Genomic DNA, 66,800 nt, shown 5'->3' on the forward strand with positions numbered 1-66,800 from the left:
TAAAGGTTTCAGTCTGCTCTCGCACACTCCATCGGGTTAACGAGTCCTTGACCTCTGAGAAGTGTTTCCTTTAACCAAACAGTCCTCACGTCACTGCATCCTGATTCTTTGTTTCTTATATGTGCAGACGGGGGTTTAACCTGAGAAAATGCTGCTCAGCTTTTTCACTAAATTCATGATTACACCTGAAACAGAACCCGTGATTTTACGAAGCGATTTCTAGTCAAATCAAAAAAACCTCGCTCTGAAGATTTAAAGGCAAACGGCACTTTAAAAACATTTTTATTTATGTACAAATAAAACCTATAGACACAGAACGGTCAAAGCAGGGATGTTAAACTGAAGGATTATTTAGATCAGTGATTCCTAAAGTGTGGGCCGCTGCCCCTTAGTGGGCTGTGAAGGTACTGCAGGGTGTCCTCCAGAGGCCAGATTCCATGAACCTCGATGATACAACATTTTACAACATCTGGAGTTTATTTGTGTGGGAATCTTCACATATCCTAAAAAAACTGTAAAAGGACAAACTGCAGGTTTGTGAAGGACTTTCCCTCCTCCCTCGCTGAGCTGACGCAATAAGCACAACAAGATGTTATTTCATGAGATTTCACGTTATTGTCCGTTTTCCTCTCTGCATCACTGCAGATTAACTAAGAAAGGAAAATCATTTCCTTTGTTTTGACTTCACCCAGTTAAGTAGTCTCCCTGTATTTCTATTTTTTTAAAGCCATTGGATAAAAGCCAGATTTTAGGAAAGTGCCTGTCCTGCAGTGAACAAAATGTGGGACACTGTCTTGATGTGGGACGAGGGGACCAAAGGTCAGTCTCGTGTGGACTCCAGTTTAGCAGCTTTAAGTTTGGGAATCACTGATTTAGATGATTTAAAAAGATGAAAACAAAAGGCCAAAATTAAAGCAAATAACTAATGATGATTATTTCTTTCACACAAACAGCGGCTATAAAGGCATCGGTTAAAGGTACTTTTTGTAACGATGTAAATAAAACGTTCACCACCAGGGGGCAGCGTTTGAACAAAAAGGTAATACACCAAAGTACGGCCGGGACCTCATTTGACTACGGTTGATATCTTAACAGAAAACACAGACAGTTTTGGACATAAAGTCATGCTGGTATTTATATTCTGTTAACTTTTGTTAATATTAGAAAACAGGAAGTTACAAAAAGTACCTTTAAGTGATGTTTTATGCAAACAGAGCGACGGCTTTCGAAGATTTTCAGTCACTTTTTCCTGAAATGTTGAAGATAAACGACAGAGATGAGAAGTGTTTATATTTAAGAGAGAATGTAGATACATGTAATACAGTATAAAGAAGTATATGCATATAATTTATATTCAGCCGTTATGCTTTTGATTGAAGAAATGTGCAGATGGCTTTCTGAGCCGACAGTAGCGGCTTCATTGGACGCGATGTGCTCTTCACAACAGCTGAAGGTTTTATTGCAGCTCCTGAAAACAGGAGCGAGGGAACGATTGATCTGAGGGTTTTTTTAAAGCCAACGATGCGTTCAGCGGAAGAACCTGTAAATATGAACGAGGCGTCCGACTGCTGGTATTTTTAGGGATATTAACTGAAGTAAATATTCACCTTTTTTGGCATTTTTTCTATGAAAGTAATGACTGTACATTTTTTAATCAGGGTACTGTTTTGTATGCATGTTCACTGAGCAGAGACTGTGAGGAGAAGCACTGGAAGCACTGGAGAAATACTGTACTGTGCACTGATGTCTTTGTAGTCTAGGAAACCACTTTGAACACCAAGGATGTTGAATCAGCAGGATTTAGTAGTAGACGTGTAAAAGTACTGCAAAGGGTCATACTTTTGTATTTTAGTGTTTTGTTTTAAGTATTCTTTTTACATTTAGCACTCAGATTGTGTGCAGACTGTCATCCTGATCACTTCGCCCCCTTTTGAGGTTGAACAGCCGTTAGCTCACATGGCTAAAATCCTCGTTGTGTTTGCCTGGTGTCCGATCACCTTCTCACATTTTGCATGGTGAAGCTGATCGTTGTGTTTGAGCTTTGTCCTGTTTTGGTTCCTCCTGAAGGTGCAAACTCAGAATCCTGAATCAGTGTCATATTGTGTTGGTGACGATGGCCGGTGGCGCTGTAGTTTGTAGTTTTGAACTTAAGTCCAGCTAAATTTAGATAAATTCATTACAGAAAATAGTCCCCAAAAGCTGTTTCCCCTGTGAGGCTGAATAATAATAATAACACTATTTCTTTGCAAAGTGCTTTGACAGAAAGGGAAAAATAGAAAAATGCATTTCAACAGGAAGCTGCACATCGGGGCGAAGAGCGAGCTGGGACACATTAAAAGTTACAACAGAAGAGAACAACGATGAAATAAATCAAATCAAATCAACATTGTCTACATAAAGGGCTGAAAGCAAAAAACAATGAAATGGGGTGATAAATGCATAAGTAAATATAGGCATCACATAAAAATATGTCTATGAAGAAGTGAGTCAGGTTGAGAGATTTTAGATTTGAGGATTAACGACCTGAGTACGCGCTCTGCCTCGTATGGCTTTAGCTGCTTTAGAGAAGCTGAAGGTTTGTTTTCAGTGGAACGACGAGACTGTGTGTGTGAGCGCGTCTGCACGTTTAGAACCGTCACAAACTTTACTTCATCCATTAAATCATTTTCAGGAGTTACTAAACTCGACCAGTTCTGGATTTTCTGACTCTGTCACACCAGGATGGATGTGTGCAGTAAACACAACCATAGTTTACAAAGAACAGCCAGTCTAAAGAGACGGGCACTAAAGCAGCTTGTTTCAGACACACTGCAGTATTATTTTTAACTATGAGTCATACAAAGCTGCTCTGGTAGAGGAGCTTACATCAAAATATGGAGCTCGAAATGAGCAGAGCGGGTCCACATTAAATATTCAGCTCCTGTAATGTCAGTGAACGTGTGTGCTGCATTCACTGACCCAGTAAGCTACATGGAACAACAGCCATCATTCAGACCGTTGTTGCGCCTGTGCATTTCCTGCTGCGTGCATGGTGTGAGCTGTGTGAACACTGATACGGGCCCGCTGCTTGATTTATCCACCATAAACATACGAGTGAAGCGGTGATGGTTAAAGATGTTCAGTGGAGGTTTAGAGCCGGACTTTTTGTTTTCAGTGGAGCTCTGCGTCCGATGAGTGTTTCCAGTCACTTTATTCCCCACTTATAAAAGTTAAAGCCATGAAACTGTCCTGTGGCTCACACAGAGGCTGCACCACAGCCCAGACAGTTTGCAGCCTTCATGAAACAACATGAGAGGTGAATTATGCAGCACGGCTCGAGTTACCTCCTTGAACCTTTCTGTTTTTAGATCTGTATCTTCACTCTTTATTAGTTTCTTTTAGTTATAAATGTCATTTAAAATAATTTTAGTTCATTTATTCCCTAAATGATCAACTCTTTCATCCTTGTGTGAAGAGTTCGAGCTGATTGTTGTCCTGTTGAAACTGAAACCCATATTAACACTCAGTGCAGCTGATGGTGGATTCATGCGCTGTGTGTATTTACAGCGATATAGAAAGTTGTTACAGACTCGCACTGACGCCTTTGTGTTTATGCCAACAACATATAATCTTACCTCTGTTTTAAACAGCTTTGAGTGCTCTCAAAGTTTTTCTCACAGCACATCTGTCATGCTTGTTGCCTTTGCAAAACATGAAGATTGATATTAATATGTTTAGGTTTATACAAAGCCAGATTTAGAAATCACCTTATTGCATTTTCTTCCTGCAACCTTTACCTACAGTTCACATAACGCACCGGAAGGTTTAATTTTTTATCACTTTTCTGTCATTCTGTGTGTTTGTTGTTTATCTGTAAAGCATCGTGCTCCTGATGCAGTCGTGCTGACCCGTTTATGTTTGATCTTTCTGAGCCTACAAAGAGCTGTGAGCAGGGATGCTGTAAATACATGACACAGGCAGGTTACAGAAGCTTTTCAGCAATGAGAAACTGCAATAATGAAGGTGTGTGCTGTTACGGCAGTTTGTGAGAGAGTGTGTGTTATATCGGGATCGATCTACACGAGAGGGAGAGAGAGAGAAGTCACACACCAGTTTACTAAAGAAAAGTTCACAGCAGAATTAAATGTACATTATTTTCTCCTGATTTTTATTTCTGTTCATCCTTTTAGAACATTTTGATATCTGCCGTCTTTTAAATATATCTGAGCTAAACTGAGATCATTGACAGCTACTGAGAAATAAAGAAAAAGCAACAACCTATTAAAGATGTTTCATGTAGGAACTATTTTCTTTTCCCTGAACTAAACCCGCCAACCGAATCACTCTGCAGGAGAAAATGTGCCTGTGCAACGCCCAATCACAGTGTCCCACTCAGGATCAACCCTCACACATTTAAATGATGTCATCTGTGTTTGCAGCAAAAATGTGAATCAGCATGTTGTCACATACTTTACATGCATATGCTGCAATCACGCACTCATAGATTTCCTTTTGCCTTTTGTGTCGTTGCTCCTTTTGTCTTGTTGTGTTACAGTTTTATTCTGGTGCTTTTTTTTTTTTAAATCTCGGTAACAGTTTGTTTTGTCCTGTGAGTGGACACTGGGATTGGGCCTGTATATAAAGGATGGCTGTAGCTTCCACGTCTGAAAATTAAAACAAAGCTGGAAGTTGCGTTCTTTCCAGTGGCCACTAGGGGGCAACTGTTTGTCCTGCAAAAAAAGTCTGAGAAAACAACCCCGCAGCTTGAACTGTGACCTCAGTAAATATTTACCTGATGAGTCTCACTAGTGTCAGGACTTTAATTTTATCAGCTGTTGATCTATTGGAGGCAAACGAGTGGATAAAAGAGATGTGTAAGCGGTTACTACGGTTACCACAGTTAAAATGACATCTTTGATTTTGCTGTGAACTCTTGCTTTAAACAAACAGTCCTGCACACTTGGTCTGCAGCGATGACGTGTTCAGATTTCAGTGAATCAAACTCGAAGCAGGTGAAGATGAACTATGCAAATCAGAGGTTTGTTTGCAGGACGTTCAGTTCATTCTTTTGTTCTTTGGCTTGAACGTGTCGGATGGCAGGAAAATTAAAAGTAGTTTGGTACTTTTTTAAAGAAAGTAAGTTTTGTGTGAAACTAAAACCACTGACCCCACCAGTCTGTGTTTCCTTTAAAAGGAGGAACGTGGAGGGAAATCCGACGGAGCTCACGGAGGAGACAGGCTGATTTCTTTGTACATAAACGAGGAGAGGGCGTATTTATCGCAGGCATAAAGGGCAAACCTCGTATACATGTAGACTGTGGTCGTCTCGCCTTGTGTTTTCTGATGTAAACCAGTTTTTAAACCCGGTCCACAGCGATCCAAGTTCATTCTGTCGAATTATCCCGATCGTTTCAGGGCAGCTGAGCAGACGTTTATTATGATTTTGTGTATTTTGCATCAATGACAAATCTAGATAGTTCCAACGATGGCACTCCTTTGTATGACGACGCTAATAGTATTTCTTGTATATAAAAGTCTTTGTTGTGTTAGCATGGGTATAAACTGTGACGTGTATGATGGTAGATGTAAATACTCACGTTTTTCCTACTCACTAAACAAACTGCTGTGTTGTGGATTCATGATTAATGACAAACATTAAATGATAAAGTTTTATTGACTCGACTGGATTCAGCCTGTCGTTATTTCACATCTTTGCTGCTATATAAAGTTCAGTTTTTGTTTAATTCATGCAGTCATTATCACAGATACTCAGTTAAATTTATAACTTCCTCCATTAAGTCTGAAACTCATTAAAATACACTTCACATCACTTTTAAAGTTAATTCTTAAACATTTTTAATTTCACTTTTCCAGGAAACGTTCAGGTTCATTTGTGAGATTTTCACATCTGTCGATGTGGTTTAATGGCTTTGATTAGTGTAATATTTTGTCAATAATAAATAACTATAGAAGGAAATGCAGTACAAAGTTTGTACAAACAATTCTTGTTGTTTTTAACTCTTTTGTGCAAGGTGAACTTGAGTGTTTTAAAAGACATCTAAAATAAAATGTATTCATTTTATCAGAGCTACCATAGGCTGAGAGGCGGGGTACACCCTGGACAGGTGGACAGTCTGACGCTGGTCTAACACAGCGAGACAGACAGACATTCTCTCCTATGAGCAGTTTAGCGTTACCAGTTAACCCACAGATCCCACTGTCAGTTTGGCTGGTGGTCATGAGTCGATTCAACCAAAGACTGAGTGAGACTGAGAACCCAACCCCTCTAAAAGCAGCTGGCTTCCTTTTATCCTCGACCTGATTCAGGTCAGCATCTGGAATTGCCCAAGTCTGAGGTCAGCAAACCAAATGAAAAAATAAACATCCACACGAGCAAACATGTGAAAGACATATTTATATTTGTACCAAGTCCTATAAATAATTCAATAACATATAGACTTCAACCTTAACCAAACTCTTAAGCAGGTGATTGAGCTGCTTTTACTCTTTTGCTCCACATCCTGAAAAGGAAGCAACCAGGAAAGGTGAGTACTGTTAACACACTTCTCTTAATACATGTACAAAGAATTTAGGTTGCAAACAAATTACACTGATAACATGTGAACAGCTCTAACTCAGGTTCTTTTTCCTGACGCAGGCAGGACGGCCAGTCCCCCGTCTCTTCACCTTGCACAAGCAGTCACTAAAATATTAGCTAATGAACCTGATGAAGAATCACTAACCCACTAATGCGTGTCTCTTTTTTAAAATATAGGTTTTGGCTCATTTAGCAACTAAAACATAACACCGCTTACCTTTAAACAAGCTTTAAAAAAATGAACATTAGCATTTATTATATTTGCATTAAGACAGCCTGCTAAAGTCTGATTTTCCCACACAAACATCTCCAGGATTCACAGAAAAAGGTCCAAAAATCCAGACTGACTGTTTCCTGAGGTCAGAGGAGAACGGGCAGACTGATTCAAACTGATAAGAAGGCAACGGGAACTCAAGTAAGTGCTCAATGCTCCAGTCAACAAAGCACCTTGTTCAGACTTTGCAACAAAGAATTAAGGCAGAAAAGCATCACATTACAACCAGTGCATTTAAAATGATCTTCATGATCCTCATTAAATAAACATCAGCAGACAGAACATTTACACTACCTGCTGAGAGCCACCATTGCATCAAATAAACAGCAGGGGGAGCCATTGCTCTACTCAGTGTTATATTAAAAAAGGAAGAAGAGTCCAGTGGTTCCTGTATTAGGGAGCTTATGGCTGTGGTTTTGCCCGCTCACACCACCACAGTGGGTTGTGAATCAGGATGTGACTGAAAAGTAAAGTTTCCCCTTTAATTCAAGGAGTTTAATAAATATTTTGAACACACATTTTCAGAGGATCAAAACTAACTGAACCATTAATATCATTTTAAATACAAATATTATTTGTATACTCAGTTTACAGGCAGTTGAAGATTGCCTGTAATGATCTCTAAAAAACTGTCATTGTCATCCAAACACTTATGGACCCGACTTTACGTCATAATTTTGCTTTACATGTTTTTAAGGGAATAACAATAAAATCTTTCGGGTAACAGAGTGGCACTATACAGAGAAAAGCTAAGAAAAGACCTCAGCTGAAGGACACTGATAGTGTTTTTTCTCAAACTTGTTTGGTCTTACCTTTTTATTAACCAGTAAAGAAACTCCCTAAGAAGAGATTAAAAACCATCCTGAGTCGAGATGAACAGGACAAACCTGGAATGTTTGTTTTTAACTGCAGGAAAAATCATCATGAGGAGAACGAGCAACCTCCAGGACGCTCCCCCTGTGATGCAACAGTAATAACCACTGACACGTCCTGCTGCCTCTTTTATATTGCAGACTGATCAAAGATAGTTGACAGCATACACAAAAGGTCGGTAAAGGTTGTAGAAAATTTGTCATGGTGATGGACATGAAGCATGAAATCACAAGTTACATCTCTAACCTGACTTTAAACATTATCACCAACATAACCAACAAACCACAAACTTCAACTCTGAAACTGCCTGAAATCAGAGAGGAGTCACTGTCCTGATCAAAATCTCATCACTTCACTCATTTAAAGTCCTGATCTGTATTAGTGTGGTAGACTGTTTCTGTTGGAGGACCTGCAGGAAGAAAACACAATTCAAGGATTTGATCCATTAAATCCAAACAGAACAGAATATGAACGCAGCTGTCAGTCATGAGAGACAAAGACTTAAATGTTCACTGTGTGAGTGTTTTTCCACTCGCTCAGTGAGACTGAGACTCCTCACAGTGTTACGGGAGGCCGAGGTAATGGCATCCAGAGTAAGAGAAGCTCTCTCTGTGGGACGGAGACAACACCCTCAGTCAATGCGCAGCTCTTTGATTAGGCTGTAGTGAGAATCCAGAAGGCTGTGATCACATGAACTCAGCCGATGCTTCTGTATTGATCTGAACTGATTATTGGGATCCATGCAGGCTGACATCGTGATGAAGGTTCAGACTCAGCTGAATGCTGATGCCCTCCTTATCCACATGTTCCAGCTGATTCCAGTCCAGTGCGTCACGTGACAGTTTTCTTACCGCTTTGATGTCCAGACGTGACTCCAGACAAAGTGAGCAGACAGACACGCGAGCAGGAGAAGACACTCCATCACCGTGGAAATAATCTCAGGAGGAAACATCACTAACAGACACGCTCCTGACAGAAACACTCAGCCCAGCTGACTGTCAGCTGCTGCCGCCACAATAAAAGCTTCAACTGTAATATTATAAATGAGTTTAATAGGTATCGTTGGTGCTTTCCAGGAAGCGAGTCCTGTGGACTTAAACGTGTCACACAGTGCACGCTGTGGATGTTTGCAGCTGTACAAGGCTCGAGTCATAAACATCAGTCCATGAACAAATGAAAGCTCTGAAACCCGATTTCACTGAAATTAAGCATTTCTTTATTTTTCATGATATAAAAACCTCTGTGTTTTAATAAATCACGCTCCAGCTCAAAGGATCATTTTTCTGTAAATCCGATGATTATTTTTCTTTGAGGAAACCTGGAACTTCTGCGTTGTGTCAAACAGGGAGAAAAACCCTTCAAATTATAAATTAAGAATAAATATTCTTCTGCGTCATCATGTTTGTTAAAGGCTGCTGGGAAGTTGATGTTTTTTTTAAGAATTTAATATATTAAAAAGTCAAACAACTTAAAAATCATCAAGAAGGAAAGGAAGCTGTGCTAGCATCTGTTTAACTTTAGAGGGTAGTGGTAAAAATGAGCTATTCAATCATTTCTGTTTGAGGGGCAGGCTTTCTATTTAAATCTCAACAATAAACACTGCCTTTATGAAAATGATGCTTTGTTTGTTTTTGTTGCGTTTTTATGCTTCTAAATGTACAAACATGTGGTTGGTGTGGCTTACAGTATCTGATGTGCTGTCCAGATTTAAACAGAAGGCTGTCTGTGATTTTGTCCATCAGTTATGACAGTAAGCCAGTGTCATTGTTGCACGTTTCTATTGCACTTGTGTCTGTGTCGTTCTGTTCTGTCTGGTGTTGCACTGCTGTCGTTTTGCATTTTTGAGTTGAGGCAGCCTGAAGTTTATGAATATCTGAAAATACACAATCGACACGGACACACAGCTAAAGTCAGGAGTGTTTTATTTAAAGGTTCAGAAGTTTTTACAGGATCAACCAAATCTTCTTCCGCTTTACTCACTCGTCATAAATACGTCCGTCCTCATCATGAAGACCGAAACTCTCTTTTAATTTTCTATTCAGGAGTATTCATGTAAATATTGTATTTTCCACACATAATCATACTTGTTCAAAGTGCTATGAGCTTTGGTGCTTTTATGTCAGTCCAAATTAAGAAGAAAAAAAAAATCATGAAAATTATGATTATGAAACTTTATGTAATCAACATGAATCAAAACCAAAAATAAGATAATATTTGTATCACGCTTATTAAAAATCAACATAACAAACTGCTTTACAAACATAAAATAGACATTGAAAATATCATTTTGACAGCAGCTTGGTTCTTAAATACATCATTTTGAGTTTTAACAGCACAAACTTCACTGTGAACGGAACACCTGCTGATGACTGAATAAAAACAGTTTTTCATCCTGAGAGATGTTAAAAAGAGACGTGAACACCTCAAATACAGACAGACTTTCCTCCAACAAGTCGACTCGACATGAAGACAAAAGTAAAAACTATCTCTGATTTCTCAGAGTTACTGTTTGTGGTTCGAGTCCCTGAGATTTTGGAGTGAAACACTCAGTTTTATGATCAATATGATCTCACTGACTCCTCACAGACAGCAGTGTGACACACACACACACACACACAAATATTTATATCCTTGTGGGGACATCTCATTGACATAATGCTTTCCTTAGCCACGTACCCTAACCATCAGAAATGAATGCCTAACCCTGGAGGGAGGAGACAGCGAAGAAAATCTTCACATCGTGGTGCGACAGTCTAGGACTGGGCGATATATTGAGTTTTTAACTATATTTGTCTGTCAGTGCGCCCCAGGGTGGCTGTGGCTACAATATAGCTTGCCATCACCAGTGTGTGAATGGGTGGTTGAGTGGATGTGTAAAGCGCTTTGGGATCCTTAGGGACTAGTAAAGCGCTATACAAATACAGGCCATTTACCATTTACCATATATTGATATATTTTTATACGAGATATAAGATGTGACAATATCGTTTATATCGATATAGTCTATGTTACATTATAATTATACTTGTTTGCCTCTCTTTCGTCCACTTTTGTCTCTACGCAATGTTAGTCTGCCCCTCTCCTTCACTGAACACAACTCCCCCTCCCCCTAGGGATGTGGGATACCACTGATTTCCTTTCCAATCCGATACCAAGTAAAATTCGATGATACTGATCCAATACCGATACTCTAATGTAATGTTTCATTGTATTTCATAATACAATATATAATTGTATTATGGAATTGTAATAATGATATAATAATATAGCTTCATAATTATCACAGGACATCAGACTACTTGTTCATATTGCTTAATAATGCAGAATTATCATATAGAAATAAAATACCTGAAGTTGTGCGCTATTTGAACACGTTGCCGGCCTGCAGCACTAAAGGACTCCCTATCAGCACCTGTCCCTCTCCTCCTCTTCAGTTCGCCTTAGCATAAGCTTGTCATATTCTGTGATATGATTTACTCTGAGGTGTTTGACAAGGTTAGTGGCGTTGCCACAACACCTCACTATCTTGCCACATGTATCGCAAACCGCGTCTTGGCTATTTGTGGAGGTAAAATACGTCCACACATGACTCCGTTTACTCTCAGCCATTGCTGTGAGTGCTAGTGGTGTGCGGATCGATATTGAAATATCGATTCTTCCGATACCAGTAATTTATGTTCTAGAATCGATTCTCATATTAAAATATCGATATTTTAGTACTTTGGGGTAAATTTGTCATTTTTCATTAACAAGAACACAGTGAAAAGAAACTATATCGTTTGGATATATCGCAACTATATCGTACTTTCTCTTACGCCTTTCATAGTCATATGCGAAATGAATCATAGAGCAAATGAATCACTCACTCACCCCCGCCCTCCTGGCTCACAGCTTCTTCTTCTTCTTGGTTGGCAACCAATGTTAAGGTGCATTACCGCCCCCTGGCTCACAGCTCAGTGGACATTTAGATGAGAAAATATATACAGGTCCTTCTCAAAAAATTAGCATATTGTGATAAAGTTCATTATTTCCTGTAATGTACTGATAAACATTAGACTTTCATATATTTTAGATTCATTACACACAACTGAAGTAGTTCAAGCCTTTCATTGTTTTAATATTGATGATTTTGGCATACATAACTCGTGAAAACCCAAAATTCCTGTCTCAAAAAATTAGCATATCATGAAAAGGTTCTCTAAACGAGCTATTAACCTAACCATCTGAATCAACGAATTAACTCTAAACACCTGAAAAAGATTCCTGAGGCTTTTAAAAACTCCCAGCCTGGTTCATTACCCAAAACCGCAATCATGGGTAAGACTGCCGACCTGACTGCTGTCCAGAAGGCCATCACTGACACCCTCAAGCAAGAGGGTAAGACACAGAAAGAAATTCCTGAACGAATAGGCTGTTCTCAGAGTGCTGTATCAAGGCACCTCAGTGGGAAGTCTGTGGGAAGGAAAAACTGTGGCAGAAAACGCTGCACAACGAGAAGAGGTGACCGGACCCTGAGGAAGATTGTGGAGAGGAACCGATTCCAGACCTTGGGGGACCTGCGGAAGAAGTGGACTGAGTCTGGAGTAGAAACATCCAGAGCCACCGTGTACAGGCGTGTGCAGGAAATGGGCTACAGGTGCCGCATTCCCCAGGTCAAGCCACTCTTGAACCAGAAACAGCGGCAGAAGTGCCTGACCTGGGCTACAGAGAAGCAGCACTGGACTGTTGCTCAGTGGTCCAAAGTACTTTTTTTGGATGAAAGCAACTTTTGCATGTCATTCGGAAATCAAGGTGCCAGAGTCTGGAGGAAGACTGGGGAGAGGGAAATGCCAAAATGCCTGAAGTCCAGTGTCAAGTACCCACAGTCAGTGATGGTCTGGGGTGCCATGTCAGCTGCCGGTGTTGGTCCACTGTGTTTTATCAAGGGCAGGGTCAATGCAGCTAGCTATCAGGAGATTTTGGAGCACTTCATGCTTCCATCTGCTGAAAAGCTTTATGGAGATGAAGATTTCATTTTTCAGCACGACCTGGCACCTGCTCACAGTGCCAAGACCACTGGTAAATGGTTTACTGACCATGGTATTACTGTGCTCAATTGGCCTGCCAACTCTCCTGACCTGAACCCCATAGAGACTCTGTGGGATATTGTGAAGAGAAAGTTGAGAGACGCAAGACCCAACACTCTGGATGAGCTTAAGGCCGCTATCGAAGCATCCTGGGCCTCCATAACACCTCAGCAGTGCCACAGGCTGATTGCCTCCATGCCACGCCGCATTGAAGCAGTCATTTCTGCAAAAGGATTCCCGACCAAGTATTGAGTGCATAACTGCACATAATTATTTGAAGGTTGACTTTTTTTTGTATTAAAAACACTTTTCTTTTATTGGTCGGATGAAATATGCTAATTTTTTGAGACAGGAATTTTGGGTTTTCATGAGTTATGTATGCCAAAATCATCAATATTAAAACAATGAAAGGCTTGAACTACTTCAGTTGTGTGTAATGAATCTAAAATATATGAAAGTCTAATGTTTATCAGTACATTACAGGAAATAATGAACTTTATCACAATATGCTAATTTTTTGAGAAGGACCTGTATTTGACACATTTAAGGAAAATACTAATAAAATATAAATAAACAAAATAAATGTTCCCTTTAGAAATTTTTTGCTCTATAAAATAGTTGTTTTCTTTTAGAATCATTCATCTTAGCAGTAGGATTTACATGAAAAGAGAAACAAATTAAATTTGAGTGAAAATGTACATTTTTTGCACTCTCTGGTCAACTGACTCAGTGAATCAAATGACTCAAAAAACACGATTCACTTTGGTGAGTGACTCATTAAAACTCGATTCAGTAAAAAGAATCAAATTTACCATCACTACTTGCTACTGAAAACAAGAAAAAAGCCGTCCTGCTATGGGCTGAACCATTTGTTAACGGTGGAGGGGGGAACACTATCCAATATATTCAGTTTTAGCATTTATATTCACTGTTGACTGTAACTACGCTCAAAATGTTAATGCTGTCTTATTTTAATAAACAACACTGTCATATGCAAAACTGGGGTGGCACTTGGGGTGGCAAGGGATCATTTTAGGGTGGCACTTGCCACCCCATGCCACCCTTCTAGATCCGCCCCTGTCTGGTAAGACCACAGGTGGAGGTGTCTGCTTCTACATTAATAGTGGCTGGTGCACAGATGTAACAGTGATTGCTCAGCACTGCTCTTCCTCTCTGGAATACCTTTTTATTCACTGCAAACCGTTTTATTCTCCGCGGGAGTTTGCTTCATTCATCTTGGCTGCTGTTTACATCCCGCCAGATGCGGATGTGCAGGCAGCTCAGTGCACCCTCGCAGAGCAGATACTGCACATGGAGCGGACTTTCCCGGACTCTCTCATTATTTCTCTTGGGGACTTTAACAAAGCCAATCTGAGCCAAGAGCTTCCCAAATACAAGCAGCATATTAAATGCCCGACCAGAGAGGAGAGGACATTGGACCACTGTTACAGCACGATCAGCGGGGCCTATCGCACGGTGCCCCGCGCTTCACTCGGACTTTCTGACCACGTCATGATCCACCTGATCCCCGCGTACAGACAGAGGCTGAAGCTCTCCAAACCTGTCGCGAGGACTAAAAAACTGTGGAGCAGTCGAGGCTGTGGAGGAGCTTTGCACGTGTTTGGAGTCCACAGACTGGGACACAATGAAGGCTGCTTCTAACAGCTTGGACGAGTTTACGGACACTGTCACCTCCTATATCCACTTCTGTGAGGACAGCATTGTGCCATCACGCACCAGGGTGAGTTATAACAATGACAAACCCTGGTTTACTCCTAAACTCAAAAAGCTGTGGCTGGAAAAGAGAAAGGCGTTCAGAAGCGGAGACAGGGACTGCTACAGAGAGGCCAAGTACAGGTTCACTAAAGAAGTGGACATTGCTAAACATCAGCACTCTGAGAAGATGCAGCAGCAGATCTCAGAGAATGACTCGGCCTCTGTGTGGAAAAGTTTTAGGAATATCACCAACTACAAGCCTAAAACCCCCCACTCCACTGATGACTTGCTCTTGGCCAACACCCTTAACGACTTTTACTGACGTTTTGACGAGCCATCAAGCAGCCTTCACACCTCCAACGGCCCCAACAATAGAGACACTTTGGACATTCATTCCCCCAACTCTCCCCCATCACCACCATCAAACACTTCACCTACAACACCCCTCCCCCCCCCATGTATATATCTATCTACTTAGCACTTTTAATTTTTATTTTTCTGCTTATTTAAGCGTTATCTGACAGTATGTTTGCACTAAGTACCGCAGCAATTTCCTAATGTTGTAAACCTGCTCAAAATTTGGCAATAAAACCCTTTCTGATTCTGATTCACTTACCTTAGTAAATCTGCGAGATCTACAGAATATTGTATTTCTTTTAATTGTTATGTTGTTATGTGGTGCAAGTGTTTTTGACTTTTGCTGCCATGATGCCAAGTCTCTCTTAGAAATAAGATTTTTAATCTCAATGAGATTTTTACCTGAATAAATAAAGGAATAATAAAAATAATAATAACATAAAAAATCTTTCCCAAGGCATATGAAATTAAACACGTCTTATTTTCTTATATTTACCTGCTGTGTAGCTCCTTTCTCTCCCTGTTTAGGATTTCTGTGACTGCAGTAAAAATTTCCTCCAGCCATCACTTATTCCAGCTGACCTGGACTAAAGTAAAAATTAATCCTAAAGCAAAGGACATTACTAATGAACACTGATTATACAGAACAATAAATATACTTTTTTTTAGTTAATATAGATTACAATCTTAAACTTATATAGTGTTTTGCCTGCTTCAACAACAACTCAGCAGTAAGAATAAATATCACACTGCAGAATAAGATTTTATTCTGCAGTGTGATATTCAGAGTTCAGCTGAGAGTTTAACAGACTGTTGTTAAAACATATAAATATATCAGCAGCTTATGGGTGAAACAGAAAATGCAGTTACAATGAACATTTACATGATCTGGGCAACTGATGTCGCTGGTTTTCATAAATAGTCAGATGATCCATCGCAATGAATTATGAGACAGCATTTTCTCATCCCTTTTCATAAAGGATGTCCCCTTGTATTCTACGCTACAGGAAGCAATAAAGGAAGCATTGAAGCTCCTTTCCTCAGTGTTTGGAACAGCTCTTACTGCGGCCACCACGCAGGTACTTCCGCGTCACGTCTCTCAGTAGGAACCTTCCGAAGCAAATTGGAACGCACCCCCGGTCAGTTGAATACTTTCACTTTCATTAGTGTTGGTGGCGCAGTAATAAATTCCACTTCCACAAAACGAAAAAGAAATATATAGACGAAAAGCTGGATGAAGTCAGTGCGTTGGATATATTGATTGAGTTTAATAATAATTGATTACTGGCCGCACAAGAGGACAAATTAGTCTCATGACCGAAGAGTCTCGGGTGAGTTTGTGTTCAAGTCATTTTTGCTGATAAAACGGTGCATGTGCTGCAAACAGCTTTGTTAAACTAAGAGACAGAAATAGGCTTCTCTATCTCACTGAACTCCTGATTTTATGACTTCAGGTTTAGTTTGAGTTCAGATAAATGCAGATTTGACACGGAAATGGCGCAGAGGTGTAGTTTTATCCACTCGGGCACATCCGCGTACATATTTGACTGATATATTTGTTTCCAAGATTACTACTGCACCACAGTGGAAAGTGCACATAATTCAACTATAGCAAAGTGATCAAAAGTCAGACTGAATTTAAGAAGTCGTCGGCCTGTCCATCTTCATCAGTTCCTATTTAGCACACAATATTTCCATTTAATTTATTTAATATTCTTATTGGTTATTTTCAGGAACTGCTAGAACTTCTAATTTTGGAAAAATGATTAATATTTGTGATGTATTATTATGTAACATGGCCTGCACCGAAAGACGGTAAAGTGGAACAACCCTGCAGCTGCAGTTGTTGATGCACGTCAGTTGCTGGGCTGAACTTCTGCCCATTACTAAGATTCAATCAGGGAGGCGAATTGAGTACACTGTATCTTCATTGCCCCTGAACTTTACCCGTATATGCAGGGATTTCATATTTGTCATTATGGCATCTCTGGAGCTTGCACACTTACATGCTGCTTACAAGGATGGGCAAGTGTGCAAGTCTCCTGTAAGTCTCATTTTCATTCTTCCTTTGGGATAGTTGCTTGCTCTCTAACTTTGTTGCCATCTCTTCTATGGGCTCAAATTGTGGTCGTAAATATTTTGTACCTATAAATCAAGATTTGTATGTGTAAAAAGAATTTGTGTGTGGACTTAGCCAAAAAATAGGTGTGAAACTCTGCACTCAAGTTTCAAGTTACAAGTACGAATTTTGACCCCATTTTTCTTCCTTTCATCTGATTGGTTAATGTCATGGCAATCACAAATTTAACTATCCAATCAGAGAACAGATGGGTTTGGCTGTCGGAGGGGCACTTTTTTGAACTTCAGGTCCTTGAAGGGTAATACAGTTTGAAGCTGGAGGATCTCTATATAAATATCCATAGCAGCTAGGTCCCCTAACTTTCAGCAGCTGTTGAAAGGATAAAGTTGTGGTATGTCAGTGGTTAGAAATACCATCATTACTTTAGGATTAGTTTAACACAAAGTCAGGGCTGACCCGGGACCATGGCTGTGAGTCACAGTGCGCAGCATAAAAGTCCTTTCACATCGGACGCAGGATGTGCTGCTAATGCTAACTGCTAACTAAAAGCTAAGGATCCAGAATTTGTTGCGCTGGCTGCTGGGCTCTGTGGGTTTTTGCAGCAGCTCTACCTGTACTAGATGCACCTGCTCCTTGTCGTTTCTATCTCTGACTTTATGTCATCTACAAGAGTTTCTGTTTTTTTTTGCTGGTTCTTTAAATGTTCAATAAAAACATGTATGCTAATTCATAACGAAGAAAGCTTTGTAAGTATCCCCACTAGTGAAGACTGTCATTTCCACTACACTGCCCCTCTAGAGATCCTCCAGCTTCAAACTGTATTACCCTTCAAGGACCTGAAGCTCCATAAAGCACCCCTCCAATAGCCAAACCCACCTGTTCTCTGATTGGATAGTTAAATTTGTGATTGACATGACATTGGCCAATCAGATGAAAGGAAGAAAAACAGGGTCAAAATTCGTACTTGTAACTTGAAAGTTGAGTGCAGATTTTCACACGTATTTTTTGGCTAAGTCCACACACAAATCTTTTTTACACACAAACAAATTCTTTTTAGACATACAAAGCCTGATTTACAAGAACAAAATATTTATGACCACAATTTGAGCCCATACTCTTCACCTTATGTTTTTTTTGGTGAATTCAGAGAGTTACAGATACAGTAGTGTGAAAAAGTGTTTCCTCCAGATTTCCCATTTTTTGTACATTTTTCACATGTAAATGTTTCAGATCAACCAAAAAAAAAAAAAAAAAAAAATTAAATATCAGACAAAATTAACAAAAGTAAACACAGAATGCAGTTTCTAAATGAAAGTGTTTATTATTAAGTGGAAGAAAATGCAAATCTACATGATGCTGTGTGGAAAAAGTGATCGCCCCCTGAACCTGATCATTTGTTGGGCCACCCTTAGCAGCAACAACTGCAATCAAGTATCTGTGATAACTCATTGACAGTCTGTCTGATTTAGGTTAGGACTTTGACTAGGCCACTCTAGTGTTCAGAGAAACTGAAAATACGCCGGTGATACACTACAGTTAATTTATGTTTTAACATTCATTAATGGTAATAGTAAATTTATTTATACAGCATATTTCATTATACATGAACTCAGTGTGCTTAATACAGGCGATTAAAAACGGGAGGGAGTGAAAGGAAGTGAAAACAGCAAAATAAAACTTAAAAAAAAAAATTGAGTGTAGGCCTATGTGAACAAAAATCTTTTGAGTCTGGTTTTGAATGTCAACACAGATGGAACTGATCTTGGGTCAGCAGGCAACATTTTCCAAAGAACAGGACAATTTATTAACACACGGATGGCTGATAATTTGACAGTAAATAATGTTTAGTATGCTTCTACACATTGCACAGGTCAGCTGCTACAGTCACTTTGCTTACAGCTTTATTGCAGCACTCTTATGTGAAAACTGAACTTCAACCAATGTAGCTGCAGAACATTTTTAATGAGCAGTCTGTGAAACACTGGTTTTCATTTGGTTTGTCAGCTGACACTGAACTTGACTAACTACATCTGTGTGCACATATAGTACTATATGTGTGTACTATACGCATGTGTGCGTGTATACTGTATGTGTGTGTGTGTATACTATATCTGTGAATGTGTGTGTGTGTGTGTGTGTGTGTGTGTGTGTGTGTGTGTGTGTGTGTGTGTGTGTGTGTTTCAAATTCTGTGAAAATGGTGAAAAGTTGGTGCACATAGCTTCATAGGTTGTCCAGATCACAGAACACTTACATAAGTAAAAGTTCCCTTTTGTTGTTTTAAAACTTGCTAATTATGTTATTAATAATTCTTTTTTTAAAATGTTTTAGGGGTGAAGGTCACATAATGGCAACTACAGGAACTGGTAAGTCCAGTCATTCTTTAAATCCTTGTAACAAAGCATTATTTAAAAAATAAATCAGACTGAAGGTGGATACATAAGCTCACAGAACATCTGATGGTGCACATGTAAACACAGGTTGTTCTAAAAGATTTATTTCTAACAGCTGGTTTGGTGGATGGATGGGGTTAGGTGGATCAGTGAATGGATGATTTCTTTTCTGTACATCAAATAATCACAATTAAAAACAAAACCAAACAGCACTACTAAAAGCTGTGCAAAGCATAAAATTAGTATAACATCAACTTGCATCACTAATGCATCCACCATCTTGGTATTTCCATTTCTTTAAAGTTAACACAGTACCGACATCTAGTACATTTGACTAAATATCCCTTTCGATTGAGCGGTAATCAAATAATTGGAAGGTTAACCAGAGTCTTCTAAAATTATAAGGTTCTGTTTGTTCTCACTCTGATGGTAAGGAGGTAAAAGGCCTGCCAAAAACAAAAATATATTCATGAAACTTGTCATACCACTCCTCTAAGTAACCTACTGCTTGTACTTGATTGTTGATCTAGAACTTTCTAATCAACCATAGTGGTAGCAATATGCTAGTGTCCAAAGCTGAACCTCTGAAGGAGGTTTTTCCCAGCTGATTGGGGAAAACACATTTTCATAGCAACAGGGGTTGTCAGGGAGTAACAGATGGATGTGACTGGGACTTTAACAATAATTTTCGTAGGGACTGCCATCAACCTTCAGGAATCACTCACTCACGAGTGCTCGGTTATCTCAGAAACATCAGAATCTCAGGTTAAAGCTCACAAAACTATTTCAAAAACCACGAAACAGCTAAAACAGAAAATGAGAGCTGGAAAACTTTGTGTTAACAAAGATGTTAACACAAAGTGCAGATTGTTTACCCGGCTGCACAGACACGGACATGGACACGCCATCGGGGGCTAAAAGCCAACATCTCACAGATTCTGAAGCTGCAGGTTTCGTTGCGCCGACCAAAATTCACTGAACCAGCAGTAAAAGAAGATCCGAAACAAAAATCGTCCGGTCAGCAGAGTCCCAGTCCAAAACATTGCAAAACCCCAGCTGTGCCTCCAGCAGCGGCGTCACAACAGTCCCCCAAAAAATGTTCAGGCGGCCTACCTTGCGCTGGGCGCGCTGGACGTGGACGACGTGGAGGGCGCACTGGGAACACTGGACGTGGAAGACATAGAGGGCGCACTGGACGTGGAGGTCCCTCTGGCACACCGACCTCCAGCTTTGGCGGCCGCCGGTCCCTCCGGCACGCTGAGGTCTTCCGCAAGCAGCACGGGCTCCTCCCGCTCACTGAGCTCCTCTGCAGGTGTTATGCCAAAAAGTGATCAACTGATATAACGTGAAAAACAAAACAAACACATTTATGCCTTTGTTATTAGGCAAAGGTATGCATTTATGGAACTTTAACGTTTCTTGTAACAGAATTATGACGCTTGTCAACAGTTTGCTTTCAGTGTGTAGCGCATTCATTTATGTTTGTGTTGCTGTGTGTGTTTCTGTATTGTTCACAACATTAGAATTCAGCTTTGATTGCAATTAGTTTGTAGATTATTAAATTATTCAGTTACTGTAGGCAAAGAATTAATATATATGTTGTTTCATGGTTTACTGGTGTTCAGCTTCCGCTATACCCCGTTTCTGGTCTATTTGTTAGTTTAGTTCAATTGGTGGTTTCTTCTTTAATTGGATATTATTGTTATCTGTTTTTGGTTTTTGTTTCAATTAATAAGTGCTGTATTGGAATGACATTTTTTTACCCTTTGTTTTCTCTTTCCTATTACTTAGTGTTCCTAATTTGTTTAAGCAGATCTCCTCCCACCCGTTTCCATTTTGCCATTATCCTTTTTTTTGTATTATGTTTGAATTACAACATTTTTTAAATTTGACGTTTTATGCACTGTCCAATAAAGGCTTGATTTAAATTTGCAGCAAAATGTGTCACATATAGCCCTTTTGGATGATATCCAGCAAGTTTGAAGCAGAAATATAGTTTCAGTGACAAGTTATAGGCCACAATCACTTCTTGGCAGCTCGAAAATGACATTATCAGTATTAATGTTCTCTCAAAAGTTATTCAGCAGTTATAAAGGACTGTTTGGGCTCCTATGTGTCACATGTAACCCTTCTGGATGATATCTAACAAGTGTGAAGCAGAAATATTGTTTCAGTGACAAGTTATAGGCCACAATCACTTTTTGGTAGCGCTAAAATGGCATGCTCTCAGTCGTTATTCTGAACAAACAAGAAAGAGTCATGGTGATACTGGCACAATAGGTCTTTATTGTTTTAACTACTATTCGATAGTCTTATAACAAATATGAACATCGAGAGTAGACATACTAAACCTGTAGGCATTAATTATTCCATCGTGATGCGTGTAGTCATTCGTGACAGCGCTACACACTGAAAGCAAACTTTTGACAAGCGTCATAATTCGGTTACAAGAAACGTTAAAGTTCCATAAATGCATACCTTTGCCTAATAACAAAGGCATAAATGTGTTTGTTTTTTTTTCCACGTTATATCAGTTGCTTATATCAGTACCTGGCAACGCAAGTAATCTGGGCGCTGCAGCTTTAAGCAGTTGCGCGCATTCCCGTGGACGGCAGACGATCACTTTTTGGCACAACACCGGGAGCGTGGGCTCCTTCCGCTCGCCGAGCTCCACTGCTGGCGGAGCGGGCCCCTACGACAGCGCTGCAGCTACAGATGGTCAAGCCGAAGGTGATGAAGGTGATACGGCAGCTGCAGGCGGTGGATGTAGTGTCAGAGTAGCGGATGTGGATGGTGGAACAGATGACAACTGAAGCAGCCCCTCTGACCTTCCAGCGGGGAGTGATGTTGGACAAGCAGGTGTATTGGCCTCTGGCTGAGTGTGTAAATTAGTGGCTGACTGGACTAAGGACTGAACTACAGGTAGTGGGGCAGCAGACTGAGTTACATGCTGGGCTGAAAAAAACTAACACCGGGCTCTTTAGCAATGGACTGTCTAGCTGATCAGCAGCCACAAAAACTGTTTTTAGATTTACACTTTCATAGTCCAATGATTCAGGGTTAACAGCCTCTAAAATTAAGGCTTCATCCTCAGATGGGGAGCAAGGAAAACGGTTTTCAATACTCTCTACACTAATTAATGACCCAGAATTAGTTGTCAGTTCATGTTCATCTTCTGGCCAATCAGAATTTTTAAGCTTATTCCCCATTGTGGGCCTTGTTTTACCATTCATCAACTGGTCGCGGTCCTGGGGTTCAGATAAAACTGTCTCTACTTATTGTTTTCCAGCATAAACTTTTTCACCACCAACAGATTCTGTTTTACTCACTGCGGCTCCTTGTGCGGCTAGCCCAGAGTCAACTAGTTCTTCAAAAGCCAGTGGAGTAAGTGGAAAGGTGGTATGACGACGGTGCGGGCGCCGTCTCTTCCGTGGAGGCGGAGCTGTGTTAAAGGAAACTGTCCCGTCCTGTTCATCTGCGTTTAGATTCTTAATGACAGGATCTAGTGAAACAATTGAGTCAGGTTTACTCACAGCGGTGATGAACACTGTCGGACTGTCGCCGGCTGGCCTGGCTGAAGCTGCTGGAGTGGGTTGAGGTGTGATGGGGTGATGATGGTGAGGACGACATCTCTTCTGTAATGGAGGATCAAACAGTTGTGCAGCAAGCATCGACGGAAAAGCCGGCCGCCAATGCGTGAAAAACCAGGCGGCTAGAGCTTCTACAAGGGCAGCCGAATTTTCCTTGCCCGGGCCACCCAAGCCAAAAAATTCCAAACTACAACCTGCCCTCAAACTAGTGACTATTTGGGTAGTTTGTTAATGTCAAAAAAAGTTTGCGGTGAAGGTAGTGGATGAAAGGTAATTGTCAAAAAACACAACCTGTATGTGTCTCTTGTGAGGATCTACCGTCCAGATTATGCTCCAGCAGTAACCCCAGAGCTGTGCGAATGTCTCCTCCTCTGAGGTGACACTTGAGTCCGCTGGGTCCATTATGGCTGGATCGTTCTGTCACGGTCTGTGTTGCAGACCGTGGGTGTGTGGGGAAGGAGGACCCAAGATGCAGGACTTTACGATGCAAATAGTGCGTTTATTTACAGTGAAGTAAAAAGTACACAATAAATTCCCCGTGCGTCTCCAACTCCTGTGCCGTGTCTCCTTCTCAGTGCCCGTGTCTCCGCTCCCGTGAAACTTGTGCTCGCTGCTCTCCCATTCCCACACTCCTGCTGGAAAATCCACAGAGGCAGCCGTTAACACACAACTACAAGGCGACAGACTAGCACTCACTGATTTTGCTGGAAACTCTGAAGGGTAGTCACTCAACGATCCAGCGTCGAGGAGCTCTCAGCCACACTGCTTTGTAGCTCCTCCGACGAGGCTTGATCAGCGCCAGGTGTGTGTGAGGATCCTTGGGTGTGACCGGTCAGCTGGCAGGGCCACACCCACCAGGCCTGAAGGTGCCTGTCACGATCGCACCCACACACACGCCCACACACACCTGCCAATACACAAACATGGAACACAGGAACAGCAGGAGTGCAGAACACACACATATAATATAATAAGTCCACAACTGTTCAGGGATTCCAGGTCACTTAGACCCAGATCCCTGAAAGGAACAGGGTTTTAGTGATCAAATCAGGAGAAATGAGAACATATTCCAGCTTCTGCTTTGGTGCTGCTTCACCACACAAGCAGTATTAACCCCCCATAGTTGGTGTTTAAATCATACTGTCACGGTCTATGGAGACAGGCCGTGTGGTGGTGTGTGTGATGGACAAAGGTGCGTACACAAGCGAGTAGACGGGAGTGAATTTAACAGAAAGCGAGCCTTTATTATGGCTGAAGACAGAGTGTACAAACAAAGTAGGGATAGCGTGGCTAAACTAGACTATAACTAAACTGGGAAAACTAGTACTATGACAAACTAAGAAGACTCAGGGACTATGGTGATAACTGCAAGGACTGACCGTGAAAACATGGGGGTGGGAACACAGACGACGCGACACTGAACACAGCAATACTGAGGACTAAATGCACACATGAGGTGATCAGGGGAAGTGGAGACACATGGGAACACAGCTGACTAGAATGAAACATAATGACAATACAGGGGAGAGTAACACTAACTACAATGAACAAAGAACACCAGACTCTTCCAAAAAAAAACGGGAAACACAGAGACAGACATGGAGATAAAACATGACAAGAACTTAACATAACTGCATGGACATGAAACGTAGACGCAGAAACCAGGGAGACAGTACAGGCGGAAGATGGCAGAACTAACTACATGAACTTGACAACATAAGACACACAGACATAACACACATGAAGGGCAAGGGAGACTTAACAGGGGTGGAAGACACAAGGGGAATCTAATAACAATGAACTATAACAACCTAGGCATGATAAAAAATGAACTTAGAAAACCTGAAGGGCTTAAACATAAACTAAAACCCAAAACGCTGGGTCAAAAGACCCAGGATCGTGACACATAATTTAAAAATCATTGCTAAAAATGTGTCTTTGTCCTTGTGCTCACAGATGATATGAAACCACTGACACGCAGTTCCAGCAATGAATTCCTGCCACCTTACAGTAAGTCTGTGTAAAATGTATATCTATGTGTGATGGAGGTGTACCATGTAATGTTTTTATCGTTGGTATTAAAATAACTGTGTAGTGAAATGAATGCATTTATTGCGAGAATTATTGATTTTAATTCCCTGACTTAAATGGTAAATGGCCTGTATTTGTATAGTGCTTTACTCGTCCCTAAGGACCCCAAAGCGCTTTACACATCCAGTCATCCACACATTCACACACTGGTGATGGCAGCTACATTGTAGCCACAGCTGCCCTGGGGCGCACTGACAGAGGCGAGGCTGTCATATCGCACCATCGGCCCTTCTGGCCAACACCAGTAGGTGAAGTGTCTTGCCCAAGGACACAACGACCGAGACTGTCCAAGCCGGGGCTCGAACCGACAACCTTCTGATTACAAGGCGAACTGCCAATTCTTGAGCAACTCTTAAGGGGAGAAATAACCTTTCAATTAATATCTAACATGTAAGTTTTTGTAATGATGCATGTTTAATGGCATTTACACTATAGTTATAACTTCCCAGTCAGTTTTATATGCCTGTTATGCACACCAGTTTCCTTCTGCAGGCTGTGAAGAATAGCAACGAAACATTTGCCAGCATCAACTTATATATGGCCCAGTTGCATATCTGGTAATACTTGAACACAGAGGCCTTCTTTGCACTGATGTAAACAATTTGTCGCCAGCATGAACACATAAACCCCCCAGTGGTCACAGGTCACACGTATCTCACATACTCTCTGAAACTGTACTCACATTGTGCATTAACCTCTCCCTAAACACTGATACCAAATCCACATGTGGACACTGTTTCTAAATTGAAATTTATACGTGAAGCTAGGCATATGTGTAACTCGTGTTTCTGTAGAGTGTTTATTTTTGGGGGTGTATGTAGGCATGTAATTAACTGTATTCTAGATATAAAATCTTGGATGGCAGAAAACTTTTTACAGCTTAACCAGGACAAAACTGAAGTTGTAATCATCGGTCCTGAGGCTCAGAGAGAGAAACTCTTGTCTAAATTACAGGCATTTTCACTATGCCCTTCACTACAAGTGAAAAACCTGGGTGTTATTCTTGACTCTGAGCTTGGCTTTATCCCACATATTAAACATGTAACCAAAATTGGATTTTATCATCTAAAAAATATAGCCAGAGTCCGCCCTATTCTCTCTCGGGCCAACACGGAGATGTTGATGCATGCTTTTATTACCAGTCGCATTGACTATTGTAATGCCCTGCTCTCTGGTCTCCCCAAAAAGAATATTTCATCTTTGCAACTTTTACAAAACTCTGCAGCTCGTGTGCTGACGAAGACCAGAGGGCGGGCCCACATTACACCGGTTTTAGAAACGCTGCATTGGCTCCCCGTGTGTTTCAGGATCGATTTTAAAGTTCTTTTATTGGTTTTTAAATGTCTTAATGGTCTTGGGCCTTCTTATCTTTCAGATCTGCTTTTACCATGAACCCTCGCGGACCCTGAGGTCCTCTGGTACTGGTCTTTTGATTGTCCCTAAAGTCAGGACACATACTCACGGAGAGGCAGCTTTTCAGTGGTATGGTCCTCGACTGTGGAACAGCCTGCCGGAGGAGCTCAGGGCCGCAGAGAACATTCATGTTTTTAAAAACAGGCTCAAGACCCACCTTTTTAATTTAGCTTTTACCTAACGTTTATTTATTTTATGCTTATTTATTCTATCCTGTTATTCTATTTATATTATTAATTTAGTTTTTATCTAATATTTATTGATTTTATTCTTATTCATTTTTTATTTTCTTACTCTGTTTATACTTATTAGGGCCCGAGCACTGAGAGTGCGAAGGCCCTATTGTATCTGCTCCGTTTCTTCTTCTTCTTCTTCTTCTTCTTATTAGGGCCCGAGCACAAAAGTGCGAAGGCCCTATTGTATCTGCTCCGTTTCTTCTTCTTCTTCTTCTTCTTCTTCTTATTATTATTATTATTATTAGGGCCCGAGCACCGAGAGTGCGAAGGCCCTATTGTATCTGCTCCGTTTCTTCTTCTTCTTCTTCTTCTTCTTCTTCTTCTTCTTATTATTATTATTAGGGCCCGAGCACCGAGAGTGCGAAGGCCCTATTGTATCTGCTCCGTTTCTTCTTCTTCTTCTTCTTCTTCTTCTTATTATTATTATTAGGGCCCGAGCACCGAGAGTGCGAAGGCCCTATTGTATCTGCTCCGTTTCTTCTTCTTCTTCTTCTTCTTCTTATTATTATTATTATTAGGGCCCGAGCACCGAGAGTGCGAAGGCCCTATTGTATCTGCTCCGTTTCTTCTTCTTCTTCTTCTTATTATTATTATTATTATTATTATTATTATTATTCAGGCAAAACAAGGGCCTTTTTGAGGGCCTGAACATGCTCAAAAACTCATGAAATTTTGCACACATGCCAGGTCTGGTGAAAAATTTTGTATTTTATTGGTTTTACACATGAGCACTTGGAAATGGCTCTGTAGCGCCACCTATGTGTTGTTAAATGCAGCCCTATGAACACATCGTTGGAGCTACATATATGAAATTTGGCACACATGTGTATCATGCCAAGACGAACAAAAAAGCCTGTGGGCCCATTGATGCAAACCCAACAGGAAGTCCGCCATTTTGGATTGAAGGTGACATTTTGGCTCTAATTTTGCCATTTCCATGCCTCGAACTTTTTCGAACTCCTCCTTGGGATTTGGTCGTATAAGCTTCATATTTGGTCAGTGTCAACTACACACCTGGGCCATGTTAAATTGCGGAGCTTTTGAGTTTTCGCGATACGGTGAGGCCGTGGCGCCACGGCGAATTTCGATGACTCGCCATGAAAATCTTAATGCTTCTCATTCTGTCATACATGGTCCGACGTGGACCAAAGAGCACACATATGATAAGGCTCCACCCCTGAACATATTTCAACTGCCACATTTGACCTCAGGGACAGCGCCACCTAGTGGGAAGAGGAAATGTCATGTTTTACACTTTGGGGTACAGTATTGTGATCGGTGACATCTGCGGCCTCAAATTTCTCCAGGAAAGCCTTAAGGAGTTGGTCTTGGGTTACAGTGAAAACTGTGAGTTTTCGCGAAAGGGGGTAACCCCAGCAGCATGGCGAACATTGATGTCTCGCCATGAAGAAACAAATTAGTGTAACTCAATGAAATCCAATCTGATCAGAACCAGACTTTACAGGCATGATGTCAGACCCGCCCTGAACAGATTGATGTGCCCATTGTCAGGAATACGTAGAGCGCCACCTAGTGGCACCAGGAAATGTCATGTCTTTCATTTTGTTGTACTGATTTTCACAGGTTCATCGTGGCTACCTCAAAAGCGGTGAATATCACCAGCAGCCCGTCTTGATGCTTCAGTGAGAAAATTGTGACTTTAAACTGAACGGCGCACCCTGGTGGCAACGCAGTTCACCATGAACAATGAAGTGGCTTTTGAGGGGCTTGGAAAGTTTAAAAAGTCCTGAAATTTGGCGTACACCTCCAATGTGATGAGGGCTTTCAGGTTCTCTCATCACGTTCATTGAATAGCGCAAAATGGCTCCACAGCGCCCCCTACAATATTTCAAAACATCAGCCCTCGCTCTGTGTTTCATCTATGAGTCTGAAACCTGGTAAGCTTATGGAAGATATCAAGATGTACAAAAAAGTCTCTTGGAGCAATATCCCAAATCCAACAGGAAGTCAGCCATTTTAAAATTAATGTGTAATTTTGGCGACATTTTTACCTCTTTTAAGGCACCGTTCTTTGACGAACTCCTCCAAGGGATTTCATCATATTGCCGCAATCTCCAGTGTGTGGAATCTAAAGACCTTTGTGATGTTAAATTGCGAAGCTTTTTACGTTCAGGGAAACGGGGTGGTCATGGCGGCACGTGGAGTTTCAATCACTCGCCAAAAAGCAGTAATCTGCTATCACTCAAAAACACAATGTCCAATCTCTCCCAAAGGTCGCAGGCGTGATGAGACTCGAGCTCGGAAATGTTTGTTATGCCATTTGTCATTAATGGTTAGAGCGCCACCTAGTGGGATGACTATAATAATGGTTGAATTATATGAAATGTTAGCTGGTGGTTAAATGCATGAATTCCATCAATGTGACATCAGATCGGACGCGCTGGTTTTAGGTGTTGGGCTTGGCTCGACGTGCTGGGGTGCGAGGGCCCTCATATCGCTGCTTGCAGCTTTAATTATTATTATTATTCTTAGGGCCCGAGCACTGAGAGTGCGAAGGCCCTATTGTATCTGCTCCGTTTCTTCTTCTTCTTCTTCTTCTTCTTATTATTATTATTATTAGGGCCCGAGCACCGAGAGTGCGAAGGCCCTATTGTATCTGCTCCGTTTCTTCTTCTTCTTCGTCTTCTTCTTCTTCTTCTTCTTATTATTATTATTCTTAGGGCCCGAGCACTGAGAGTGCGAAGGCCCTATTGTATCTGCTCCGTTTCTTCTTCTTCTTCTTCTTCTTCTTATTATTATTATTAGGGCCCGAGCACAAAAGTGCGAAGGCCCTATTGTATCTGCTCCGTTTCTTCTTCTTCTTCTTCTTCTTCTTCTTCTTCTTATTATTATTACGGCAAATGAATCGGCCTTTTGAGGGCCTAAACATGCTCAAAAACTCATGAAATTTTGCACACGCATCAGGCCTGTTGAAAATTTACGTATTTTAATGTCCGTAGACATGTCCAGGGAAAATTGGCTCAGTAGCGCCACCTAGAAAAATGAAAAATGCGAGCCCCCGAGGTGGGTATGACTTGCATGTATGAAAGTTGGTACACATATCTAACGTTAGGAGACGCACAAAAAAGTCTATTATGGCCATGTCCTAAACCCAACAGGAAGTCCGCCATTTGGAAGTGAACATGACATTTTGGCTCTAATTTTGCCATTTCCATGCCTCGAACTTTTTCGAACTCCTCCTTGGGATTTGGTCGTATAAGCTTCATCTTTGGTCAGTGTCAACTACACACCTGGGCCATGTTAAATTGCGGAGCTTTTGAGTTTTCACGATACTGTGAGGCCGTGGCGCCACGGCGAATTTCGATGACTCGCCATGAAAATCTTATTGCCTCTCATTCTGTCATACATTGTCTGATCTGGACCAAAGAGCACACATATGATAAGGCTCCACCCCTAAACATATTTCAACTGCCATATTTGACACCAAGGAGAGCGCCACCTAGTGGGAACAGGAAATGTCATGTTTTACACTTTGGGGTACAGTATTGTGATGGGTGAGATTTGCAGCCTCAAATTTCTCCTAGAAAGCCTTAAGGAGTTGGTCTTGGCTTCCAGTGAAAACTGTGACTTTTCACGAAAGGGTGTGACCTCAGCAGCATGGCGAACATTGATGTCTCGCCATGAAGAAACAAATTAGTATAACTCAATGAAATCCAGTCTGATCAGTACCAGACTTTAAAGGCGTGATGTCAGACCCGCCCTGAACAGATTGATGTGCCCATTGTCAGGAATACGTAGAGCGCCACCTAGTGGCAACAGGAAATGTCATGTCTTTCATTTTGTTGCACTGATTTTCACAGGTTCATCGTGGCCACTTCAAAAGCGGTGAATATCACCATCAGTCTCTCATGATGCTTCAGTGCGAAAATTGTGACTTTAAACTGAACGGCGCACCCTGGCAACGCGGTTCACCATGAACAATGAAGTGGCTTTTGAGGGGCTTGAAAAGTTTAAGAAGTCTTGAAATTTGGCGCACACCTCCAATATGATGAGGGCTTTCTGGTTATGTGATCATTTTCATTGAATAGCGCAAAATGGCTCCACAGCGCCCCCTACAAATTTTCAAAACAACAGCCCCTGCTCTGTGATTTATATATGAGTGTGAAACCTGGTAAGCTTATAGGTGATATCAAGATGTACAAAAAAGTCTCTTGGAGCAATATCCCAAATCCAACAGGAAGTCAGCCATTTTAAAATTAATGTGTAATTTTGGCGACATTTTCCCCACTTTTCAGGCATCGTACTTTGACGAACTCCTCCAAGGGATTTGGTCATCTTGACGCGATCTCCAGTGTGTGGAATCTAAAGACCTTTGTGATGTTAAATTGCGAAGCTTTTTACGTTCAGGGAAACGGGGTGGTCATGGCGACAAGTGGAGTTTGAATCACTCGCCAAAAAGCAGTAATCTGCTGTCACTCAAAAACACAATGTCCAATCTCTTCCAAAAGTCACAGTTATGATGAGACTTGAGCTCGGAAATGTTTGTTATGCCATTTGTCAGTAATGTTTAGAGCGCCACCTAGTGGGACGACTATAATCATGATTGAATGAGATGAAATGTTAGCTTGTGGTTAAATGCATGAATTCCTTCAATGTGACAAACTGCCATATTTGACACCAAGGAGAGCGCCACCTAGTGGGAACAGGAAATGTCATGTTTTACACTTTGGGGTACAGTATTGTGATCGGTGACATCTGCAGCCTCAAATTTCTCCAGGAAAGCCTTAAGGAGTTGGTCTTGGGTTACAGTGAAAACTGTGAGTTTTCACGAAAGGGGGTAACCCCAGCAGCATGGCGAACATTGATGTCTCGCCATGAAGAAACAAATTAGTGTAACTCAATGAAATCCAATCTGATCAGACCCAGACTTTACAGGCCTGATGTCAGACCCGCCCTGAACAGATTGATGTGCCCATTGTCAGGAATACGTAGAGCGCCACCTAGTGGCACCAGGAAATGTCATGTCTTTCATTTTGTTGTACTGATTTTCACAGGTTCATCGTGGCTACCTCAAAAGCGGTGAATATCACCAGCAGCCCCTCTTGATGCTTCAGTGAGAAAATTGTGACTTTAAACTGAACGGCGCACCCTGGTGGCAACGCAGTTCACCATGAACAATGAAGTGGCTTTTGAGGGGCTTGGAAAGTTTAAAAAGTCCTGAAATTTGGCGTACACCTCCAATGTGATGAGGGCTTTCAGGTTCTCTCATCACGTTCATTGAATAGCGCAAAATGGCTCCACAGCGCCCCCTACAATATTTCAAAACATCAGCCCTCGCTCTGTGTTTCATCTATGAGTCTGAAACCTGGTAAGCTTATGGAAGATATCAAGATGTACAAAAAAGTCTCTTGGAGCAATATCCCAAATCCAACAGGAAGTCAGCCATTTTAAAATGAATGTGTAATTTTGGCGACATTTTCACCTCTTTTAAGGCACCGTTCTTTGACGAACTCCTCCAAGGGATTTCATCATATTGCCGCAATCTCCAGTGCGTGTAATCTAAAGACCTTTGTGATGTTAAATTGCGAAGCTTTTTACGTTCAGGGAAACGGGGTGGTCATGGCGGCACGTGGAGTTTCAATCACTTGCCAAAAAGCAGTAATCTGCTGTCACTCAAAAATACAATGTCCAATCTCTCCCATAGGTCGCAGGCATGATGAGACTCGAGCTCGGAAATGTTTGTTATACCATTTGTCATTAATGACTACCGCGCCACCTAGTGGGACGACTATAATCATGATTGAATGAGATGAAATGTTAGCTGGTGGTTAAATGCATGAATTCCATCAATGTGACATCAGATCGGACGTGCTGGTTTTAGATGTTGGGCTTGGCTCGACGCGCCGGGGTGCGAGGGCCCTCATATCGCTGCTTGCAGCTTTAATTATTATTATTATTATTATTATTATTATTATTATTCAGGCAAAACAAGGGCCTTTTTGAGGGCCTAAACATGCTCAAAAACTCATGAAATTTTGCACACATGCCAGGTCTGGTGAAAAATTTTGTATTTTAATGGTTTTACACATGAGCACTGGGAAATGGCTCTGTAGCGCCACCTATGTGTTGTTAAATGCAGCCCTACGAACACATCGTTGGAGCTACATGTATGAAATTTGGCACACATGTGTATCATGCCAAGACGAACAAAAAAGTCTATGGGACCATTGACGCAAACCCAACAGGAAGTCCGCAATTTAGAGGTGAAGGTGACATTTTGACTCTAATTTTGCCATTTCCATGCCTCGAACTTTTTCGAACTCCTCCTTGGGATTTGGATGTATAAGCTTCATATTTGGTCAGTGTCAACTACACACCTGGGCGATGTTAAATTGCGGAGCTTTTGAGTTTTCGTGATACGGTAAGACCGTGGCGCCATGGCGAATTTTGATGACTCGCCATGAAAATCTTATTGCCTCTCAAACTGTCATACATGGTCCGACCTGGACCAAAGAGCAGATATATGATAAGGCTCCACCCCTGAACATATTTCAACTGCCATATTTGACACCAGGGACAGCGCCACCTAGTGGCAACAGGAAATGTCATGTTTCACACTTTGGTGTACAGTATTGTTATGGGTGACATCTGAAGCCTGAAATTTCTCCAGGAAAGCCTTAAGGAGTTGGTCTTGGGTTACAGTGAAAACTGTGAGTTTTCGCGAAAGGGTGTGACCCCAGCAGCATGGCGAACATTGATGTCTCGCCATGAAGAAACAAATTAGTGTAACTCAATGAAATCCAATCTGATCAGAACCAGACTTTACAGGGATGATGTCAGACCCACCCTGAACAGATTGATGTGCCCGTTGTCAGGAATACGTAGAGCGCCACCTAGTGGCAACAGGAAATGTCATGTCTTTCATTTTGTTGTACTGATTTTCACAGGTTCATCGTGGCCACCTGAAAAGTGGTGAATATCACCATCAGCCCCTCTTGATGCTTCAGTGAGAAAATTGTGACTTTAAACTGAACGGCGCACCCTGGTGGCAACGCTGTTTACCATGACCATTGAAGTGGCTTTTGAGAGGCTTGGAAAGTTTGAAAAGTCTTGAAATTTGGCGCACACCTCCAATGTGATGAGCGCTTTCTTGTTATTTTACCATTTTCATTGAATAGCGCAAAATGGCTCCACTGCGCCCCCTACAAAATTTCAAAACAACAGCCCCTGCTCTGTGTTTTATGTATGAGTCTGAAACCTGGTAAGCTTATGGAAGATATCAAGATGTACAAAAAAGTCTCTTGGAGCAATATCCCAAATCCAACAGGAAGTCAGCCATTTTGAAATTAATGTGTAATTTTGGCGACAATTTCCCTTCTTTTCATTGACCGTTCTTTGACGAACTCCTCCAAGGGATTTCATCATATTGACCCAATCTCCAGTGTGTGGAATCTAAAGACCTTTGTGATGTTAAATTGCGAAGCTTTTTACGTTCAGGGAAACGGTGTGGTCATGGCGGCACGTGGAGTTTCAATCGCTCGCCAAAAAGCAGTAATCTGCTGTCACTCAAAAACACAATGTCCAATCTCTCCCAAAGGTCGCAGGCGTGATGAGACTCGACCTCGGAAATGTTTGTTATGCCATTTGTCATTAATGGTTAGAGCGCCACCTAGTGGGACGACTATAATAATGGTTGAATTAGATGAAATGTTAGCTGGTGGTTAAATGCATGAATTCCATCAATGTGACATCAGATCGGACGCACTGGTTTTAGGTGTTGGGCTTGGCTCGACGTGCTGGGGTGCTCGGGCCCTCATATCTCTGCTTGCAGCTTTAATTAGGGCCCGAGCACCGAGAGTGCGAAGGCCCTATTGTATCTGCTCTGTTTCTTATTATTATTATTATTATTATTATTATTATTATTATTATTATTATTATTATTCAGGCAAAACAAGGGCCTTTTTGAGGGCTTTAACATGCTCAAAAACTCATGAAATTTTGCACACATGCCAGGTCTGGTGAAAAATTTTGTATTTTAATGGTCTTACATATGAGCACTGGGAAATGGCTCTAGAGCGCCACCTATGCCTTGTTAAATGCAGCCCTACGAACACATCGTTTGAGCTACATGTATGAAAACTGACACACATGTGTATCATGCTAAGACGAACAAAAAAGTCATTGGGACCATTGACGCAAACCCAACAGGAAGTCCGCCATTTTGGATTGAAGGTCACATTTTGGCTCCAATTTTGCCATTTCCATGTCTCGAACTTTTTCGAACTCCTCCTTGGGATTTGGTTGTATAAGCTTCATCTTTGGTCAGTGTACACTACACACCTGGGCCATGTTAAATTGCGGAGCTTTTGAGTTTTCGTGATACTGTGAGGCCGTGGCGCCATGGCGAATTTCGATGACTCGCCATGAAAATCTTATTGCCTCTCATTCTGTCATACATGGTCCGACCTGGACCAAAGAGCACACATATGATAAGGCTCCACCCCTAAACATATTTCAATGGCCATATTTAACAACAGGGACAGCGCCACCTAGTGGGAACAGGAAATGTCATGTTTTACACTTTGGTGTACAGTAATGTGATGGGTGACATCTGAAGTCTCAAATTTCTCGAGGAAAGCCTTAAGGAGTTGGTCCTTGGTTACAGTGAAAACTGTGAGTTTTCGTCAGAGGGTGTGACCCCAGCAGCATGGCGAACATTTATGTCTCGCCATGACGAAACAAATTAGTATAACTCAATGAAATCCAATCTGATCAGTACCAGACTTTAAAGGCATGATGTCAGACCCGCCCTGAACAGATTGATATGCCCATTGTCAGGAATACGTAGAGCGCCACCTAGTGGCAACAGGAAATGTCGTGTCTTTCATTTTGTTGTACTGATTTTCACGGGTTCATCGTGGCCACCTCAATAGTGGTGAATATCACCATCCATCCTTCATGATGCTTCAGTGAGAAAATTGTGACTTTAAACTGAACGGCGCACCCTGGTGGCAACGCGGTTTACCATGAATAATGAAGTGGATTTTGAGGGGCTTGGAAAGTTTAAAAAGTCTTCAAATTTGGGCCACACCTCCAATGTGATGAGGGCTTTCTGGTTATGTGATCACTTTCATTGAATAGCGCAAAATGGCTCCACAGCGCCCCCTACAAATATTCAAAACAACAGCCCCTGCTCTGTGTTTTATCTATAAGTCTGAAACCTGGTAAGCTTATGGAAAATATCAAGATGTACAAAAAAGTCTCTTGGAGCAATATCCCAAATCCAACAGGAAGTCAGCCATTTTAAAATTAATGTGTAATTTCTGCGACATTTTCCCCTCTTTTCAGGCAACGTACTTTGACGAACTCCTCCAAGGGATTTCCTCAGATTGACCCGATGTCCAGGGTGGGGAATCTAAAGACCTTTGTGATGTTAAATTGCGAAGCTTTTTACGTTCAGGGAAACGGGGTGGTCATGGCGGCACGTGGAGTTTCAATCACTCGCCAAAAAGTAGTAATCTGCTGTCACTCAAAAACACAATGTCCAATCTCTCCCAAAGGTCGCAGGCGTGATGAGACTCGAGCTCGGAAATGTTTGTTATGCCATTTGTCAGTAATGGTTAGAGCGCCACCTAGTGGGACGACTATAATAATGGTTGAATGAGATGAAATTTTAGCTGGTGGTTAAATGCACGAATTCCATCAATGTGACATCAGATCGGAAGCGCTGGTTTTAGGTGTTGGGCTTGGCTCGACGCGCCAGGGTGCTCGGGCCCTCATATCGCTGCTTGCAGCTTTACTTAGGGCCCGAGCACCGAGAGTGCGAAGGCCCTATTGTATCTGCTCTGTTTCTTATTATTATTATTATTATTATTATTATTATTATTCAGGCAAAACAAGGGCCTTTTTGAGGGCTTTAACATGCTCAAAAACTCATGAAATTTTGCACACATGCCAGGTCTGGTGAAAAATTTTGTATTTTAATGGTTTTACATATGAGCAATGGGAAATGGCTCTGGAGCGCCACCTATGCCTTGTTAAATGCAGCCCTACGAACACATCGTTTGAGCTACATGTATGAAAACTGGCACACATGTGTATCATGCTAAGACGAACAAAAAAGTCATTGGGACCATTGATGCAAACCCAACAGGAAGTCCGCCATTTTGGATTGAAGGTGACATTTTGGCTCCAATTTTGCCATTTCCATGCCTCGAACTTTTTCGAACTCCTCCTTGGGATTTGGTTGTATAAGCTTCATATTTGGTCAGTGTACACTACACACCTGGGCCATGTTAAATTGCGGAGCTTTTGAGTTTTCGTGATACTGTGAGGCCGTGGCGCCATGGCGAATTTCGATGACTCGCCATGAAAATCTTATTGCCTCTCATTCTGTCATACATGGTCCGACCTGGACCAAAGAGCACACATATGATAAGGCTCCACCCCTAAACATATTTCAATTGCCATATTTAACAACAGGGACAGCGCCACCTAGTGGGAACAGGAAATGTCATGTTTTACACTTTGGGGTACAGTATAGTGATGGGTTACATCTGCAGCCTCAAATTTCTCCAGGAAAGCCTTAAGGAGTTGGTCTTGGGTTACAGTGAAAACTGTGAGTTTTCGCAAAAGGGTGTGACCCCAGCAGCATGGCGAACACTGATGTCTCGCCATGAAGAAACAGATTAGTGTAACTCAATGAAATCCAGTCTGATAAGTACCAGACTTTAAAGGGATGATGTCAGACCCGCCCTGAACAGCTTGATGTGCCCATTGTCAGGACTAGGTAGAGCGCCACCTAGTGGGAACAGGAAATGTCATGTCTTATATTTTGTTGCACTGATTTTCACAGGTTCATCGTGGCCACCTCAAAAGCCGTGAATATCACCATCAGTCCCTCATGATGCTTCAGTGAGAAAATTGTGACTTTAAACTGAACGGCGCACCCTGGTGGCAACGCGGTTCACCATGAACAATGAAGTGGCTCTTGAGGGGCTTGGAAAGTTTAAAATGTCGTGAAATTTGGTGCACACCTCCAATGTGATGAGTGCTTTCTTGTTATTTTGCCATTTTTATTGAATACCGCAAAATGGCTCCACAGCGCCCCCTACAAAATTTCAAAACAACAGCCCCTGCCCTGTGTTTTATGTATGAGTCTGAAACCTGGTACGCTTATAGGAGATATCAAGATGTACAAAAAAGTCTCTTGGAGCAATATCCCAAATCCAACAGGAAGTCAGCCATTTTAAAATTAATGTGTAATTTTGGCGACATTTTCCCCTCTTTTCAGGCCGCATACTTTGACAAACTCCTCCAAGGGATTTTATCATATTGGCACGATTTCCTGTGTGTGGAATCTAAAGACCTTTGTGATGTTAAATTGCGAAGCTTTTTACGTTCAGGGAAACGGTGTGGTCATGGCGGCACGTGGAGTTTAAATCACTCGCCAAAAAGCAGTAATCTGCTGTCACTCAAAAATACAATGTCCAATCTCTTCCAAAAGTCGCAGGCGTGATGAGACTCGACTTCGGAAATGTTAGTTATGCCATTTGTCAGTAATGGTTAGAGCGCCATCTAGTGGGACAACTATAATAATGGTTGAATTAGATGAAATGTTAGCTGGTGGTTAAATGCATGAATTCCATCAATGTAACATCAGATCGGACGCACTGGTTTTAGGTGTTGGGCTTGGCTCGACGTACTGGGGTGCGAGGGCCCTCATATCGCTGCTTGCAGCTTTAATTATTATTATTAGGGCCCGAGCACCGAGAGTGCGAAGGCCCTATTGTATCTGCTCCGTTTATTATTATTATTATTATTATTATTATTATTATTTTTTTTTTTTTTTTTTTTTTTTTTTTACCGAAATGAATTGCCTTTTTGAGGGCTTTAACATGCTCAAAAACTCATGAAATTTTGCACATATGCCAGGTCTGGTGAAAAATTTAGTATTTTAATGGTTTTACATATGAGCACTGGGAAATGGTTCTGTAGCGCCACCTATGCCTTGTTAAATGCAGCCCTACGAACACATCGTTTGAGCTACATGTATGAAATCTGGCACACATGTGTATCATGCCAAGACGAACAAAAAAGTCAATGGGACCATTGTCGCAAACCCAACAGGAAGTCCGCCATTTTGGATTGAAGGTCATATTTTGGCTCTAATTTTGCCATTTCCATGCCTCGAACTTTTTCGAACTCCTCCTTGGAATTTGGTCGTATAAGCTTCATCTTTGGTCAGTTTCAACTACATACCTGGGCCATGTTAAATTGCGGAACTTTTGAGTTTTCGCGATACGGTCAGGCCGTGGCGCCATGGCGAATTTTGATGACTCGCCGTGAAAATCTTATTGTCTCTCATTCCCTCATACATGGTCCGACCTGGACCAAAGAGCACACATATGATAAGGCTCCACCCCTGAACATATTTCAACTGCCATATTTGACATGAGGGACAGCGCCACCTAGTGGGAACAGGAAATGTCATGTTTTACACTTTGGGGTACAGTATTGTGATGGGTGACATATGCAGCCTCAAATTTCTCCAGGAAAGCCTTAAGGAGTTGGTCTTGGGTTACAGTGAAAACTGTGACTTTTCGTCAGAGGGTGTGACCCCTGCAGCATGGCGAACATTGATGTCTCGCCATGAAGAAACAAATTAGTATAACTCAATGAAATCCAGTCTGATCAGTACCAGACTTTACAGGGATGATGTCAGACCCGCCCTGAACAGATTGACGTGCCCATTGTCAGGAATACGTAGAGCGCCACCTAGTGGCAACAGGAAATGTCATGTCTTACATTTTGTTGTACAGATTTTCACAGGTTCATCGTGGCCACCTCAAAAGCGGTGAATATCACCATCAGTCCCTCGTGATGCTTCAGTGAGAAAATTGTGACTTTAAACTGAACGGCGCACCCTGGTGGCAACGCAGTTCACCATGAAAGATGAAGTGGCTTTTGAGGGGCTTGGAAAGTTTAAGAAGTCTTAAAATTTGGCGCACACCTCCAATATGATGAGGGCTTTCTTGTTATGTGATCACTTTCCTTGAATAGTGCAAAATGGCTCCACAGCGCCCCCTACAAAATTTCAAAACAACAGCCCCTGCTCTGTGTTTTATCTATGAGTCTGAAACCTGGGAAGCTTATGGAAGATATCAAGATGTACCAAAAAGTCTCTTGGAGCAATATCCCAAATCCAACAGGAAGTCAGCCATTTTAAAATTAAGGTGTAATTTTGGTGACAATTTCCCTTCTTTTCAGGCACCTTTCTTTGACGAACTCCTCCAAGGGATTTCATCAGATTTACACGATATCCAGTGCGTGGAATCCAAAGACCTTTGTGATGTTAAATTGCGAAGCTTTTCACGTTCAGGGAAACGGGGTGGTCATGGCGGCACGTGGAGTTTCAATCACTCGCCAAAAAGCAGTAATCTGCTGTCACTCCAAAACACAATGTCCAATCTCTCCTAAAGGTCGCAGGCGTGATGAGACTCGAGCTCGGAAATGTTTCTTATGCCATTTGTCAGTAATGTTTAGAGCGCCACCCAGAGGGAAGACTATAATAATGGTTGAATTAGATGAAATGTTAGCTGGTGGTTAAATGCATGAATTCCATCAATGTGACATCAGATCGGACGCACTGGTTTTAGGTGTTGGGCTTGGCTCGAGGTGCTGGGGTGCGAGGGCCCTCATATCGCTGCTTGCAGCTTTAATTTTTCATTGAAATTAATTGCCTTTTTGAGGGCTTTAACATGCTCAAAAACTCATGAAATTTTGCACACATGCCAGGCCTGGTGGAAAATTTTGTATTTTAATAGTTTTACATATGAGCACTGGGAAATGGCTCTGTAGCGCCACCTATGCCTTGTTAAATGCAGCCCTACGAACACATCGTTTGAGCTACATGTATGAAATCTGGCACACATGTGTATCATGCCAAGACGAACAAAAAAGTCAGTGGGACCATTGACGCAAACCCAACAGGAAGTCCGCAATTTAGAGTTGAAGGTGACATTTTGGCTCTAACTTTGCCATTTCCATGCCTCGAACTTTTTCGAACTCCTCCTTGGGATTTGGTCGTATAAGCTTCATATTTGGTCAGTGTCAACTACACACCTGGGCCATGTTAAATTGCGGAGCTTTTGAGTTTTCGCGATACGGTGAGGCCGTGGCGCCACGGCGAATTTTGATGACTCGCCATGAAAATCTTATTGCCTCTCATTCTGTCATACATGGTCCGACGTGGACCAAAGAGCACACATATGATAAGGCTCCACCCCTGAACATATTCCAACTGCCATATTTGACACCAGGGACAGCGCCAACTAGTGGGAACAGGAAATGTCATGTTTTACACTTTGGTGTACAGTATTGTGATGGGTGACATATGCAGCCTCAAATTTCTCCAGGAAAGCCTTAAGGAGTTGGTCTTGGGTTACGGTGAAAACGAAGACTTTTCGCAAAAGGGTGTGACCCCAGCAGCATGGCGAACATTGATGTCTCGCCATGAAGAAACAAATTAGTATAACTCAATGAAATCCAATCTGATCAGTACCAGACTTTACAGTGATGATGTCAGACCCGCCCTGAACAGATTGATGTGCCCATTGTTAGGAATATGTAGAGCGCCACCTAGTGGGAACAGGAAATGTCATGTCTTTCATTTTGTTGTACTGATTTTCACAGGTCCATCGTGGCCACCTCAAAAGCGGTGAATATCACGATCAGTCCCTTGTGATGCTTCAGTGCGAAAATTGTGACTTTAAACTGAACGGCGCACCCTGGTGGCCACGCAGTTCACCATGAATAATGAAGTGTCTTTTGAGGGGCTTGGAAAGTTTAAGAAGTCTTGAAATTTGGCGCACACCTCCAATGTGATGAGCGCTATCCTTTTATGTGATCATTTTCATTGAATAGAGTAATATGGCTCCACAGCGCCCCCTACAAAATTTCAAAACAACAGCCCCTGCTCTGTGTTTTATCTATGAGTGTGAAACCTGGTAAGCTAATAGGAGATGTCAAGATGTACAAAAAAGTCTCTTGGAGCAATATCCCAAATCCAACAGGAAGTCAGCCATTTTAAAATTAATGTGTAATTTTGGCAACATTTTCCCCTCCTTTCAGGCCTCATACTTTGACGAACTCCTCTAAAGAATTTCATCACATTGACCCGATGTCAAGCGTGTGTAATCTAAAGACCTTTGTGATGTTAAATTGCGAAGCTTTTTACGTTCAGGGAAACGGGGTGGTCATGGTGGCACGTGGAGTTTCAATCACTCGCCAAAAAGCAGTAATCTGCTGTCACTCCAAAACACAATGTCCAATCTCTCCCAAAAGTCGCAGTTATGATGAGACTCGAGCTTGGAAATGTTTTTCATGCCATTTGTCAGTAATGGTTGGAGCGCCACCTAGTGGGATGAGTATATTCATGATTGAATGAGATGAAATGTTAGCTGGTGGTTAAATGCATGAATTCCATCAATGTGACATCAGATCGGACGCGCTGGTTGTAGAAGTTGGGCATGGCTCGACGCGCTGGGGGTGCGAGGGCCCTCATAGTGCTGCTTGCAGCTTTAATATTTATATTGAATCCCATTCTTATTTATTTTATCTTTTTTATCCTGTTTATATTCTTATTAGGTCATATCTCCAGTGTTTCCTCGGAGAGGGCTCTCTGCACCGGGGCTGTGATCGACCGTGGCTGCTGGGGCTCTGTGGGTCCTCTCAGCCTGGCTGGGGGGCTTCTTTGCCTCCCTCCTGCTGTGTGCCCAGCCTGGAGGCTGCGGTCTGTGACCGGCTCCCGGTGCAGACGGCTCCCTGTGATAGTGTTTCCTCACTTGGCTAATGCGTACCCAGCCCAATTTTACTCTTTAAGTGTGTGTGTGGGGGGGAGAGAATGTGTGTATCCATGACCATTTATGTTAATGAGAGTGTGGGGAGTGAGTGGGAGGGTGGGGTGGGGTGGGCTGCTTTTAACCATGTAAAGCACTTTGTGCTACAGTTTTTTTTGTATGAAAAGTGCTTTATAAATAAAGATTGATTGATTGATTGATTGATGTAGCTTAGTGTGCGTTACATGTGCATGCGAGTCGGGGTGCAGGTCTCTGTATCTGTTCTTCTGTGTCCGTATATGTGCTTCTACCTAAATGACTGTGTGTGATAATGTATCTGTTATTTGATGTGTATTTTTATAGATGTGTGTGGAAGAAAAATATCCCTGTTGTGGAATGATCTGCCCTTGCATGTTAGGCAGGCTTCTTGTCTTTCTGAGTTTACAACTCTTCTCTTTGTTTATTTATGCTATTTGTATATGTACAAAACTTTGTGAACCCTGGTTTTAAGTTAAGGTGCTTTATAGATAAATTAATTAATTAATTAATTTCCTGTTCTGATTCTCTTCAGTTAATTGTCTGGAAATAAGTGATTTACTTTTCTTCCCAGTGTCCGAGCTGAGGGTGGTTCTGCTGGGGAACAAATGGTCAGAGATGAGAGCAGTGGGGAACATGATACTGAGACAGGAGAAGTTCTGTACTGAAAAAGCAGCAGACTGCTGTGTGGAATTCAGGACACCCTTCAAGGAAAAACAAATAGCTGTCATTAACACCCCAGACCTGTTGCTTCCCAATATTTCTGATGCCAAACTGAAGAAGCATGTAGAAACCTGTGTGAGGCTCTCTGCTCCTGGACCTCACGTGTTCCTGTTGGTTCTACAGCCCGAAGACTTCACTGAGGAGCAAAAACAGAGGCTCTGCAAAGTCCTTGAAGAATTCAGTGATCAATCATTTGATCATTCATTGGTTTTGAAATCAACTCCCAGAGAGAAGAGCTCAGCTTTCATGAAAGAAGATCAACCTTTAAAGGACTTTATCAGAAAATGCAAATACAGACATTTGAAGCTGAAGAACCTTAAACGTGCAGAGCTGCTAACACGCTTGGTTCAAATTGCAAAAGAGAACAATGGACACCTGGTCTGGGATGTATTTGAGGATGCAGCAACAGGTTTGACTTTGGATCAGGAAAACCTCATACAAGAAAATACATCAACCTTTCCATTTGGTCCAACAAAGGAAAATGGTAAGTTATTGTTTATGTCATGATCCCTGGGTCTAGGACCCAGTATTTTAAGTTTTGTCTCTTGTCAGTATTTCCTGGGGTTTCTGTTTATTTATGTTTCCCAGGTTTGGTTTTCCTGGTTTCAGTTTATATTATATTTCCTTGTATTTTTGGCTCCCTTATCGTCCCATGTCTACCCTAGTCTTGTCTCTGTGTTTATTTACTTTTATATATCAAGACTGCATTTTTGTTTCTGTGTTAAATTCATATATAAGTGATTCTGCCATCTGTTTACTTACATTCTGTCTTATATTGGTGGTGTTTTGTCCTCTGTGCTTTTGTTAACTCCTTTTGTCTTATCTTTGCTGATTTATTCTCTTCTATGTTTCCTGACTTCCCAGTATTTTCTTGTATTTTTTTCAAACAACAAATTTAGGAAACTCTGCACACTTGATTTGATGACAGGTGCATAGGAGAAAAAAAAAATCTTAGTGAAAGACGTGTATTATAACCTCACCAAAATTACCATTATTTGTATTACACATTTTCGGTCCATGCAACCTTCTTGCAGAGAAACAGGAAATTATAAAATGACTATAAATCACTTTGGAATCATACTTACTGTACTGTTGAAATAAGGCTGTGTTGTCTTTTACAGAACTCAATGCTCCCATTGAATATTCCCAACAGTGTAAGTATATGTATATATATATATATATATATATATATATATATATATATATATATATATATATATATGTATATATATATATACACATATATATATATATAGTGGGGCAAAAAAGTATTTAGTCAGCCACCGATTGTGCAAGTGCCCCCACCTAAAATGATGACAGAGGCCAGTAATTTGCACCAGAGGTACACGTCAACTGTGAGAGACAGAATGTGAAAAAAAAATCCATGAATACACATGGTAGGATTTGTAAAGAATTTATCCGTAAATCAGGGTGGCAAATAAGTATTTGGTCACCTCAAACATGGAAAATCCCTGGCTCCCACAGACCTGTAACGTCTTCTGTAAGACGCTTTTCTGTCCCCCACTCGTTACCTGTATGAATGGCACCTGTTCGAACTCATCATCTGTATAAAAGACACCTGTCCACAGCCTCAAACAGTCAGACTCCAAACTCCGCCATGGCCAAGACCAAAGAGCTCTCGAAGGACACCAGGAAAAGTATTGTAGACCTGCACCAGGCTGGGAAGAGTGAATCTACAATAGGCAAGCAGCTTGGTGTGAAAAAATCAACTGTGGGAGCAATCATCAGAAAATGGAAGACTTACAAGACCACTGATAATCTCCCACGATCTGGGGCTCCACGCAAGATCTCATCCCGTGGGGTCAAAATGATCATGAGAACGGTGAGCAAAGATCCCAGAACCACACGGGGGGACCTGGTGAATGACCTGCAGAGAGCTGGGACCAAAGTAACAAAGATCACCATCAGTAACACACTAAAACGGCAGGGAATCAGATCCCGCAGTGCCAGACGTGTTCCGCTGCTGAAGCCAGTGCGTGTCCAGGCCCGTCTGAAGTTTGCCAGAGAGCATATGGATGATACAGCAGAGGATTGGGAGAATGTCATGTGGTCAGATGAAACCAAAGTAGAACTTTTTGGTATAAACTCAACTCGTCGTGTTTGGAGGACGAAGAATACTGAGTTGCATCCCAAGAACACCATGCCTACTGTGAAGCATGGGGGTGGAAACATCATGCTATGGGGCTGTTTTTCTGCCAAGGGGACAGGACGACTGATCCGTGTTAAGGACAGAATGAATGGGGCCATGTATCGTGAGATTTTGAGCCAAAACCTCCTTCCATCAGTGAGAACTTTGAAGATGAAATGCGGCTGGGTCTTCCAACATGACAATGATCCAAAACACACCGCCCGGGCAACAAAGGAGTGGCTCCGTAAGAAGCATTTGAAAGTCCTGGAGTGGCCTAGCCAGTCTCCAGACCTCAACCCCATAGAAAATCTGTGGCGGGAGTTGAAAGTCCGTGTTGCTCGGCGACAGCCCCAAAACATCACTGCTCTGGAGAAGATCTGCATGGAGGAATGGGCCAAAATACCAGCTACTGTGTGTGCAAACCTGGTAAAGACCTATAGTAAACGTTTGACCTCTGTTATTGCCAACAAAGGTTATGTTACAAAGTATTGAGTTGTATTTTTGTTATTGACCAAATACTTATTTGCCACCCTGATTTACGAATAAATTCTTTACAAATCCTACCATGTGTATTCATGGATTTTTTTTTCACATTCTGTCTCTCACAGTTGACGTGTACCTCTGGTGCAAATTACTGGCCTCTGTCATCATTTTAGGTGGGGGCACTTGCACAATCGGTGGCTGACTAAATACTTATTTGCCCCACTGTATATATATATATATATGTGTGTATATATGTATATATATATATATATATATATATATATATACTGTATAACATGCTTGCTGGTATCTTAATCTTAGTATTTTTGTTAATTTACAGCACATGGACTCAGAATTGTGATATTTGGAAAAAAAGGGGACAAAAAGAAAATGCTCTGCCAATTCATCATGCAGAAAAAACAATTTCAGTTCTTTAAATTCAACCCAAACACGCAATGTGAGATGGCTCACGGAGAATGGAAAAGTAAACCAGTAACAGTGGTGAAAACCCCAAACATGTTTGGTATGACTGTGAAAGCAATTATTGAAGAGATGAGAAGCTGTGTGACTCTTTCCCTTCCTGGACCAAACGTTTTGCTGCTGTTAGGGAAACCTTCTGATTTCACTGAAGAGAACAGAAGAACTCTGAAGGTCATCCTGAGTTTGTTTGATAAAAATGCCTTTAAACACTCGATGGTCATCAACACACATGAAAATCAAATGAGTTCCTGTGTGAGTGAACTCCTCAGGGACTGTGGAGGAAGACTCTACAACATGTTTGAGGGAGACCACAAACAGTTAATGGCGAAGATTGAGGACATTGTGAATGAAAATAAAGGAAAATTCCTCACGATCAATGAAGAGACCACACAACTGAAGTCTGAACTCATCAAGCCAGCGCTAAACCTGGTTCTGTGTGGGAGGAGAGGAGCAGGGAAGACGTCAGCAGCCAAGGCCATTTTAGGTCAGACAGAGCTTCATTCAGTCTCCAACTCATCAGAGTGTGTTAAACATCAGGGAGAGGTGTGTGGACGTTGGGTTTCCCTGGTGGAGCTGCCTGCCTTGTATGAAAATCCTCAGGAGGCAGCAGTGATGGAGGAATCACTCAGGTGTATCTCCCTCTGTGATCCTGAGGGTGTCCATGCCTTCATCCTGGTCCTACCTGTGGCTCCCCTCACTGATGAAGACAAGGGAGAGTTAGAGACCATCCAGAACACATTCAGCTCTCGAATCAATGACTTCACCATGATTCTGTTCACTGTGGACTCAGGTCCTACAGATCCAGCTGTTGGTAACTTTCCAGAAGACAAGAAGGACATCCAGGAGCTCTGTGAGAGCTGTGGAGGAAGATCTGTTGTTCTCAACATTAATGACAAACAGCAGAACCCACAGCTGGTCCAGGCTGTGGAAAAGGTGAGAGATAAAGGACCCAAATCCTTCACAAAAGACATGTTCATATTAGCTCAGATGGAGAGAGTGGTAGAACAGAAAAACATTAACACAAGACTTAAAGCTGAAATGGATTTAAGAAAAAAAGGGGCCATGTGTGTTGATGATAGAAATCAGAACAGGGAATGTCTCAGGATGGTTCTGATTGGAAAGACTGGCAGTGGGAAGAGCGCAACTGGAAACACCATTCTGGGGAAAGAACATTTTAAATCTAAGTCCAGCGGGAGGTCTGTGACAAAGTTCTGTGAGAAAGAAGAAGGAGAGGTTGATGGACGTCCTGTTGCCGTGGTCGACACCCCCGGTCTGTTTGACACGAGTCTGTCCAATGATGAAGTTGAACAAGAGCTCGTTAAATGCATCGCCATGTTGGCTCCTGGACCTCATGTAATCTTACTGGTGCTATCAATCGGCAGGTTTACAAAGGAAGAAAAAGAAACTGTTGAACTGATCAAGAAATACTTTGGGAAAAATTCACAACATTTCATCATCGTTACATTTACCAGGAAAGATGAACTGAAAGGTCAAACCTTTGAGAGTTACATAGAAGAAGATTGTGAAGAATTTGTACAAAAACTGATTCACGATTGTGGAGGCAGATGTCATGTCTTTAATAATAATGATGCAAAGAATCGGGCTCAGGTCAGTGAGCTGCTGACAAAGATTGAGGTAATGGTGCACGAAAATGGAGGCAGCTGCTACACCAGTGAGATGTTCCAAGAGGCTGAGGTGGCAATAAAGAAGGAAGTGGAAAGGATCCTAAAAGAGAAGGAAGAGGAGATGAAGAGACAGAAAGAAGAGCTTAAACAAAAACATGAGGAACAAATAAAAGCAATGGAAAAAAGAATGAAAGAACAGAGAGCTGAAACTGAACAGCAGAGAAAACTGATAGAAAAACAACTTAAAATAATGGAGGATGAACGTGAACAGAGAAAAAGAGAACAGGAAAGCCGAGAAGCAGAGGACCGCCAAAGGAAAATACAAGATGAACTTCAACAACAAGAGTTGGAACAAAAGCGTATAGATCTGGAGAAAAAACTAAAGGCAGAATCAAAGGAAAAGGAAATGACTGACCGACAGCTGGAACAAAGCAGAGAGGAGATGAGAAACCAACGAGAGAAGTGGGAAAAGGAAAGGAGTGAGTGGTGGGACAAACGACATCAAGAAAATGAAGAGAAACAAGCAAAACTTACAAAACTGCAAGAAGAATATGAACAGGAAAGAGAAAAATATATAAAGAAGAGAAAAGAAGAGGATCGAATGAGAAGAGATCAAGAGGAGAGAGAGCGGAAAGAACTGGAGGAAAACTATAAGAAAAAACTGCAAGAAATAAAGACGAAATATGAAGAAGAAGCCAGAAAACAGGCTGAAGAGTTCAACGAGTTCAGACAGAAATACACCAAAGACTTTACAGCTCTGGTAGAAAAACACATGGAGGAAATAAAAGAACTGAAACAACAACATGAGAGAGAAATGCAGCAGACAGAAGTGAGACACAGTAAAGATTACAAACAGTTGGATGAACTCTCCACTCAAAAAGAAAAATCTCTCAAAGAACAAATTAAGGACTTGAAGAACAAGCATGAGGAAGAAATAAAGGCTCTAAAAAAGAATTATGAGAGCAGCTGTATTATCCTCTGATCATGAACATGATAGCCCTTCAGTACTTTTTCATAATTTTTTTCCAACTTTTTTTCCAATATTTTGGAGATTGATTCAAATGTACAGGACTCCATGTTCTTGACAAGTCTGGCTAAATATTTAGATTATGCACAGTTAATAAGACTAATAAGAATGTACATCTGCAGTATGTGTGATATTGGCATGGTAAATTCTTTGATGTACAATATTTAATATGCAGTAAAATGGTCCCTCTCTTTCATAATCAATTTTCTCGTCATTTGGAGACTGAAATAAAAACAGAATTAAAATGTCCATAAGTTCTTTATGTCATATCAAATTTTACTCTAATAAAATATCTACTGACCTGAATTTTCCATGTATATTTATAAAATTTTATTGTATTTGTATATTGTTTATGTATATATTCTATTTCAAATTTAACTGGCTTCCTTTTTAACCTCCTAGGACCTGGCGTCCAATATGTGGACATTACATTTTGGGTTGTCTAGACCACTGATTTCCTTTCCGATCTGATACCAAGTAAAATTCAGGGTGGTATCGACGATACTGATCCGATACCAATACTCTGTAATGTAATGTTTCATTGTATTTCATAATACAATATATAATTGTAATATGTAATTGTAATAATGATATAATAATATAGCTTCATAATTATTACAGAACATCAGACTACTTATTCGTATTGCTTAATAATGCAGAATTATCAAATAGAAATAAAAAACTGAAGTTGTGCGCTATTTGAACACGTTGCCGGCCTGCAGCACTAAAGGAGAGTCCGCAAGAGACGTCTGTCTCACCCTAGCACAGGGATCGGCAACCTGCGGCTCCGCGTGGTTTGGGAAAATAAATTAGAAGTATTTAGCTAAAGTGTATTTTATTTATGTTAGTTCTTTTTTTGTACTTGTTCTTCTAAATTGGAAGATTATTGTGATATTGAAATATAAAAAATACAATTATATTATATTATTTTTTCATCGCTCCGGTAAACCCGTCGAAACGCCATGCATTTATCGAGACTTTCAACCCCAGGTAGGCCAATTATGGATCTTCAGATCCACATTATGTCAGCAGCTGTTCTCCACTGTGAACTATGTTAAAAACAAAAACCGCTCACGCCTCACAGATGACAGCTTACAGGCCTGCATAAAGTGACTTCATACAGCCCCGATTTGCAGACGCTGTGCGCAGAGGTTCAGGAGCAGAAGTCCCATTGTAAACATATCACGGCAGACCCGACGATGTTTCTATGAACACGCTTTACAGCTTCTCTTTATTGACCACTTTTCACACATGGTTGCTGTACACATACTTCCCGCCGCACGCATTAACCAGGTAAAATACATATTCAGGCAGAATTTTGCAAATATCTATTTTTCATTTTTTAGGAGCATAGTGCTTTTTTCCAATTATTTTTTAAAAGTCAGGTCAAGGCTCCAAAAGCCCAAAGGCAATATAAGGGTGGCGGCTGACAACAGTTTTTGTTTGCTACATGGATCATTTTAGTTCAGCTGGGTGTCTTTCCTTTTGTTATATTTCTTTAAGAGTTCAAAATATGTTAATTACATAAATAAAATGTAATTTTCTCTGTAGCACTTCATGGATTTCATAAGCAACACACCTTAGTTTTTCCACACAAAGCATAAAGGTAAAAAACAATATATACAGTGTTATCTTCATTTTAGATGTCAAAAAGTATTTGTGGCTCCCAGTGTTTTCTTTTGCATGGAAACCGGCTCCAAATGGCTCTTTGGGTGTAAAAGGTTGCAGAGCCCTGCCCTAGCAGCACCTGTCCCGCTTGTCCTCTTCAGTTCGCCTCAACATAAGCTCATCATATTCTGTGATATGATTTACTCTGAGGTGTTTGACGTTGTTAGTGGCGTTTCCACAACATCTCACTATCTTGCCACATGTATGCAAACCGCGTCTTGGCTGTTTGTGGAGGTAAAATACGTCCACACATGACTCCGTTTACGCTCAGCCATTGTTGTGAGTGCGCACTAGTGATGTTCGATTCGTGAACGAACCGTTCAATACTCGAGAATCACTTTACTGACTCGTGAATCATGATTCACAAGCGCAACTGACTCACTGACTCATCCCTGTTGCTGTTAGCTAACCCTAATAAACCCTAACCCTAATTCCATTAGTAGAAATATATGTAGCTTATAATTAAAATTTTGGGGGGAAAAACAACAGCCAGATTCTTAACAAAAACATTCCTGCTCTGAACTGGAAGAAAAACCCCTCATATCATATCAAGTTCATATCAAGACAATAGCTCCTCAGTTCACAGTAGCATCACTCAGCTAGCATGCTAACAGCACATTTGAGTTACACACCCCTCCCTTGCTGTGCTGAATCTTAGCGAATCACTCACTCACTCCCCCCCTCCCTCCTGGCTCGCAGCTTCTTCTTCTTGGTTGGCAACCAATGTTAAGGCGCATTACCACCCCCTGGCTCACAGCTCAGTGGACATTTAGATGAGAAAATATATATTTGACAGATTTAAGGAAAATACTAATAAAATAAAAATAAACAAAATAAATGTTCCCTTTAGAATTTTTTTGCTCTAAAGAAAATAGTTGTTTTCTTTTACAATCATTCATCTTAGCAGTAGGATTTACATTAAAAGAGAAACAAATTAAGTTTGAGTGAAAATATACATTTTTGCACTCTCTGGTCAACTGACTCAGTGACTCAAATGACTCAAGAAACGCGATTCACTTTGGTGAGTGATTCATTAAAACTCGATTCAGTAAAAAGAATCGAATTTACCATCACTAGTGCGCATGACAGGGGCTGCAACAAATTTATACAGCCGTATTTCGCATATGACTATGAAAGGCGTAAGAGAAAGTAGTTCCTTCCAATTTAGAGATCCAAACGATATAGTTTCTTTCCACTGTGTTCCTGTTAATGAAAAACTACAAGTTTACCCCAAAGTCCTAAAATATTGATATGTTAATATGAGACTCGATTCTACAACATAAATTTCTGGTATCGGAAGAATCGATATTTCAATATCAAACCGCACATCTCTAGTTCATACAATGTGTGTTATTATCAGACATCAGTCCCATAGATATGGGCCATCTCCACCTGCTAGATCGTTCAGAAGGTTGTTATCATCCATCCAGATGGAGGATCACTAACAGGAGCGTGGAAGACTCCTGCAATCCGGTGGATAGAGCAGTGTTACAGGTAAGCCATTTAAACAGACAGCATTTATAGAATGACTATTAAAAGTCAGAGAGTGTCAATAATGTTAATTTGGTTATGTTAGTAATACACCGAGTGCTAATAACAGCTTTAGGATGCATTTGTATATATTGTTACATGTTTTACCGTCTTTATGGTGCTAGCTTAAAGTTACAGTGTAAACGTTAGCTTATATTGTAGTAAAGCTGTTACTGTTTAAACGATGTTAGCACAGAAATATTAGCTTCTGTCATGACTGATGAAGTTACTAGTTAATAAAGTTTCCAGTAAAGTGACTAACGGTAAATATCTCGATTAGCTTCAATGCATCTGTTATAAATATATGCAAGTTTCAGTGCTTCGTTTAAACTGTATGATACTTATACTGACCCAGGGTGAGTGTAAGGCTACGTCCACACGCACACGGGTATTTTTGAAAACGGAGATTTTCCGTTTTCGTTTTAAAAAATAATCCCGTCCACACGTAAACGCAGAAATGAAGGAAAACGCTGCTAGGAGCATGCCAAAGCAACAGGTGGCGATATATTCCTAACCGTGTAGAAATGTTGGCCAATCAGAAGTCTAGAAGCCTCGGTGGGAAATAGTAAACAAAGATGGGGCATAGAAGCAGAACCGAGTCGTATGTGTGGAGGGACAGTAACTGTGTGTGTATATGTAAGCATTTAAACACTGCAGAGAGTACCAGTAACAGTAACAGTATTGTGGAAATTCATTTCACCGAAACAAAACGTGGCACACATTGTGACGTCAAAAAAGGCGCACATCTTTGACGCTGCGTTTTCTCCGTTTTTCTCGTCCACATGTAAATGCAAAAACGGAGTTTTCAAAAATATCCACCCTGGCAGGAGTTTTTAGAAATCTCCGTTTTCAGTGACCGAAAACGCCGTTTACGTGTGGACGAAAGGTGCAAACCCATAGAAAAATCTGCATTTTCAAAAATACCCGGGTACGTGTGGATGTAGCAGAGCTGGGCGATATGACCCAAAATTCATATCTCGATATTTTTTAGCTGGATGGCGATATAAGATATATATCTCGATATTTTTTTAAAGCCATAAAGTAAGAACAAAAAGAGAGTTCTTAGTCAAAGCTGTGTCCCAGATGTCACACAGGCACTTTTATTAACATACAGCATAGATGTACATGAAAAAAACTACTCAAATATAAATTATGAGCATTTATTAAATAATGATGCTCTGTAAATAAAAGAAAACTATGTTGTTTTGTGCATAACAAAAAGCTCACAATTGTGCAGTCAAAATGTAAACTAAAAGACGCTGAGCATAATAACAGACAGATTTCACTGCTGCTCTGTTCCCAACTTCTACTGCGTGACTGACAGCCTGGAGTTTGAAATCCGCTTCGTAACCGTGTCTCTTAACAGGTGCCATTTATGGTCCTTATACACACACAGTACGGTAATATTACGTTGAAGCACAGTACGTATTACTCCGCGAGGCTCCTCGGTAGCCGTAATGCTCCGACAATCCATCAAGCAGTGCAGCTCCCTAGCTTACCAAAGTCGTACTAAAACATTTTTTAAAGGATTGCTGAGCGCCATGTACCACATAAAATCGGTTTGCGGTCATCAAGCACAACCAGAATTCATAATTCATTTTGAGAAAATGAAAGGATTTCAGGCCGTGCAGTTAGGCGTTAGCGTGGCTAGCTCGTTAGCGTGGTTAGCTCGTTAACACGTTGACGTCGTCCAGCCCCACGCACGAGGCGATGCGCAGTAACTTGTTAACGGAGATTTGCCGTGTCCATCTTGTCGCTGCCTGCAGGTGAAGCGATGGGGGAGGAGGGGGAGTTGTGTTCAGTGAAGGAGAGGCGAGGTCGAGTAACGTTGCGTAAAGACAAAAGTGGACGAAAGAGAGGTAAACTTGCGGCGCCGCAACTATAATTATAACGTAACATAGACTATATCGATATAAAGGATATTGTCACATCTTATATCTCGTATAAAAATATATCGATATTTTTTAAAAACTCGATATATCGCCCAGCTCTAGAATGTAGCATAAAATACAATCCTCCTTTAATCCTGCATGACAAACCTCAGGATGCAGGTTAGTATTACTCTTTCCTGCTGGCACACCTGTCACACCTGAGAGCCAGCTAGAAACTTACAGTGACGTGGACATCATGCAAAGACTGACAGACTGTAATACTGTAAATAATCAGTGACTCAGGTTAACACTAAACTTTAAACAGTACCTCTGTGTCTCTGTGTGTGTTGAACATCTAGAATCAGCATTTCAGTCAGGCTGCATTGAGTGTGGGACTGAGCTCTGTTAAAAACAGGTTGAAGACGGCTCAGAAACATTTGAAGATGCAAACCCAATTTCCTTCGGGGTCAACCTTCAGGATCAATAAAGTTTTATTGAATTGAATTGAAATTTAGCATTATGGTTGATGGTGGTGTGTAAAGCCTCTCCTGCCTCTACCCAACTGTATTTTTGTTTCTAATGTTTGTTTGTTGATGAGCACTGTTGCTTAATGCTTAATACTGGAAATCCAAAAATCCAGATTCTTCTTCCACTGAAGTTTCATTTGTCAGTGTGGGACTGCTGAGTCACCTGAAGAACTCATTTCATTCATTCTCCACAATGTTGATTTACAGAAATGTTTCACAGGAACTGATTCCTCCAAAAGGGTGAATTAGTGTGTTTCCATAGATTATCTTTGTATGAATGTACTTCTTAAATGAAGGCAAGTGTTTGTCCTTTTTTGTTCCTCAAGTACAGCACATGATATTAAGGGCAGGCGGTCATCACTTGGGGAAGACAACAAGCAGAAGTCCTTCCAAGAGGGAGCTGCAGTGAGGACACAGCCTGGTCACTGAGGTCAGAGCTCAGAAACAGCTCAGGTTTATATTCTAGGGCTTGTAAAAAAAAATCTAAATACATTTATAAAGAAACCTTTATATAATATTTAAATAATAATCATAATTATGATTATTATTATGAGCAGATGCTCATGTACTAAATTTAAAGTTAAAGAATTGAAAACAAGGAGGGAGTGTGGGGCACATAAACGAGAATGAACATCTTGTGGAACTGGGGGTCCTATGTAGATGACAACTGGAAGGAGCGTATTTGGAGGCGTGGTCCCGCTCCTTAAAATCCGATACATAATCTCCCCCCAAAAATTGTGTTTCTGTTCTGTTTGTATATGTGGACTTTTTTTGTTTTGTTTGTTTTCTGCTGCTGATACAACCAAATTTCCTCTTGTGGGACAATTAAAGGATTATTCTTTTCTAAATCTGTGGACGTCTACTTTAGTTTACATGTGATTGTGGGGTTTTTTCCTGTCTTCCTTAAACTTTCATTGTTTATACCGTTTAATAAAAAGCTTGGGTGCCATTTTTACATGATCAAACTTTTTCTTTATTAAGTCAATAATTTACAAAAATAGAAAATGAGTGTTTTTCTGATCACAGTCATCACTTCAAGACTCCACGTTTGACTTCCTCACATGATCACAGAGTTGAAGAGACTGAAACGGATAAACCTGAATCTAAAACTGAAATCTTCCCTTATCCATGTAACGAGCAGCAGCTGCTGTCGTTCTGCTCTTTTAGAAGATATTTTTGCTCAAAGCTGCACATTTTAAATATTTACTGTCATTAGTTTTCTTCTTTTCATGTCCTGTGACTGCAGATACAGTCAGGAGAAAGATGCACAAATATAAACTCCTCACAGACGTCATTTCAACAAACTGAAAAAAGCAACGGCAGCCCGACCGACTGCGGTCTACAGCGGGGAGCTGGTCGTGGAAGGGGCGGGCCGTCGTCGGTAGGGGGAAGGGGCGGGCCGTCGTCGGACGGGGAAGGGGCGGGCCGTCGTCGGAGGGGGAAGGGGCGGTCCGATGCCGGTCGGGAGCTTTTTCGCTGTCGGTCGGGAGCTTTTTCGCCGGTTATAAAGCCCGGTCAGCTCGCGCTCCGCCACTCTCCTCTCGCCTTTGCTCGGAGCAGCTCCCCGCTGTCGGCCGATCGGTCTGCCGTTGCTTTTTTCAGTTTGCCGAAATGAAGTCTGTGAGGATTTTGTGCATCTGTCTCCTGACTGTATCTGCAGTTATAGGAAATGAAAAGTGTAAGAAAACTAATGACAGTAAATATTTAAAGCTCTGAGCGAAAATATTCTAAATTTCTGCAGAAATGAACTGACGGTGAGCAGTGATGGAGGAATTGGATCCTTTTATCGCTCACTTTAAGTACATCTGTGTGGTCTTACAGTACTTGGAGTAAAAGTACTTAAAGAAAACTTCTCCTGTCTGCAATTTTTGGAGCTCATTTGAAATATTCATCTGCTTTCTGGTACAGTCAGCAGCGTTTAGTTTAGACTGAAAAACACGGATCAGTAGAATACAATAGAATGAGGATGGAGTTCAGTTCAGTGATAGTTGTTGGACAGAAGCTGCTCCAGCAGCAGGTGAACCTTCTTCAGGATCCTGAGGAAAAAAGTCTCTGCTGCGGTTTTTTTTTTTTTTTCAATATCAGCAGCTTCTCTGATCATTGAAGCTCCTCGTTGATGGAAACGCCCCAAAATTTAAAGCAAAGCACTCTCTCCCTCCTCACCCCCTACACCCCTCTGTCGCCTCAAATCAGTTATGATTAATTTTTTTATTGATTATAAGTAATACTAAAATAGTGCTGTGACTGACAAAGTGGGGTTTCTGTTTCTAACAGTGAGTTAAAGCAGTGCAGAGAAGCTGTAATGACTGTAACGTCTCCAGGAATGTGTTTTAACAGACATCAGCATTATTGATAAGATTAAGACGATTAATAATGGTACACATAAATGTTAATGTGAGGAAAAATGTTATTTCACAGTAAGTTGTTTTATACATTTACATGAACCATAGTATGATAGATGGGCAGAACTTTGGAATTTGAATTTAACTTATTTAAATTCAGTTTCTGATGGCACAAAGTTCTGCCCATAGCACAGTTTCTATTTAGAACAATTAAACCAATGAGGACATGCCTTAAACCTGTATTCTATCAGAAGCAACCAGATGGCAAAAGTTTATCCCAAAAGGTTGATTCTGATCAGCTGTTCACGCACTTTCAGTTTCAGTTCAGTTCTCCCACTGAAAACGCTACGTCCAGATGAACAGAATCCACCTTTTGCGATCTGCTTACCTGGATGACTGAACATGCATCAAGACGATAGAGCTTATCCTGTCACAGTAGATTGTATGTTGGACTTATCAGTGACCTGAGCTACGGATAAGTGAAGTAAAATATCTGAAGTTAAACATCAAACTATGAACTGCATATTTCAACATCCTGAATCAAACATGCTTCATTCTTCAGGTCCAGGAGTCACAGTGAATGTCTCAGAAGAAAGTGCTGTGATCTTACCCTGCTCCCTCAGCACCAATCAGAACCTTGACCAGAAGCTCTTTGATTGGAGGAAAAAAGCACCAAATAAACAGGAGGTGTTCATGTATGATGGAGGCCTTCATTACAATAATGGACGTCGAGGTCAAGACGAGCACTTCAGAGGACGGATCTCACATTTTCCACAAGAGCTGCAGTTTGGTAACGCCTCCATCATCATCAGAAACACCACGGTGGCTGACAGTGGAGTCTACACCTGTGATTTTCCACATCTGCAGCCAGAACAAAGGTTCTGCATTAAACTTGTTGTTGGTGAGTAGAAAGCATCCTGAAAATAAACCCTTTAATAACTCTGCTGGAAGCTGTCACCTCATCAGTTTGTTACCTGAACCAAGAGATGTTCACAAAGGTGATGCAGAAACATCAGCTCCATCATGAGTTCATGATGCTGTGTGAAAAAACATGTTTAATTTTTGCCTTTCAGAACTCACCTTGAAAGATCGATCAGGAGAAATCCCAGGTGAGTGATGATGTCACTGATGTGTGCATCTGTAACCTGTGTGAGCGGTTTGAGACCTGCTGAAATGTGACTTTAGTCAGATATACATCAGATCTGTGGTTGTGTCAGTAACGACCGATGAAGAGGAGTCGGTGCTGAGCCTGACTCTGATGTCACTGAGCTCTACATGTGCAGCTTGTAGAGGCTGCTGGGTGGACTGGGATCAAACCTGTGCTGGTGTCCAAATGTGTGAGTAATGGTACGTTCCCTCTGGGGCACAGAGTCGTAGCACACAGAGAGCAGATGTAGAAATCAGTGATGTTCTCAGTCAAGCCTTCAGATTTCTCTGATCAGTCTTTAAGGTCACACTCTGGGTCACAGTCTAACAAATCAATCTGTCTGAAAGCTCAATAATGATGACATCATTGTTACTTCTGTGAAGCTGGACTCAGGACGTTTCCTGTTTGTGTTGATAAATGAAAGTCCTCCCAAACTCTGCTGTAACCTGTAGTAAAGGTTTTTATTTCTCTGCTCTCAAACACGATGTGTTGACATCTCCATCAGGAAAGAGAAGGACATGAGAGCATGACATCACATTTGTGCTGTAACTGCAGCTTCATGCTGTGTTCACAGGTGCAGCTCCGAAGCCGTTTGTTGGGATCCTGAACATCAGCGAGGACGAGGCGCTGCTGAAGTGTGAGGTCAGAGGTGCTTCTCCAAAGCCTAAAGTAGAGTGGAGGGACAGCGATGGAAACATCCTTCCTGCTGAGGAGCCACAGGTGTCACACACAGGAGAGCGCTATGACATCACCCTCCTCACCACGGTGACCAGGACAAACAGCAGCCTCTTCCACTGTGTAGCCACACAGGAGGAGATGGGCCACGTGACCCGTGATCAGATCGACGTGCGTTACTGTGGTAAGATCTTATTGTGTCCTTGTTTAGACTGTGTTTAATGTTTGTGTGTATCCAGTGTGCTGTATGTGGCGTCCTGCTACAGTCCTGCATGAACTTTCATGTGTTTCAGAGAAAACGTCTGAGGTGAAGTCCTGCTGTGGAGTCGGTGTGTTCATAGCTTTGTGGTTTTCTGGAGTTCTGACTGTCGCTGCAGCTCTGGCTGCATTTGTAGCTGCAAAGTACATCAGAAAACACAAGAAAGGTGAGTTAGAATAATGGATTTATTATTTATGATTTATTTCATATACCTGTAAGGTTAGACATCCATATAACAGATGATTTGATCAGTGTCGAGTTCACATTCCTGACATCCTGACAAAAACTCATAATTATTAATAATTAATAATCCTGGTGTACACACTAATTCAGAGTGTGCACACCAGGATTATTCTGATAGTTTCAGGCACATTCATGTCAACATGGAGCTGTTCATCTTCACATAATGCCAGCAAACTTTATCAGTTAATATTCAAGGTTCTGAGCATTAAATGATCATTTTAGTCTGACTACATGTTTTTGTACCACAGTTACCACAAACTGCTGCTTTTCTCCATCTGTGAGTAAAGCAGAGACATGATGTTATAATCTCATCCTTCATGTTCTCACTTTTTCTTCTTTTGCAGCTTCCCAGAGAAACCGGAGAGACGATCCTTCTAAGGAAACTTGTAATGGTGACACTTCACTTACAAACTGTTTAACATCACAGCTGTAGTGTGTTTGTGAGGGGGGGGGGGTCGTATCTCTGAGGTCAACATTACTTTTTTAATATTTTGTATTTTCATCCCTTTTATTGTTATCTGTCTCGTTGTGTCTCCATGTTTCTCACTACAGTTTGTGATGAGTCAAGGAGATCATATTGATTATATCAACTGTAAGTGTTTCACTCCAAAACCTACTGCAGGGATGGTGATCCTGCAGAAACTGGTTCTACTTTTGTAGATGTCAGATTGTTGTAAACATCAGTGCAGCAGAGATTCTTCATTCAGGGAAACTGACTGCACGTCAGCGTGAAAGCTTTTATAAGGTGGAGACAAAATCCAATAAAAAAGCTGCTTTGACTTCTTCAAATATCACTCAGCTTCACGTTGTTGTCAGAACAAACCAAAGTTTCCTGCAAACCTTTGACTGTATTTAAACTTGATGAGATTGACTTTTTCTTTTGTCTTCCTGTCGAGTCGACCTGTTGGAGGAAAGTCTGTCTGTACGTGAGGTGTTCACATCTGTTTGTAAAATTTCTCAGGATGAAAAACTGTTTTTATTCAGAGTCATCAGCAGCTGTGCCTTTCACAGTGATGAAGTTTGTGCTGTTAAAACTGATATTGATGTATTTAAGAATCAAGCTGCTTTCAAAATAATGGATATTTGTGTATTTTATGGTTTTATAAAGCATTTTGACACTGATTTTATAAGATTTGCATCACACTTTTTAAAGTATTATAAATAAACACTTTTAACTTTAAACTCTGTCATTTTTTTCTGGCTCAGCACCGGGAAGCTTTATTATCACCGTCCATAAATATAGAAATCATTTTACACTCGTAAATTAATTTCAAATAAAAAAATAAAGATTTTAAATGTCTTTTTTTAAAATCTTGTTTAATAAAGAAGTGGAAAGTAATTGTCTCATATGAAAAAAAACATGTGATACAACTACAGCATACAGTTAGTTACAGTTATATACTGTGTCAGGCATCATAGCGGCTAAGATGAACAGGCACATGGGTCAATACATGAGCGGGGCACAGAAAGGGATTGGCAAGAATACCAGAATACTTTTTCTTTATTTTTTCACGAGTAGCACATGTCTCCTTGTGTACGACCGACAAACCTTACTGGACATAAAAGATGGACTTTCTCATCACTTTCCGGAGTTCAAGTTTTGCAACACGGACCCTCCGTTTGCAGACCCCCCATTCATCTCACCTGAGACGCCTTTGTTCTGGGCCCGTGGAGGCCGCAAACGCCGACGCAGAGGGAGAAGATCTGGCGTTCTGGTTCGACTGAGACGGCGCACTAACAGACCACCGTTACCCAGTTTATTACTGGCTAATGTGCAGTCTCTGGAGAACAAGCTGTGCGAGCTTCGGGCACGGATCTCATTCCAGCGAGAGATGCGGGACTGCTGCGTGATCTGCCTCACAGAAACCTGGCTATCGGACAAGGTACCGGACTCCGCAATACAACTACCGGGGTTCTCTGTGCACCGCGCGGACAGGTCACAGGAGCTTACTGGGAAAAGCAGAGGCGGTGGTGTATGTTTCATGATCAACAACAGCTGGTGTGATTATGCGAACGTGCACCCGGTCAAATCTTTCTGCTCACCGGACCTGGAGTACCTGATGATTAAGTGCCGGCCATTCTGGCTACCGAGGGAATTCACAGCAGTGATTATTACGGCGGTTTACATTCCCCCACAAGCCGACACTGACCGAGCACTCAGGGAACTGTACAGCGCGATCAGCAGTGAGGAAACCGCACACCCAGAGGCGGCGTTTATCACGACCGGGGACTTTAATAAGGGTAACCTGAAGAAAGTCTCACAAAAACTCCACCAACACATCCATTTCAGCACTCGTGGAGACCGGCTTCTTGACCACTGCTACACCTCTTTCCGGGATGCATACAAAGCCCTCCCCCGCGCCCCATTCGGCCAATCAGATCACCGCTCCATCCTGCTCCTGCCCGCCTACAGGCAGAAGCTGAAACAGGAAGCTCCAACCCTGAGGGCGGTGCACCGGTGGTCGGACCAATCGGAGTCTACGCTGCGGGACTGTTTTGATCACGCGGACTGGGAAATGTTTCACGTGGCTGCTAAAGACATTGATGAGTACACAGACTCAGTCTGCGGATTTATCAGAAAATGCGTGGAAGATGTCGTCCCATCCAGAACAGTTAAATCCTTCCCAAATCAAAAACCCTGGATTAACAGAGATGTTCGCACAGCACTGGCGGCACGGAGCATCGCTTTTGCCTCCGCGAACACATCGGACTACAAACACGCACATTACCAACTCCGGAAGACGATCAAAGCAGCCAAACGTGAGTACAGGGACAAGGTGGAGCAACAGTTTGACAACCCTCGGAGTATGTGGCAGGGACTAAACACGATCACAGACTTTAGAGGGAAAACCAGCACACCGCAGACCACGGCCTCTCTGTGTGAGGATCTAAACGTATTCTACGCTAGATTCGACACAGCGAACACCACGAGACCGGACAGTGTGCGCACCGCGGATGACGTCAGTGCGCACACTGTGTCTGAGGAGGATGTGCGGAAGTGCTTCAGGAGGGTGAACGCACGCAAAGCTACTGGTCCGGACGGGATTCCCGGCCGCGTCCTCAAGTCATGCGCGGCTCAGCTGGCTGGAGTGTTTACACACATCTTCAACCTTTCCCTCTCTCTGTCTGTAGTCCCAGCCTGCTTCAAAATGGCCACCATCGTCCCTGTACCCAAATCCTCCACCATCTCCTCATTGAACGACTGGCGACCCGTAGCCCTGACCCCCATCGTGAGCAAATGCTTCGAGAAGCTGGTCAGGGACTTCATCTGCTCTGCACTACCCGACTCACTGGACCCTCTACAGTTCGCATACCGCCACAACAGGTCCACTGATGATGCCATAGCCCTGACACTCCATGCTGCCCTGTCACACCTGGAGAAGAGAGACACGTATGTGAGAATGCTGTTTGTAGATTACAGCTCAGCATTCAACACCATCGTTCCCTCGAAGCTGGACAGGAAACTGCAGGATCTAGGACTGAGCAGCTCCCTCTGCAGCTGGATCCTTAACTTCCTGTCTGACAGACGCCAAGTGGTCAGACTGGGCAGCACCACCTCATCCCCCATCACACTGAACACTGGTGCTCCACAGGGGTGTGTACTGAGCCCTCTCCTGTACTCACTCTACACCTACGACTGCACGGCCACTAGAAACTCCAACATCATTGTGAAGTTTGCGGACGACACTACAGTGGTGGGTCTTATTACCAACGGTGATGAGACGGCCTACAGGGAGGAGGTCAGCGCCCTGACCCACTGGTGTCAAGACAACCATCTCACCCTCAATGTCGCAAAGACAAAGGAGTTGATAGTGGACTTCCGGAGGTGCAGAGGAGTACACACCCCCATCACCATCAACGGCGCCGCTGTGGAGAGAGTGAGCAGCTTCCGCTTCCTTGGTGTACATCTGGCTGAGGATCTTACGTGGTCAGTACACATAAACAAAACAGTGAAGAAGGCGCAGCAGCGCCTCTTCTTTCTCAGGAGACTGAAGAGATTCGGCATGAGCCCCCGCATCCTCAGGACCTTCTATCGCTGTGCCATTGAGAGCATCCTCACTGGATGCATCACCACCTGGTACGGCAACAGCACCGCTCACAACCGCAAAGCTCTCCAGAGAGTAGTGCGGTGTGCTGAACGGATAATTGGAGGTGAGCTTCCCTCCCTCCAAGACATCTACAGGAAGCGGTGCCTGAGGAAAGCGGAGAGGATCATCAAGGACTCCAGTCACCCCAGCCATAAACTGTTCAGACTACTTCCATCAGGAAGGGGGTTCTGCAGCATCCGGTCCCGTACCAGCAGACTGAGAGACAGCTTTTTCCATCAGGCCATCAGACTGCTGAACACTTCATAGACACCTCACCCTCACTACTGGAACTTCAACATTATGCACTCCATACTGTATATAAATACCACTGTTTTGCACATACCAACCTCTGTATATTTTATATATCTTATTTTATTGTTTACTTTATTTCATTTGTAAAACATGTATATACATACTATATACACACTCAAACACACACACGTAGAAAAACATATTTAGTATACACATTCAGTAATGTATATACCTTTACATATTGTACATATATTTATTACTTTTTAGATTAGCCATTTTTATATTTTGCTTGTTTTACGTTATTGTATTTTGCACAACTCTGTTGCTTGTGAAGCTCGCACACAAGAATTTCACTCACATGTACTGTACCAGTGTACCTGCACATGTGACGTGACAATAAAAGTGATTTGATTTGATTTGATTTGAAGAATACCAGAGGCACAAAACACCAGCTACTGGTAGACAGAACAGTCAGCCGAGACTGCAAGACCAGACTGACCAACCTGTGCACAGCCTGGATTGATTACAAGAAGGCCTATGACTCAGTGCCCCACAGCTGGATACTGGAATGCCTAGAATTGTACAAGATCAACAGGACCCTAAGAGCCTTCATCAGGAACTCAATGGGGATGTAGCATACAACACTAGAGGCCAACTCCAAGCCCATAGCACAAGTCACCATCAAGTGCGGGATCTACCAAGGAGATGCTCTGTCCCCACTGCTGTTCTGCATAGGCCTGAACCCCCTCAGTGAGATCATTAACAAGACTGGCTACGGATACCGACTACGGAACGGAGCAGTTGTCAGCCACCTCCTGTACATGGATGACATCAAGCTGTATGCCAAGAGTGAACGAGACATCGATTCACTGATACACACTACCAGGCTATACAGCAATGACATCGGAATGTTGTTCGGACTGGAGAAGTGTAGTCGGATGGTAACAAAGAGAGGGAAGGTAGTCAGAACTGAGGGGATCAAACTACCAGAAGACAACATTGCAGACATAGAGGACAGTTACAAGTACCTGGGGATCCCGCAGGCGAATGGGAACCATGAAGAGGCCGCTAGGAAAGCTGCAACCACCAAGTACCTGCAGAGGGTCAGGCAAGTCCTGAGGAGTCAGCTGAACGGTAAGAACAAGATCCAGGCTATCAACACCTACACCCTGCCAGTGATCAGGTACCCTGCTGGGGTAATAGGCTGGCCAAAGGAGGAGATAGAAGCCACTGACATCAAGACAAGAAAGCTCCTGACCATGCATGGAGGGTTTCACCCCAAGTCCAGCACCCTGAGGCTGTACGCTAAGCGGAAGGAAGCGGAAGGAAGGGGGCCGGGGACTGGTGAGTGTCAGCTAGGATGAGACAACGAACATCCCATTGAGAAGATGGCCCCAACTGACAGCGTGCTCAGTGAATACCTCAGGCAGCAGAAACCCAAGAAAGAGGAGGAAGGCGAGGAACCATCATGGAAGGACAGGCCCCTGCACGGTATGTACCACCGGCAGATAGAGGAGGTGGCTGATATCCAGAAATCCTACCAGTGGCTGGACAAAGCTGGACTGAAAGACAGCACAGAGGCACTAATCATGGCAGCACAAGAACAAGCTCTGAGTACAAGATCCATAGAGGCTGGGGTCTATCACACCAGGCAAGACCCCAGGTGCAGGCTGTGTAAAGATGCCCCAGAGACAATCCAGCACATAACAGCAGGGTGCAAGATGCTAGCAGGCAAGGCATACATGGAACGCCATAACCAAGTGGCCGGCATAGTGTACAGGAACATCTGTGCCGAGTATAACCTGGAAGTCCCGAGGTCAAAATGGGAGATGCCCCCAAGGGTGGTGGAGAATGACTGAGCTAAGATCCTGTGGGACTTCCAGATACAGACGGACAAAATGGTGGTGGCTAACCAACCGGACATAGTGGTGGTAGACAAACAGAAGAAGACGGCCGTAGTGATCGATGTAGCGGTTCCCAATGACAGCAATATCAGGAAGAAGGAACAGGAGAAGCTGGAGAAATACCAAGGGCTCAGAGAAGAGCTCGAGAGGATGTGGAGGGTGAAGGTGACGGTGGTCCCCGTGGTAATGGGAGCACTAGGTGCGGTGACTCCCAAGGTAGGCGAGTGGCTCCAGCAGATCCCGGGAACAACATCGGAGATCTCTGTCCAGAAGAGCGCAGTCCTGGGAACAGCTAAGATACTGCGCAGGACCCTCAAGCTCCCAGGCCTCTGGTAGAGGACCTGAGCTTGAAGGATAAACCGCCCGCAGGGGCGAGATGGGTGTTATATGTATATATATATATATATATATATATATATATATATATATATATATATATATATAACACCCACATATATATATATATACATATATACATATATTATATATATATGTATATATGTATATATACATATATATACATATATATATATATATATATACCCGAGCTTGAAGGATAAACCGTCCGTAGGGGCGAGATGGGTGTTTGTTTTTTTTGTTGCTATGTATATATAGCATATGCTTGTGTGTAATTACAGTGCCATGACAGGCACCTGTGACACAAGAGTGAGAGTCTGTGTTTCTATTTTTTGCAGCTACACGTCTTCTGAGAACGCGTCAGCAGCACTTTAATAATGTCTCACTATTAAGTATCATTAAGCATCATTAAGTATCATTAAGCATCATTAAGTATCATTAAGTTATTAGTAAGGTATTAGAAAGTGCTTAATTCATCATTCATCAATTCATCTATAAATCATTACTCCTCCTTTAGTATGTCACCTCTAATTACAGATATGATTATTCATCTGTTAGTAATGATCATAGTCAGAAAAAAAACCTGTATTCATAAATGACATGCTACAGAGGAGTATGCTGTATAAACAATGAATGACCATAATGATGCTTAATAGTGTGACATTATTATAAACGTGTCTATGTTGTTTTGTCCTGAGAGGCAGTTTCAGCGCTAACACTGACAGCTGCGCTCTGTCACACACAGAAGTTTAAAGTGATTTGACTGAAAGCACAAATGTGATGCTGGAAAGTATTCAGGAAAGTGATGGATCAGGATCTGTTTCTAATGAGAAGTTCATTCAATTCAATTCAATTGTATTTATATAAAATCACAACAACAGCCGCCTCGAGGGGCGTTATATTGTAAGGTAGACACTACAACATTAACAGTAGCAAAAATCTGCAGCAGT

The 66,800-nt window shown here is 41.9% G+C and overlaps 2 protein-coding genes across 12 annotated transcripts in view; both read left to right on the top strand.

Moving 5' to 3' along the window:
- The window catches only part of LOC134627344 (dedicator of cytokinesis protein 3-like), a 252,523-nt gene extending 246,864 nt beyond the window's left edge, over positions 1–5,659 (top strand). For all 9 annotated transcript variants that reach the window (XM_063473338.1, XM_063473343.1, XM_063473339.1 and 6 more), the window contains one exon: positions 1–5,659. This exon is cut by the window's left edge and continues 849 nt beyond it. The gene's annotated coding sequence lies outside the window, so the exon portion shown is untranslated.
- Positions 5,660–16,080: 10,421 nt separating this feature from the next.
- On the top strand, positions 16,081–60,366 carry LOC134627345 (GTPase IMAP family member 8-like). 3 transcript variants are annotated; one of them, XM_063473351.1, is made up of 9 exons: positions 16,081–16,194; positions 19,273–19,307; positions 24,881–24,934; positions 43,075–43,707; positions 57,488–57,826; positions 57,999–58,034; positions 58,647–58,931; positions 59,041–59,172; positions 59,594–60,366. In XM_063473351.1, exons 2-9 carry the CDS (start codon positions 19,289–19,291, stop codon positions 59,680–59,682), a joined length of 1,587 nt encoding a protein of 528 aa, XP_063329421.1. In that variant the 5' UTR covers positions 16,081–16,194; positions 19,273–19,288; the 3' UTR covers positions 59,683–60,366. The 3 variants fall into 3 exon arrangements, with proteins under 3 accessions (XP_063329421.1, XP_063329422.1, XP_063329419.1); XM_063473352.1 differs by lacking the exon at positions 57,999–58,034; XM_063473349.1 differs by lacking the exons at positions 57,488–57,826; positions 57,999–58,034; positions 58,647–58,931; positions 59,041–59,172; positions 59,594–60,366 and adding exons at positions 44,345–44,377; positions 46,196–49,282.
- The last annotated feature ends 6,434 nt before the right edge of the window (positions 60,367–66,800 follow it).

The sequence above is a fragment of the Pelmatolapia mariae genome, linkage group LG5, assembly GCF_036321145.2.
Source record: "Pelmatolapia mariae isolate MD_Pm_ZW linkage group LG5, Pm_UMD_F_2, whole genome shotgun sequence".
In the NCBI taxonomy this organism is placed as follows: domain Eukaryota; kingdom Metazoa; phylum Chordata; class Actinopteri; order Cichliformes; family Cichlidae; genus Pelmatolapia; species Pelmatolapia mariae.

What these genes read in the sequence shown, in the direction of transcription:
- LOC134627345 (XM_063473349.1), top strand. An exon ending in TGGTCCAACAAAGGAAAATG is followed by an intron (nt 43,708 to 44,344) that starts GTAAGTTATTGT and finishes TGTCTTTTACAG; the next exon opens with AACTCAATGCTCCCATTGAA. An exon ending in CATTGAATATTCCCAACAGT is followed by an intron (nt 44,378 to 46,195) that starts GTAAGTATATGT and finishes GTTAATTTACAG; the next exon opens with CACATGGACTCAGAATTGTG.